Consider the following 72,089-nt stretch of genomic DNA (forward strand, 5'->3'; position numbering starts at 1 on the left):
GAAGTGGGTAGAATGGATGAAGTATGTGGATGAACGGATGAAGTGTTTGGAACGGGTGATGTGGTTGGAACAGGTGAAGTGGGTGGAACCGGTGAAGTGGGTGGAAAGGGTGAAGTGGATGGAACGTATGAAGTGGGTGGAACGGATGAAGTATGTGGATGAAACGGGTGAAGTGGATGGAACAGATGAAGTAGGTGGACGAACGGATAATGTATGTGAATGAACGGATGGAATGGGTGGAACGGGTAAAGTGGGTGGAACCGGTAAAGTGGGTGAAACTAAATAAGTGTGTGGCCGAAACAGGTGATGTGGGTAGAACATATGAAGTAGGTAGATGAACGGATGAAGTATGTGGATGGAACGGGTGATGTGGTTGGAACAGATGAAGTGGGTGGAACCAGTGAAGTGGGTGGAACCGGTGAAGTGGGTGGAACCGGTGAAGTGGGTGGAACGGGTGAAGTTGATGGAACGTGTGAAGCAATGGAACGGACGAAGTATGTGGATGAAACAGGTTAAGTGGATGGAACGGATGTAGTAGGTGGAGGAATGGATAATGTACATGAACAATCGGATGACATATGTTGATGGAACGTGTGAAACAGTGTGTATGGAACGGGTCAAATATGTGGATGGATGATGCATGGAGAAAGGATAACGTGGGTAGAACAAATGAAAGGAGCAGACCGGATGATGAAGGGATAACATGCATAGATCGGACGAAGTGCATTGATCAGAAGGAATACATTGAACTGATCGAACTGATAGTGTACATAGAACTGAGCAAGTACATGCAATGGATGGAATGCAGATAGAGGGCATGGAATGGACACTGTTCAAAAAATGATTAGAGTGCATGGAACGATATGAAGTGCATAAAACGATTGAAGTGCATAAAACGGTTGGAATGCATAAAATGGTTGGAGTGCATAACATGGTTGGAGTGCATACAATGGAGTGAATAGAACGGTTTGGAGTACATGGAATGGATTGGAGTGTATGGAACGGATTGGAGTGCATGAAATGGCTTGACATGCATGGAACGGTTTGGAGTGCATGGAACGCTTGAGAGAGCATGAAACGGTTTGGAGTGCTTGATACAGTCGTAATGCATGGAACAGTCGTAGTGCATGGAACAGATGGAACACATGGAACTATTGGAGTGTGCTCGATCTCAAGCACCTAAGGTAAACCACCATATCACATCTCCACGCTTACTTTCTTCTTTACACCACCACTTAACTAGAACACAGCGATACTATGACACCATTCGGTATAGCTGTTCTCATACCATCATTTGCCTCATACTCCCCATCGCCCTAACTAAACACAGCTGGTTACACACCCTCCAGCCTAGGTGCTCTCCTCAGGCCTAACGCAGCCAGAATCGGTCTGGATAGCAACCTGCCAGAAAGAACACATACTCTTCATCTCTCAACCACCACACCTACCGCTAAGAAGCAGCTATTACACGAATGCCACACCAGCGGCACACATATCCGGCGCTCACACACACCTTATGACTCTCTCTCTTCGCTCTACTGACTTGAACTTCTGTTCCCAAGGGCGTTCAACCTACCAGCGCCTTGAGATCATACCAATGGTACATAAGGCGCCATATAAATACAAAGTAACATAACATAACATAAACTACCATAATCCCATCCCCGCAGTTTGCCATTCCCCTCAGTCTGCTCACCATTCACTCGCTCTGCTCGAGGCCTACGGTATTGGCTCCCTTCACCAATCGACCACTTTCGCCTTCCGTCAACGAATCACCTGTGGAAACCAGGAGGGATTTTGTCAAAGAGGGGCCAGTCCAGCCTGTATCAATTTTCTTGCAAGAATTCTATATTGGCCGCTCTCCACAGGAAACCCTGCGATCTTTCGTCTAGATGGCAAAGGTGCTCGATCGTCTGAAACTTTGGAGTTCTACTTAGTCGATGGGCTGATAACCATCCAACATGCTACCACGTGAACCGTTAGGTCTTTTTTAAATGATGAAGTGTGTCATTACATGGATGGGGGTGCAGAATAGCTCTCACACCAAAAACCAAACCGACTCAGGAAGTTGGCAAACAAAAGTTGTTTTATTGGTAATTGTCTAAAACAGGGAGTACAACGGACATCAACAGACATCTCACAGCATAATCTCGAAGCATCATATGAAAAATCATCCTGATACAGCAAAAAACAGTCATTCATGATGTCATACTGCAAGAAAACCTACTTGGGATTGTGCTAGGTCTACTGGGAACATCTAGGTATACTTTCTGCAGGGGATTGGATTGTGATTGGGTATCTACTGTCAGGCAGACAACTTGTGCCAACCCTTTGTGCAAGTCATCCTCAATATTTGCTAGATACGCGACACACCATTGGCTCTGAAACTATAGGGCTCTTCAATACATGGCCTCTATAATTGGTTGGCATGTTTGTACACTTCTGGAATATCCGACTCGCTAGGAGAACGTAAGCTGGTACCCCAAGGGCTTGTGGGTGGACTTGACAATGCCTCCTCACCCAATTTGCTCACCATCCATCATCACTCATGCTGTCTGCCATTCAAATTGTCTTTGAACTCAGCCTTGCAAAGTATCACTGCTCATGAGAATAGATGGGGGTGTGAGCCGTTCTTATCTTCAAGTCTCGATGCAGCTTGTCCATTTTCTATTTCCATCCATCCCACGTGATAGGAGACTGTGTTTGAGCTCCTTTCTTTGCATTTAATGATATTAAATGAATAAACTTGACACTCAATATGTCTTTGCATTTTACCTTAATAGGAGCTTGCCTTGTTTCTCACGTTCTTTGTATATCCTCGAATAGATAACGAGTTCTTGGCTGCCCCAACCCTTGACACTGGGCCAGACAGCTTTCTCGATCCTTCCATGATTTTCAGCTGCTTTTCTCTACTGCGCCACACTTTCAGCTCTTCTCTTTCACGGGTCCGGGCTTACTAAAGTTGCGAAATCGAATATCCAGACTCTATATATATATGTATATATATATATATATATATCATATTGCGTTCCGCCAAGGGAGCCCTCTTGCTGGAAATATGAGACGCACTGCACAGATTGGGAGTGCAACGGGTGTCAATGCAGGGTTTGCCTTGAAAGAAAGGGTTGCGAACCATCCGTTTTTCAATTAAAACGTATCCTTTATTCCCAAAAAGTTAATTCACGATTACAAAAAGTGTTTAAAATCAAGGTTAACAACCCTAGCCCGGCAACAAAACATGGGAGGCCAACAACGGGACGACGCGTTTCGCTACTTCCTGTAGCTTGATCACATGGTTCCCCCCTGGCCACGGCATACATTTAAGCTCTTAGATTCTGGTCGTTCATAGTCATAGTAAGAGGACTACAATGTTTTCTTGAGCCCATTACAAAACAACTGCCTTTGTTCATTCTATAAATAATGGTCATAGATTTCTCACACATTCCCGTAATTACAAAAATTGTTTTTTACATTTATTTGCATACTTCATATCAGTGCGTTAAATACAATGAGCAAATTAGTGTTCAAGGTAAATGAATAACCAACTTTGCCTAATTCTCACTATTCTGTAGAATGAACAATATTCAATTACTACTACCATCATTTGAATTGCATAGTGCAACACTATCAGCGGGAATCCTGAGCATGATGCCCGAATTACCCTTGTTCCGCACTCTAGTCCGGGGTATACCTATTATCCATTCTAGAAGATAAAGGCAAAGTCGGCAACTTTTAACCTTAATTATATGGACAACGGGAATGTATAATATTTATTAGAAACAGGGTGTATCACTGATGTATAATGGTGGGCATCAAATGAGTTCCATTATGTTTTATTACATTAATATGTAATTCCCCGACTATAACAGATCCTCATTTACAAGTGAGAGACCACCCAATCTGCCTGGCAGCCACACAACCTTACTGTCATGCTTTAAGTGCCCCTATGGCAGCTCTCTGGATTGAAAAAATATGTTTTGTCACATTCCACACCCCTTCAGACAGAAGTGTTGAAAAAAGCCCATCATGATTAAACCCTGTTGCAGAATTAGACCAAATACATATGCGAATTTAGGCAAGGTAGATTTCATTCCAAAACACCATCTGTTGGATTAGACCCTGCGGCCCATCCATTGTCACTAAAATAGCCAGAATCTCTAATGTTTGCCATAGACCATGTGCTTAAAAACCTCCCTGCAAACTAACCGGTTGCACGTAGGTGTTAAAAACAAAAGTTACAATTCAAACTACATAGCTGGTAAGAAACAGTTGATCACAGTCTTATCTTATAGACATAATACACAAACGTCTATTTCCCATAACTGGCTCTTTGTTGAACAATCACGGTAAGAAAAATCAGTTCACAATGGCATACATTAGCATCATGGTTGAACAATCAAATCATTTCCCTCAATTTGTCCATATTGAAACTTCATGAGTTAGCAGGTTTCAGTCATAGTATGTGGAATGTATGAGTCTCGTCCCTGAGTGGCTGGTAGATCAATCTTTCTGTGGGCACAAACTATGATTATTCTCCCAAAAAGGTGTACTCTTCGTCTATATTATGTCCCAAAGGGGTCTTACTCTCGAAGTCTATAATACACCGGGTCTCATGTTGTCTTAACAGTATTTCTCTATTGCCTCCTCTTCTATTTCCATCCATCCCACGTGATAGGAGACTGTGTTTGAGCTCCTTTCTTTGCATTTAATGATATTAAATGAATACAACTTGGCACTCAATATGTCTTTCCATTTTACCTTAATAGGAGCTTGCCTTGTTTCTCACGTTCTTTATATCTCCTCGAATAGATAACCAGTTCTTGGCTGCCCCAACCCTTGACACTGGGCCAGACAGCTTTCTCGATTCTTCCATGATTTTCAGCTGCTTTTCTCTACTGCGCCACACTTTCAGCTCTTCTTTTTCACGGGTCCGGGCTTACTAAAGTTGCGAAATCGAATATCCAGACTATATATATATATATTTGGCGGCACTGCCTGCAGTCTATTCACTACGTATAGCCAGCCTTCATAATTACTTAGCCTACTTGCGTTGCAGCATCTGTACAGTTATAATGCGACTTACATTTTCTTCATTGTTCTTCGTACGTGCAATTTTCATTTTGCACATCAATTGCTACTCAATTCCTTATTTCGTCATCAGGTTCCATAAGGTCAATGCATTCCCTTCTTTGATCATCCTTCTCATAGCGTAACTCTCATTTCTTGTCACGTCACCATCCTCTTGCGTTCACCATTTCACACTTCTCCACGGATCTCCCCTAAGGCTGTCAACTCTCTGGGGGTACATCATATAGGGCCTTATCAATGGATACCTTGTTTCAAAGACCTTTTGTGGTATCGGGATCATTATCAGCGTTATGCATGTCACCATTTTTGGCTTCCAACATATAGGCAGAATAGGGGTTGGATTTCTGGTAGAGGCATTTTGCTCCTTCTCTACACCGCCATACCCGCAAATGATGTAACAAACAGAACAATCACAGGGGCTGTCGACGAGATACAGACAATTCACAAAAGGGTGACAATGGAAACGCAGGATATAACATCAAGCGCCTTGTTGGAAAGTCTATTTGCATGGGTGATGTACTGGCTGGAAGCAATGTTTAAAATAAGTCTTCCCCTCCTTGTGATTCTAGTTGCCATCTGCTTCGGCTGATGGATCATCAGCTGGTGCAATTTCCCGCAAAGAAGGGCTGAGTTTATCACAGATGCCAATAAAATTGAAGTCAATACCGTGTTTGGTGAGGGAAACCCAGGTGTCAATGGGAGTGAGGATGAAGTAGAGTTAATTTATACAGCACCCCCACAGGATTTAGAAAATTATGAGGACCTGTGGGGTAAGTGCTCACCGGAGAGCGAGAAAATACAGTTTTTGGGAATATACAAAGAGGGGGAAGAAGAGGAAGGGGACATAAACAGAGTCACACTGGTGTGAGTGAGCAAGGAAAAAGGGCAAGAAATGAGGGGAAAAGAGATATCGATCAAAAGATCAATCGAAGGGGTGTGTGTACTGAAGGTGCTGAATTAGTGCCAGATAGGGGGGAGAATCTACAACCTGCAGAAGTAAGCAAGTGGGGATAGGTTACCTGGAAGGGGTGGGGAAAACTTGGGATAATTAAAATACAGACATAGCAGAAGGAAAGAGCATAGGGGGAATTGTGGGAGTGGGGGTGTCTCACATATATTAACAGCTCAAATGGCTCATGTATAATTGGCACTCAAAAGAAACATCCTATCCTAAAATGGTCCATATATAACAGGGGAAATCCCCACTGTCTGGGAAAACCCACTCCAAGCACATGATCTCCCATTCCTGGGCCAGGAGGGGCAGTGGACAGAGTGCATGCTGCATATCATAGGCAAACTGAGCCAGCTGCAACTTCACTGAGTGATGTCAACACAGGGCAGAAAGCCAATCCAGCGGGATCTCGAGGATGGAGGGGAGGTGGACCTAAACCAGCAATCCGTTTACATGACCGCAGATGCCTATCAGCAGGTGGTTATGTGAAAGGAAGCTGAGTGGAGTGGCGTTCCTGCAAGAACCAATCAAGCGGTAGGTTCTGTGTTCTTGCGAGGTGGCTACCCTTCAGAGTATCCACTACAAGCCCTCCGAAGTTCAATATTCCGAGGGTACCGTGTGTTTGTCTCCCTTCCCACCAGCAGCAATGGCAGCGTAATAAAGCCCCAGTGGTCAGCACAAATGTTATACTCTTAATTGCAAACTGTTTCGGGCGGGTGAGAATTGATGTGGTGCTACACGGGAGGGATGTCTTGGGATACTGTTGCTCTGGCTGCTCCACTGACATTTCATTAACATATGGATAGCACTAAGGATATGACATAACCCAGCCAATGACTGTCCTGGAAACGATAGAAAATATGTACATTTTAACTGTTACAGTTTCATAATGCTTAGACTATTGTCCTCACCCCAAGTAACCAGGGGAATCCAGACCTGGACACCTTGCTCATTGTGCTTAGAGAGGCACAGCTCCACCTCACTGATGAGGCCTGACTGGGCCAAAACACGTGTCTGGGGTTGCTGTTGGTACTCTTGTTCAGAGGAGAATTGCCTACCATTTTGGTGCTGGACTACCTATGTGTGGGACAAAGACTGATATATGTATGAAATTTCTCCTCTGTGGAAAGCATAGTGAACTAAAGTGTGGTTGAGATCCTCCTGAGGGTCATCCACCCAAGAACAGGTCAATGGGCCGTGTTCGTACCGTTAGAGGATTTCCCAGACCTCTTTATGCAAATGTTGGGTACTTTGGGTTCTCACCCTAAATTACCAGGGGAATCCATGCCTGGACCCCTTGCTCACTGTGATAAAAGAGGCACAGCTCCACCTCACTGATGAGGCCCAACTAGGCCAAAACACGTGTCTGGGGTTGCTGTTGGTAATCTTGCTCAGAGAAGAATTGCCTACCATTTCGGTGCTGGACTACCTATGGGTGGGGCAAAGACTGAAATGTGTATGGAAATTTCTCCTCTGTGGAAAACATAGGGAGCTAAAGCGTGGTTGAGATCCTCCTGGGGCCATCCACCCAAGAATAGGTCAATGGGCCGTGTTCCTACTGGCAGAGTATTTCCCAGACCTCTTTATGCAAATTTTGGGTACTTTGGGTTCTCAGCCTAAGTTACCAGGGGAATCCAGACGTGGACACCTTGCTCACTGTGCTTGGAGAGTCACAGCTCCATCTCACTCATGAGGCCCAACAAGGCCAAAACACATGTCTGGGGTTGCTGTTGGTACTCTTGTTCAGAGGAGAATTGTCTACCATTTTGGTGCAGCGGTCAGCACAAATGTTATACTCCTAATTGCAAACTGTTTCGGGCGGGTGAGAATTGGTGTGGTGCTACAAGGGAGGGATCTCTTAGGATACTGTTGCTCTGGTTTAGGATACTGTTGCTCTGGCTGCTCCAATGACGTTTCATTAACATATGGATATGACATAACCCAGCCAATGAATGTCCTGGAAACTGAGTGGAGTGGCGTTCCTGCAAGAACCAATCAAGCGGTAGGTTCTGTGTTCTTGCGAGGTGGCTACCCTTCAGAGTATCCACTACAAGCCCTCCGAAGTTCAATATTCTGAGGGTACCGTGTGTTTGTCTCCCTTCCCACCAGCAGCAATGGCAGAGTAATAAAGCCCCAGTGGTCAGCACAAATGTTATACTCTTAATTGCAAACTGTTTCGGGCGGGTGAGAATTGATGTGGTGCTACACGGGAGGGATGTCTTGGGATACTGTTGCTCTGGCTGCTCCACTGACGTTTCATTAACATATGGATAGCACTAAGGATATGACATAACCCAGCCAATGACTGTCCTGGAAACGATAGAAAATATGAACATTTTAACTGTTACAGCTTCAAAGTGCTTAGACTATTGCTCTCACCATGAGTTACCAGGGGAATCCAGACTTGGACCCCTTACTCACTGTGCTTAGAGAGGCACAGCTCAACCTCACTGATGAGGCCCGACTAGGCCAAAACTGTCACGACCCATTGTGGGCCTGGGGGTGGCAGGTCAGGAGGAGGGGAGGACCCTCTTCTAATAAGGTTGGGAGACGGTGGGCAGGTATGATGCTTGGCTGGCGCCAGCATGTGGGGGGCGCGACACTGCTGCAGCCTGTAAGGAAGGGCCTACCAAAGAGGACAGGGTGATGCTCAGGGCTATACAACTGCGCCCGGACCGCACCCTGTGCTTAGCATTTCATCTAGTCCTAGCAAGAGTAGTGTTCTGCTTACCGCTCCTGTTGTCAGTATCCTTCAGCTTCTCTATGCTTACCGGTTTGCCTGTAGCACCCTTCAGTGTCTCTTCGATTGCCGTTCTGGTCTTCAGTGCTTTTCCGCAGTCTTCAGCATCCCGGTTACAGCAGTTCATCTGTGGACTTTTGGTTCTTCATCACATCCCTGCTTTGGACTTTGGTTCTTCCTCTCACCCTCAAAGCCTGGCTCGCCCGCAGTGTCCGAGAACCTGGAAAAGCAAGCAACTGGGTGAGTTTCTGCATCCTGCTCCTGCCCTCGCCCTACCCGGCTCCTCGAGACCTCATCTGTGCCTTGAACAAGTTCTCCTTCTCCGGCTTTCCACTTCGGCTCCTGCATTAGCTGCTCTGCTCCTGGTTATGGCAAAGGAGAAAAGACAGTTAAAGGCAAGCCAACAATCGTGGGGAAAAAACTCCTGTTCCAGCTCATCGTGTTACAAATAGACTTACCTGTTCGCCACCGTATCGTGTGCGCTGCAGTTATCTGACCACGGGTCTTCAGTGAAGTAACTGGAGATCGATATGCCCCAGACTCCTGGAACCATCATCGCTACAAATAAGGTGAGCCGCGCCCACATGCTCCAGTCAGCCATGTCCTGGGGAGGGGAGCGAAGGGGGCAGATCCCACTAATATGCAGTAGACTTACCCTGTGTTCATCTCCTCCAGGTTCATCTAATACCCCCAGAACACCACAACCCAGAAGTCCCGAAATCACCCAGGCCCCTCCCAACCTTACGGTCCCTTGGAGGTTAATCCACAGTCGGCCGGTGGGGGAAGGTGTGGCTGGGATAAACATCCGGGCAAAAGTCACCAGTAAGGGGGCTACTTTGCATTGTCTGTCCACTGTGCTGTTTCATTTGTGCTTACCCAGCTGTAATACACAGCGTTACTTCTTGCCCGGTGTATGCTCCTTTTTGATTCCACATTTTTTTTGGTATGATTAGAAGACGCACGTGTACAAAAGGATGAGATTATGGAAGAGATGCATCTGCAAATGTAGTCCTTTGCAATTAAAGATCTGAAGGCACAGCAATCATAGTAAATAATAGCTATTGTTCCATTTAAAAGTGCAAACTGAAGTGTTGGTTCCCAACTCGCCAGCCTCATCTTTGTAGTTGGGTACCCGATGAAGGCACACCCCTAAGCGCTCACATTTGAAAAAATACAACCCGCTAGGGAAAAAGGCCCAAGAAACTCTTGCAAGGATAACAAGTTTAATTTCTCAAAAATAGGAGTGCAAGCAAATAACTCTGCTGCCCAAGAACGTTCTGAGAAAAAAGGTTACATGCAGACGCTTAAAAGAGGATATATCATCATTGTGATTGTATTTATTTATTTATTTTAATTCTTGCTAAAGCACCAGTTTGCCAGGGGTCCTCAATGCACACAAGTGAAACAAACAGTGAACAAAAGAACATAAACAGTGAGACAGTGTGAGAGACAGTGAAAACTAGATCAAAGGAGCCCCAAAGAGAAGAGTTTTAAACTTTTTGAAGTCAGCAGGAGACGTAGACATTTTCAGATGCAAGGGGATGGAGTTCCACTTAGCAGGAGCCAAGACATCAATACGGTAAAAACCTGCATGGCTGGTTGGTGTGACCTTATACAGGGTCAGACTACTCCATAGGGGATGCCAGGCCATTGGTCCCAGCCCAGTCCGTCTGTCTTCCATCACGTGGGGTCTGCTGGGCTCCTCATCTCCACGGAACCAGAGTCAAAGAGACAATTAGCTACATTTGAGAAATATTTCTACTCTATCATTATACAGTGCTTCTAGCGGGTCCGAAGAAGGGCACAGGGGGAGTCTCTAAGTCATGCTAACCCATACATTTCATTCATTCTGATTGCGTCTCTCGACTTACAAGGCTTCCATCCTCGCTTTTGAACTATCATTATCCCTCCATGTACATCGCATTAAAAATCATGCTTTGTGACATAAAGGTGGGATGACCATCCCCTTAGATCTTTTATGGCCGAATGTTTTATGGCCAGTAGTCTGCGGTCAACTGGTATCTCGGAATTCAGGGGTCTTAGAACTGGGGCAGAGGCAGGGGCCATAACTCGTGTTTGGCTGGGTGGGTGTCAGAAATCGGCTTACCCGCATTCAAAGGGGTGTGCCTGTGCTTGTGGGGCTGCCACCCAGAGCCAGAAATCTCACCAAAACCTTGGTATCCCATTCCCGTTTATCCAAGTTGTCAACACGAAATCCGCTCCGGACAAGACCCCGTTTCCTTGAACACTGGCAGTTGCCGTGGCGACGGTGGAAGACTTTCCTTGCATGTCACCATGCCAGAAGGACGCACACCTATGCCTGTCATGTGACCCACAGACATGTGACACAAAGGGAATAAATCCGCCCTTCGGGTTGCCTCAGCGCTTCTAATGAAAGTTGTGTTTTCGACCCTTGCTACGTTCCTTCCGGACCTGCTTTTGCCTGACCCCTCTGCTTAGTTTTCTGTCCGCCATACGCTGACCCTGCCTGTTTAACGACTGTCATGGATTAACATTTCAGTCCGTGCTGCCTGCTAATCGCCAAACTCTACCTGTTTAACAGACTCCACTGCCTCACGATTTGAACCCTGCCTTCTATCCGGCATACTTTTTCTGTCTACGGACGATTTTCCTTGCCAGCATTGGAACAGTGTGGTCTTCCCCGCCTTCCCAACAGAACGACACTGCACCTTGATCATCACGTGCTGGGATCAGCCTGATGACAACTTTTCCCAAATAGAACATTATGCACATGGACTAGAGACACTTGCTGCTTTGTGCTGTTTCTATCCAGGTGTCCTTGTGCCGTCGGAGTAGGTCCTCTGTACTGGATTTGGATCCTGGATCCCGGACTTCCTCCTGTTCAAAGGATATTCCAAGCGTCCTCATGCCGTCTGGTAGTTCTTGGTGCTTCGTTGGAACCCCAGGATGATTTTCTACTACCATCTGGACCATATTCTGATAGGGACTGTTCCTCTTTCTGTTGCTTAAATACAGTTGCCCAATTTTGTGTATCTTAGTGTGGGATTGTGTTGTTTCAGGAGCGTTCCGTTCAATGGGAAGGTATGCAGGGACACTGCATCACCTAATCCCCTCCACTCCCAGCTACCTGTCAAAGACTTCCCACAAAATTGTGAGGTTGGTTCTATGTCTAGTCTGTTTCGGTGTGGGGTTAACTTCTGAAAACCAAGGTGTCTTTTAATCACATCTTTTTGCTTCCACAGCTGGCGTGGCGTGGGTCTGTGTTCCATCTTCCAACTACTAGATTCCTCTGCCTGTTATGTTTACACAGCAGAGGGCTACAATAGTAGGAAGAATGTGCTCCCTCCACACTGCAAGGCAGTATCAGCGGTGAGTCTTAACAGTGGGGGTCGGAGGCCTGCTTCGGCCTGTTTGTGGTAACACATACACCAAGGCAACTAGCACTGTCTTGTGGCCTTGCAGGGAACATCTTTTCTTAGAGCAAAATATTGGCAACACTTTTAGACCAAAGGGGGGGTTTCTGTGAAAGTTAGCATCCTCAGCTCTTGCGCCTATTCAGGTTCCCTCTTTGAGTATGCGGTCTGTGCTTAGCACACTGATACTACTTGGCCATGCAGGCCCTATACTTCAACCATGGCACATGGTAATATAATGGCATCTACTTATATGTGCACCCTATGTCTAAATCAAATATAATATTATGATTGTGTGGGGATCCTTGGGATGACCCTTCACCTCTGGTGTGTCATATGTCTTCCAACGGGACTCACCTCACCCTAAAGCGCATTTGTGGGGTGTGATGGGGTAATTCCCTTCCCAACAACAGCTTAGCTTGTTGGGAAAATCATGCAAGCACACAACCCCAATTCTAATGACTGAGCAATGTCCAAGCTTCTGAACCCATCCGGCCACAGACTCCCAGCACACCCACCACTGCCAGGTGTATAGAGAATTGAGGTACTAATATATGAATAAGGAAGTTCCTGTTAGGAAAGATTTCAATTTCATGTGTAATTTTCCCTCCAGTTGTGTACCCCCCAACTTTTGGGCTTTTTGCTCACTTCGTATGGGGAAACTAACATGCCCTTAAAGACAGTCAGTACTGGGAGACTTTGGTTCCCTTAGTCCTTGTCGATGTTGCAAACCTTTCTGCAACATGTTGCAAGTGCACAAAGTACCTTACAGTACAGTTCACTTGGGTCTTCCTGTCATTTCTAAAGGCCCTAGTTACTCTCGAAGGATTTTTTAGGAGAAGTGCAGATGAGCCTTGGATAGGGCTAGTAGCAGTTTATCTTTTCGTATATTTTGAACCCTTTCTTGCCAGGTAAACCATGATTACCGCCTTTGGCGTGGTTAGGTGGCCTGGCTCCAAAATGGCCACGCCACAATGTTCTTTGTCCTGTCCTTTGGCCATCTTGCCCCTTCACCTTCCCCAGTTCGAGCCGACCTGGGTCAGTCCTTATTTGGGCATTCATTTTCCTGCGAAGCGCCAAGCTTTCGCAGGCTTCTGCATGCCTTGAGTGTGCGTCCCCAGTATGTGGGATGAACTGTCTTGTTCCATTACACATCCTGGGTGCCAGAGAGTCTGGTGTGCTAGGAATGCCTGGGACCACTGTGGTCCATGACTGGCCCACGTATGATATGCCTGTATGTGAGCAGATCTCCCATTGGTTCCTCTTCATTTTGGCACAAAGGGGATTTTGGATAAGAGAGGGCTCCAAACAACCATACCATGTCAATCTCTGGAGTTCTCACTGAACGAAGGATAGGATCCAAGTATCCTGAAACTAAGATGCTGAGTCGAGGACCCGCTGGTAACCCGCTGGAAGGTTTGGAACCCTGAGCCCGCTGTCATCCCGTGGGACCCCTCTGCATCTGGCCGTCCTAGAAGGTCTGTGAAGGCATTTCGACACATGGGAATAGTGGGACCAACTATTCTTGGCACTTTCATCAAATCCTGCAAGTAAGCCATTTCGGAAGCATCCCTGGGCCAACCCGTGGGCTGACCAGCTTGCACAGGAGTTTTGCCCTGATACCGCCGCCGTTTCATGGATGCCCTTGATTCTTGGTACTAGTTCGCCCGAACCGGAGTAGACGCGGTTACCGTGTCGCCCAGCCGTGGTGACAAACTTTGCAAGTTCATTGCAGCTGTAATCCTCTGTGCCCTGAAGCCTGCTACAGCCGAACTGGCCTGATCCATCCACCAGGAGTGGAGAAATCGCCACTGTCCCGTAGGGGAATCCTGCTAGTGCGAACTAGCAAACTATTCCCAACTCTTGGAATTGATTCTGCCCTCAAGTGGAGGCCTTCCTCGCATAGTGGGATCCTATACTGCATCACCTCTCCTACCTTCCTGAGCTGCTACTACCCTACAAAAGACCCTGTTCTGCCCATTTGAACTACCGCGTGCGCCAGCTTCGCAAGTACATTTGAGCCTTAGGCTCCCCTCATTTTAGGGATTGGACTGCCTTTCAGTTAGGACTGTGTTTGATGCAGAGCGGCCTAAAGACTATTTGCACTGCCTGCTTCCTTCCCTGTTTAGGTTGTGAAGGCCTTGGAATAAATGTATTTGTATTTTGATATATATATATATATATATATGCACACACCTGACTGGGAATGATTTGTAAGTGTCCTTTACTCTGTGTGCTCATTGAGGTCTTTCAGTCACCCTCACCCCCCCTGAGACCTAGTCTTGACCGCCTGCCATAGCTACATTGATTGGTCTGGCTTGTCCAGAGGTTACCCTGTTCCAAGAAACTAGGCTGGCCTTCTGAACATCTGCCCACCAGGTCAGAGTTCGGAAATCCGTCTTAACAGTTCCGATGCGAACAGCACAGTGGCTCCTTAACACACAACACTTATCTGAAATGTAGTTCCCAGCTCATCTCCCTCACTGAACTCACACGACTTTCACCCACACTCCAAAACACTCCTCCAAACTCACAGTGTAAATGTTGAGTCAGCATTTCAACGTCAGATAAGCATTCTATAAAGTTGGCAGATAATCAGCAGGTAGATACCCATGCCAACTGTACCAACACCCAGCACGTTTTCCCTGCATAATCCCCGCTGCACACTGTCACCGGCATCCCCTATACTTGCCTGCTGCCCACTCCAGCGATAGTGTGTTTAGGATTCTAAGAGCTCTCGCCTCACAAGTGATTCAAACACATTAGTTGCGGCCCTTTAAACCTTCCTTTACTTTTCTGCTCAAAACACATAAAAAAATGATGATAAAAACAGCAGGTTGCAAAGTAGGCGAGTCACACACATGCATTTCAAGATTGCAGGAGGCAGCCCTTCCCTTGGCCGCCTGATAACTTGCTGGCGGGTGTTTGGAGCTCACAGAACAGCTGGGTGAGGTTATGAAATGTGTTCAATAGTGATGAGCTGTATGGACTCAGAAAGCCTGCAGTTATCCCTAGCCTTGAAGGGTTGGGGCCCCTTCACCCTCTCATCAGGGCCATACCCTACCAACAAATTATTTTATTATTGGCGATCGCCTAGTCTTCAGTTATTTTGCCAGCTATTTTATACCTAATTACTGTGTTATTTTACCTAATGACCAATATTTCTAAGGACAAATATGCCGGAATTCAACTATTCTTTTTTTTAAAAGGAAAATTTGATAAATGGATATTGTTAGGGAGGATCAAGTGAAAATAAACAGGACACGAAAAGGGGAGCAGAGACTAGGAGAGAAACAGCAAAGAAGGCGTAAAAAGGGCAACCCAAAGGTGAGAGTCGTGTAACAAAAGTAGCATAGAGTACTAGGCGATATCCACTGTAACAAAACAAACACAACAAAGTAAACAAATTAGAACACAAAGGGAACTAAAGAACCAGAAATGATTGTCATTAAAACATTTGGCATAAGGTAAAAAAAAGGGATAAAAGATTTTGTAAAAATTAGGAATACAAAATAAATCACACGAGAATTGGCAGACAAATGAGCTGAAATGACACAAACGTAATTGCCGATCAGCATCCTGTGGTGGTGCGTTTCAGGGAAGCTTTCAAGCAGTTGGCCTTGGTTTCTCAATGGTTCGATCTGCAGTGATGTAGATGGTTGTCATCGTTTGGAAAAGATTGTGTTTCTGTTTGTGAAGCCTCCTTCTTGTTGATGGTCTTATGTAGCAAGCTGGGGAGCGTGCTGGTAGTGGGTGCGCAACGTTCAGCTGAAATGTGCAGGTCATCAACACTGGTGACAACTGATCTAGCCAGACTCGGGTGACCCGCAGCTGGATCTCTATAATGGCCCTAGGTTTTGGTGACTTTGATACCCTTTCAAAGGACTTACATCACGTGGCACCTTATGGAGGAAGGGTGGGTGGAGGAATTGTAAGAACGATTTATTTTTCAGGGGTATGGAAATAATTCGATTTAGTTTGTATTGTTAAAATGAAATGCAGGTCCTTTTTTAGCACCTGGCTAGGTGGATTCACGAGGAAAAGGATCGGGTGATCACTATTATTAACACCCTGGGTGGATGTGTCAGCCAATCAGCTTGCTCTGAACGATTGCTTTATCCACTCATCGAAGCCTGCGTTCTGAGCAAGCAGCCCGTGCCCCATCTCCCAGCCTCCCAAACTCAATCCCTCCCTCAAACTCCCCAGCACTTGCCTCTTTCCCTCCCCCACAGACCATCAAACCCACTCACCTTTGTGCAGCTTTGCTCTGGCTTCCTGCTACAGTCCATGGCCGGCACAGTGCACTGGCCTAGATTTCTATGTCAGCCAGTGTTAGGTAGAATTCTCATTTCTGTGCAAATTCCCTTCTACCTTAGAGACCCCTAGCGACCCCTGGCTCTTTTGCTGGACTTTAGGACTTTATATTTTTATCCTGGAGTGAGTGAGACCTTTTTCTCACCCCCTCATGCATTTATTTTCCAATGTGGACTCTGTGTTTCTTTTGGTTTTGGAGTCTGACAAACTACATAGGCATTGCCTTTTGTATTATGACACACAGCACCTTCAGTGCAGTGCCACAGAGAAGTCCCTTGGATTTCTCTTAAGGTTTAAATACCTTCTCTTGGGTAAACTATTGTTCCCAGGAAGAGTAAAGTGAAATTGACTCTCTACTTACCAGTTTTTCCTATGTAGGTCCAGTACAAACCATTTTTTTATTTTTATTTTAATTTGCATTTTTAAAGCACTCACACAGCCCGGGGGCATCGGGGCGCTGTTACAGGAATATATCTCTTAGTCGCGTATTTATAACATGCTTAATACCCAGAGTTTTATTTAAAGCGCAGACCCGTAGATCAAACCTGTGTTGCTTCGCGTCGTCTTGTTTCCAAGGCGAGCACGTTGCCGCTGAGCAATCCTCCCGCAGCCATCTTATGTGGAAGTACGGGAGGGTTACTTAGAAGGCCCTTTTCCTACTTTCTCATGTAACATTTTTATGTAACCCTCACTACAATTAATGGCTGGTGGCAGTGGTTTAATTTTCCTACCATTGTGCGTTTTTACCGCAGACTGAATGCTCAGCTGCAGCATTGCACCTATGTGTGCCCATTTTGTCAAAATGGCCCAGTCTTCTTTTTCACCATTTCTTGCTTAAGAGGTCTTTCCTTGGTTTTACTCTGCACAACAATCCAGGTTTGGTCCCTTTGTTCATTTTGTCTTTGACAGGGTTCACTGCTGAAGCCCACCTCTGTCTGGCAGGGCAGGAAGCGAGGGAGGATCCCGAAACTCCCTGTGCTTAGCCTCCTTGGTTACATCAATGCACCCAAAGGTGATTGGCTGGCTGTCCTTGGAGGAAAGCCACCCTGCTGTGTAAGTGACAGCTAGGCTGCGAATGAATGGAAGAAACCTGCATAAAAGCTGAAGTCTCTTGGAGAGGAGGCAGAGTCAACCACTAGACGAAGGAACTGAAGAAGAAATTGGAAGGAAAGCTTGCTGCACCCACCTTGACCGTTGGTTAGCCTAGTGAAGCCCTACTGCAGTGCTGAAGCTCCAAATTTAGCATCGACTAGAGAAGCCGGGAACGTACGACTTCTTCCCTTGGGTTGGTGGGACCAACTGACCCCAAGACGAACTTGACTGGAACCCCTCTCCCTGATGGCTGTACTTCTTCGCTGCTGCTGGAAACGAGTACCAGGGGACAGGAACACCAGGAATGAGTGCATCGTCTTTAAGCCAGACCCGAGTTCCAGGAAGATCCCGAGGTCCCGCTGAAACAGGTTGACCCAGGCCTGAGCCACCTCAACAGAATGCTGGACCCCAGAAGCAAGGGGAGCCCACAAGGTGTCCAAGAACCGTGGTGGTGCTATTGACCGGTAGCTGAAACCTCAAAGTGCTGCTGATTTGGAAAGAGCCCTTTGCTGCCGCCGACCTTCAAACCACAGTGCAGGAGTCCCCAGACGTCCTCCCTCTTGCCTCCATGACTGAGGCCCAGGAACACGGGATCTGCAGGCCTGCAACAGGAACAGAAGCCAGCTGGACCCTCTTCTTCCAACCTAAGGTACTGTCTTGACTGAAGGGGTACTTACCTTTTTGGTCTATAGCTTGTCTGTCTCCCTGGAGACCTACTGTAGCTGATTTTACTGCAGAGTTGCTTGCAGCTTTGCTTTTTCAAGCCTCCCAGCTTGTGGCCCAACAGTGATTCCTATCTACAAACTCTCTATATAACATTTTGCAAGAGGTTTGTACTATTTACATGAAGTGCCTCAGCTCCCTTTGACTTTGTTCAATTTAGATTGGCTGTCCTGGCTCCCTGCAGACTCTTCTGACCCTTTGACTTTGTGTTTATATGTCCCTCATAAGTCATACATAAGTTACTTGTATTGCTGGGAAAGGGTTAACCTATACTTCATTGGGGGATTGTAAAGTACTTACCTGTTCAGAGAACCTGTTAAGCTTTGTTTCCTTGCCTAACATTTTCATTTTTCCACAACTCAAGTATTGCATTAAGTGTTAAAGTGATATATTAATGTCCACAGTGTCCTAGCTAGTGAAGTCACCTCAGTGTGTAGGAAGTGCGTGTGTGACATCCCAAAAAGGCATCTCCATACTTAACTGAAACTGAAGGAGTGTATTTTTGAAGTGTACTTTATTGTTGCATATTGCCCTTTCTAAAGAAGGTTTATTTTAAAATTGACTGTTAAATTAATAAATCATTATTTTTAATAAGATACCTGGAGTATAAGTGTTATTTGAATACTTGTCACTGTGAGTCTCAATGTTGCATCTCTACAGCTCACATTAACCCCTCTTGAGATAAGCCTGGCTGCTCAGTCACTCTACCAACTTGTGTAGTACAGGCCTATACCAAAGGTTGGGTTACCTATTGCCAAGAGGACAAGGCTGGTGTAGTCTCCCAAAGGGTTACTACATACAATCTTCCCTAACAGCCATTTTAGGTTTCTTTTGTGTAAAACAACAGGTTGCACACTCACTGCAGCCCATTATTTTGCACAACATCTCGTCTTAGAGAAAAGGTGGTTACATGAGGTCAGATTTATTTTTATAAACTCTCTTTATTGAACGATTCACGTCTCATCAACATTCTTCAAACAGAATTACAATGCATTGTATCAGTGGAGATCTGGTGAGTGCAATATAGAGCTCAAACATTGTCAGAATAGGCTACAAAGCAGGTAATTGAATACTTCTTGGTCAAACATTGTTCAGCAGAGTACCGTGGCCAGTTTGTTTGAGAAGTTCATCCGCCCTCAGGGCAATCTGGTTGCCACCCCCCCCCAGGGAATAGCGTGTGCAGAATTCCCCGCTAGTCTCCCCGGCGCATCAGTTAGGCCTGATCACTGTTCCGCGACAACAAGTAGGTGGTGAAGGGATTCCAGATGTTTTGGGCCGATTCTGCAGCCCACACAGATTGGCATATTCCTTATCTGTATCGCTGAACCAGGGGAGGTCTTTCAGCCACACTTTGAACCATGGGGGAGAAGCACTTGTCCACCTCATCAAAATGCAACGCCTGGCAGCAATCATGCAGGTAGAGAGCAGCCTACGGTAATGTTTTGGTAACCCCAGAAGCCACCCAAACATGCAAGCCTGCAAGTCGTAGGGCACTGCCTGCCCCAACATCTCAGACATAGTTTCTACCACTCCCTCCCAGAATGAGCGCAGCTTGGTACAGGCCCACATCATGTGCAAGAAGTCGGCTGAGTCAGCGTTACATCTCGGGCAAGTGGCAACTGTCGAATTATCAAACTGGTGCATGCGGGCCGGGGAGAGGTATACTCTTTGTACCGTCTTAAGCTGAATCAGTTGTAGGCGGGTATTGAATGCCCCTCTATGTGAGCTATCGCAGAGCACCACCCATTGTTTGTCCGTAAGGGGTGTCCCTGCATCCTCCTCCCATTTCTGTTTATACTTTAAAGCATCCCGGGGGGAGTCCTTCTGGATTAACTTGTAGAGCGAGGATACCACCCCCGTACTCCCGGGGGAACACCTAATATATTTCAGCAGCGGGGTGGTATGCAGAATTTCAGGGAACTCAGGGGATCTTTCCCTGAATGCGGCCCTCATTTTAAAATACTACAACCATAGCTGAAATTCCCCTCCCATCTTTTCTGCGAATAGTTCCTGCGTGACAAATGTCCCACCTGGGTACATATCATCCATACTGCTTATTTCCGCTTCCTGCCAGTCTTGAATAATAGCCTCTTCACATGTTGGCGTCAGGGACTCGGTGTTCCAAAGTGAAATACCCGGATCAAAAGGGTGGTGTACCCCAAGCCTCTTCAGGGCTCTTTTCCAGGCATGCACCATGCACGGGACAGGATCAAATTTACATATATCAGCTACTTTGCCAGAGATCATCACTCCCTGGAGAGAGGTCAGGTATACAAAGTGTTGTTCTATGCGTACATGGGGGGCGTCCGGATGCCCGGCATCCACATTGATGCAAAGAACAGCTGGGACGCAAGTAAATACAGCTCCATGTCTGGTGCGCCAACTCCCCCTTTATCCCAGGGCAGGGTCAGTGTTTCCCAGCTAATGCAAGGGCTCCTCGGGTGCCAAGCTAGCCGGACTAGGAGGGCCGTACCTCTTTGAAGTACCCCACCCGCGGCCACGCTGGGATATTCTGAAAGATGTATAAAAGCTTGGGGATTACTATCATTTTAGCAACCGCGATCCTACCCAGCAGCGACAGGGGGAGCCTGCACCATCGTTCCACACTTGCCCTCACGGTATGCAAATACTTAACATGATTGCCATCTAGCAGTGTTCGAGCCTCTCTATTCACCCGCACCCTCAGGTATGTGACCGCCAACTGCTTCCAGCTATATCCCTCTGTGTTTGAAGGCTTCTTGGTGGCCTTGTTTAGGGGAAATAAAGTGGATTTAGCCCTGTTGATTCTGAAACACGAGGCCTCACCAAACCTCACTACTTCCTGCGTCAGTGGAGCCAGATTATTAGCGAGATCCTTGAGATACATAATTGCATCGTCCACATACAGAGATATCAGCTCCCTAACCCACCACCCCCCATCGCCAGACCCTGGTTCCGTGAAATCTGCTGCCATTACCTCAATTGCCACAGCAAAAAGTAAAGGCGAGAGCGGTCAGCCCTGTCGGTCCCCTTCCCCAGCCAGAAGAGACTAGATTGCGTGCCACCAATGCCGATCTGAGCACTTGACCCGGCATACAGGAGCCGCACTGCTGAGAGGAAATACTCTGGGACTCCCAACTGATGCAATACTGCGAATAGGTTGTCCCATTCCCCAGAGTCAAATGCTTTTTCCATGTCGAGCAGTGCCGCCACTGCTTGTACCTTGGGGTCAATCTGGGCTAGTATTGTGAACAACTGGCGCAGATTCAACGAGAGCACCCTCCCTGGGATAAACCGACACTGGTCTTTGTGTATATGCGAGACGTGTGGGAGAAGCCGGTCCGCCAATACCTTGGTGAATGTTTTCGTGTCCAGGTTTAGCAAGGATATCGGGTGGTTAGAGGAACAGTCGAGGAGGTCTTTATCCGGCTTGAGAATTAACATTATCACTGCCTCGAGCATTGTTGGAGGGAGATGTCCCACTCTCAGGCCCTCTTCCCATACCGCCAGCATATGCTGGGCTACCTTGGGGCCCCATTCCTGATAAAATGTGGCGGTGATCACATCTGTGCCCGGCACTTTGGAGGAAGGCAGGGCACACACTGCAGTGAGAATCTCGTTCACTGTGATATGCATTGCCAGGGCCTCTACGGCCTCCACGCTAAGTTTCAGCAGGTTGGCCTCTCCAATATAAACCTCGAGCTCCACTTTTGGCAGTGTTCCTCGTGAGGTGTACAACGACTCATAAAAGTGGCAAAAAGCATCCGCTATCGCTTCCAGGCGTACTACCACCTCCCCTCTTGCCATTCTCACCACCGTTATTTCCCTACAGCCCCTTTCTTGCCTCACCATTGCCGCCAGTAGTCTGCCCTCCTCGCCGTATCTACAGGCCATGGCCAGTCGGGCCCGGTATTTAACCTCCCGTTTCACTGGATCACTGAAAGGTTTGAGCGATTCCCTCAATTTGGCCAGTGAACCCGGCTCACCCCCACGGTCCACCTCCCCCTCCCATCTCTTAATGTCTAGCTCGGCTTCATTAAGCTGCCTCCATATTTGTTTTATCTCACCCAGTTCCAATGATAGACACATCCCCCCGCCCGGAAAACCACCTTGAACGCTTCCCAGGCAGAGCTAATCTCAGGCATTGTGCCCAGGTTCTCACAGAAATAGTTTATGACCAAGCTATGAACCTCCCTCTTAAATACTATATTGGACATTGCCGCAAATTTGAACCTCCACTAGGGGCGGGGCCTTTCCTGATCTGGGCACAATGACCATAAGACAAGGGAATGGTCAGAAAGTGTTATCGGAAGCAGCATACAGTCGACAGTTCGGTGCACCAGGCAAGGACAGACAAGGATATAGTCTAACCCGAGATGAGGAACTGTGCACCGTCGAGTGGTGTGAGTACTGCCTCCCCTCTGGCTGTAGCAACATCCACACATCCCCCAGCTCCAGCTCACGCATACCGTCAATGAAAGCCTCTGCTGCCCTGGAGGTGCCGTCTCACCCCTCCCATGCCGTTCTATCTCCCTTGGGGTCTAGTCCGACATTGAGATTGCCAGCCCATACAATGTTGGTATACAGGTATTTGTGAGATCTATTTACTAGAGCCTCGAAGAACCCCGGATCATCCACAATGGGACCATATATGTTAACAAGTGTAATCAGCTTGTTACCCCAACAACCTGAGACTATGACATATCTCCCCTGCGGGTCGATCTCTGTGTCGATCGTGCAGACTTATGCATCAGCGTCATTACCCCTGCTGAATATGCTGAGTAAGAGGTATAGTATTTGCAGTTTCCCCAGCTTCTGGCAACCCCCTCGTTCCCATTTCCCACCAGGTGGGTTTCTTGTAATAAATTATCTTTGGCGCCATGTCGTTCACAGTATTGAACCACCTTGCGTGTTTTACGCGGGTTATTAATTCCCCGCATGTTCCAGCTGATCACCTTACTTGCCATAGCTCGAGTGTGGACTATAGGTAAAGGCATTTCCGAACCACCCCCTCCTCCAGGTTATACACCAGCTATTGAGCAGTCCTATGAATCGTGAATCTTTTTGAACTAACTTGAGCCAAGTACCCCAGTGGCTACCTTCCCCTTCCTGCCCCCTCGCCCCAACTTCTCCCACCCAGCTCAGCCCCTCCCACACTGCCCTCCCCCAACTTACAGTGACCTGTAACTTCCCCCAACATCCCCAACCAACCATATTTCTGTGGCCCACAGCCCCGGGGCTTCGGACACCGCCACCCAAGCGACCTCTACCGAATCAGACCAGGAGGGGAGAGCCTCAAAACTATTCCTTATTATGCAACTGGACTTATTCATTACATTTTCAGTAAGCTATTTAATAACCAATCAGGGGAACCCTGCAAAAAACAACAGTATGACCAGTAATCATGTTGACCCATTTTAGGAGGGATCGGGGTGCCGCCCCTCTGCTTTCCCATCACCTGCACCTGGCTCGTAGATCTCAACAGCTCACTTCGGCAGGGATTAAAAAATGTGTGCACTGCACTGGTATCGGTAAAAAAGTGAGTATGGCCACCGTGTTAAACACGCAGTTTGGATGGATATAGCATGGAGTACTGCATCCCACGGTCTCGGAGCACCCTTTTTGCTGCTAAGAAGAGAGGCGAGACTTCTGGACTGACGGGGTGAGATTCGGGAAGAAAGTAACTCTGGTATTCTCATAGGTAAAGTCTGCAAGTTCCCTCCCTCTGCAGAGGATGCTGTCATGGTCCAGATAGTTTAACAACCGTGCTATTATCGGACGGGGTTCTGGCCCGGTCTTGGGGTATCTGTGCGCTCTCTCCACTAGGAATTGGGAGTACAGCGGGGGCCCCTGCAGAGTTTCCTTGATGAAGTTTTCCATAAAGATCTCCATGTTCTGTTGCGAGATCGACTCCGGAATCCCCACCACCCAGATATCATTTCTCCTTGACCTCACTTCAAGATCTTCATTTTTGTTTTTGAAAACCTTCACCTCCCTTCGCAGCTCCCGGATTGCTTGTGTCGTCTCGTTACTGGTGTCCTCCAGTGCGCTCACCTGGAGCTCGACCTTGGAGGGTCTCCTGCTCTCTTTATCAATGCGCTTCTGCATACTGTCAACTTTATATACCATCCCGTCGAGCTTGGTATTAATGTATGCAAAGCCTGACCTCACCTCTGCCAATACTTGACCAAGCTCTGATGTCGGAGTGCTTCCATTCGTTACTGCCACTCCCTCCACCTGAATCATTGGGGTCGACTTGTCTGACGCTTCTCGGGATGCCATCGTCCTATCTCTCTCTCTCTCTACAGACCTCTTTTCTGGGTGAATGGCAAGCGAGACGGTCTCTTATTTCCCTTAACCATATAGCTCTCTATAGGGCTCGCCGCTGTGCTCCCACAACGTGGCTCGGTGAAGAAGTTAATATACTCTGGGCGGGTTCCCCTCCCATAATTTGCCCTCTAGCCATGGCTTCTAGGTTGGTACCGAACCTTCTCTTCGGGTATTAACCAGGCCGGGGGCGGGACCACAGCCCACCTACTTATGTTCGGATTGGATGATAATACGAATATGAGTCAATCACCCTGATCAGGCCTCAACCAGGAGCTCTATCCTATGACTCTTTGGCTCGTGCCCCATAGCCGTGGCAACTCCCACCGAGCTCCACCGCTGCCCATCAGTCATTGTTGCATCCAATCACAGTTTGTTCTTGATTTGTGCAGGGTGGTTCAACTTTTACCCTCAGAGCGTCAGTTAGGCCTAATCAGACCTGCTGCAGACTGTTCATCAGTGTCCAGCGTGTGTCGCGGGCCACTCAGTGGTGACCCAGTTTATCCAGAGTGTCTACGGTTTGTCCACACTGGCACCCCTTCTTATATCCCCTAGAGTTCGGTCCACTGATTGCTTGCATTGAGCTGCAGATCGGGGCCCCAGTACCCAGTGCTTTATGCGCTGTCCAAGGTGTGCTCTGTCCCCCTTCTACTAGCCCCCGGCTCTGGTAACTTAGACTTTGCTTTTCAGAGGGGATGCCAACAGAGATGGTAAAGGAAGGCAAGTGTTAGTGGTTGCCATGACAAAAGTACAAAAGCACACTACGAGTATGCGCTCTCTTCTTTCACTCACAGCTAACTCCCAAGCCGGTTGTTCGTAGAGATCGAGACACAGGAAATACCAGGTGAGTGTTCCTTTTCGCGGAACCGCACAACTGTTGCATTAGGGTAACCCGACCTTACCGCTGCCTCTACTCATTCAGGCGCAAGGAAGGCCCCATTTTGGATTTAAGTCCTTGCAGACTATTTGCCATGACTACGAGGCACAAACACACCATGAAAGAATGCGCGTCATTTTCTCGCTTCTTCGCTGACAGAACGCCAGCTGTAGTCAGTGCTCGGCACATGGGACTCGAGAGATGAGCACCGCCGACTTTAGCAGGCACATGAAGTGTACCCTCTCCCTACAGAAAACATGTACATTATAAACTCGAGTAGGGTCTTTTGACCATGATAGTGTCCAACAACATATTACAATATACAGTACATACGAATAACATGGGATAACCAGGCAGGCGTATACATTTTTTGCAATCTGCTCTGCATCTCCTTAACCATGGCCCCCGGCATTCCTCTCCTTCTAGGACAGAGGGATCAGCATGCAGATAATACAAGGGGCCGCAAGCTGAAATAAAAAGTAGCACAACAGCACACAGGCCATGAAGAAATACAGGTAACTAAAATGGAACCCTTGGTAACCTTTTATGCTTTCCTATTCATATACAATTGTTTACCCATATTGGCATCCAATTTTTAAGTCAGAAAGCAGTGATACATTAATTTTCTTCATATCACACATCCTACTCAGTCCCTCTCTCTTATTTCATATGTGTCCCTATAGGAACACACATAAGACCCAAGACAGGACCCCACGAGGTCTGGACCACACTCATAGCGACTACACCGATAGGCCTCCCTCCACTACAACCACCAGGCAACCCCCCTCGAATAGCTCTACAATGGGACCACCATAGCCAGTTGTGCCCTTCCGGATGGCCGTTCAGACTCAGGAACTGGGATCGAGCTCCGGTAGGTGAGAGTACCACCGGCACCCAGAGATGTGTTTCATCGAACCCGGGTTCTCCTCTAGTGCTTGGGACTCTCAGGCACCCTATGGAGTATGCACCACTTACACACTATATGTGTTTTTTTACACAGGGTACCTGACATGGAGCCCTGACGAAGGTGGCAATTGAGTAGCCTGAGACCATCGAAATGTGAAGTCCAAAGGGAACCATTATAACTTGATTGGTTCCCGAATTGGAGATCTTGTTAAGCCAGAACCTTCCACGTTGGCTATGAAAATATTGGCTATGAAAATATTTCTCAAAAACAGACCCTGACACAACATTCACCTCTTAATTACAGTTTGCACTTAGGGTACTAGTAAGACCCAGATTTTTCCAGCGTCAATAAAGGCCCTGGACACAAAAATAATTTTGTACACTGTTATTTAGCCCACAGTTGGTGCCGGTGTGTACATTTCAATTGTACCAATAACTGATACAAAGTAATAATGAGGCAATAATATGAATCATCTTCTACGTACTTTCTCTTCATATGTTCTTCATTCTCCATGGTTCAAAATCACGATGAAACAACACACTTCATTACTCAATTTGTTTATCCATTTATTTTTCTCTCTTGTTTACCATTGTTCAATTTGTTTATTTATTTCTTTTCTCTATCAGAATATAATACCTTTGAGTTTATTTGAGCTGATATTGAGCACTGTATATGTAAATATTGATCAATTTGTACAAAGTGACACAACTAATTATCAAACATTTATGATTGTTGTTTTTATGTCAGTGTAACGACTATCAATCAACTGTGATTTGAATATCCTTGTTTTCTTTTATTCAAACTATTTTCTGTTAAGTAAAACAACCACACTGATTAATCCCATGTCCTCCCCCCTTTATTTGTTCATTGCATTTTTGACTTATTTGTAATCTCTGTTAAGTGGTGGGTACTCATAGACCCCCATTCGATGATCTCTAATCACAGAGACCCGATAATATGATTCAATAATAGCCCAAATAATGGCCTATTGAGAAAATTTCCCTTTCAGACCTTGGAGAACCACACAGAGGCACACTTTCCAGTTGACAGGCAAGTGTTAGTGTCCCAGGTCTCCTGTCTGGGGTAAGGGCTCCTGTGCGAGAGCAGAGAGGCCAATACTGAGGCACAGTTCAGTTGTGAGGCCGTTCAGCCAACGTGGGCTGCCAAGTGTTGTTGCAATACTCCTAATTGAAATTCTGTTCCTGGGCTCTAATTCAGCCCCGTTATTTCCTGCAGAACTCTGCCTGTTCTCGCGTCTCATGCAGAAATCATCTGCGGCTCCAAGCACCTGAAACTCCTTCGGGCGGTCTGCTCCCTCACCGCCAGCTCCTCACTCTGCCGTGTTGCCACCCGCACCCATGCCAGGTCAGCTTCCCGGGCTCCCAGTGGGGGGGGAACCACTCACCGCTGTTGAAGGCCCAGGGTCTGCAACGTCGTTGTCCTTCCGAGGGACGAAGCTCCCCCTCTCTACGCACAGCTTTCTGGGCTTCTCTACAGAAATTCACTAAATGTCATTGCAAAACTCTAACATCAGAATTCATTGAAGCAATATATGAGAAATATAAACCTAAAAGGAGTACAGGAACACAAAAGAACAAAACAGCCAGGACAATACAAAACACAAGAGGAGAAGGAAGAACAAATAAATCAAAAACTGAAGCAACAAATTAAAACGACTCTGCTGAGGAGGTGTTAAGATATTCGATCAGTGGACTCCACTTTTGATTATATTTATGTATGTAAATTAGAGAAGTGGCGCAACCCTTTTCTATTCTGTGAATGTAGCATATGTAATTCCACCAAGCAGCATAAGATAAGCGATCAAAACATTTCCAGTTAGAAGATATTAGATGAAAACCAATGTATTTATATTTTTTATTTAATTGTTTTTTTAATAACGCATCTAATATCATACCTGAGTTCGGTTTCCTAGCGCAGATCTGGGATTTGAACATCTGTTGCTCTAGGTGGTCTTGCTTCCAAGACCATCGCGTTGCCAAACACAAGTAGGTGAAATAACCTGGGAGAGGACACATTAGTTAAATCAGAGTAACCATGTTATCCGACAATTAGATTGTCAAGATTGAGTTGCGCTGTAAAATGAAACATATTTTGTAGTGTTATCCAAATTCTTTCCCAGAATGAAAAAAGAAATGTACAGTAAAAAAGACAGTGTTTAAAATCAGCCGTACATTCTTTACTACACCAGCATAAGGTTGTCAAGTTGGAAGCGAATCTAGAACTACGTTTAGGAGTGAGGTAGGCTCTACTCAAAATAAAAGAGGCAGTTAGATTTGTGGGTTAATATATGTTAAAGATTTGCAGTTGTACCTTTTCCCATATGGCAGCAGTATTTTGGCTAGAAAGAATCCATCCATTTTCGACGTGTTAATTAGCAATTGACACGTTGGAATCAGAAATAAAGAATTTATGAATTGTCGCAGCTTTAGTGGAAACACTTGCAAGAAGATTCTGTAATTGCATGAAAGGGGTCATTGTGAAAGATTTGGTAATGACATTACTTATGCAACTTCTGTATATGCAGTGAAGAGGAAGTGCCAAGCACCATCCACACTCTAGCCATCCCCTTTGAAGTACCAGGTATGTTCACGCCACAATATGTGACCAGATAAACCAGCAGAGAGCCGCAGTCGGGGTCTGCCCAGTGCCTATCAGAGTAACAGCATCTATTGAAGTACCGACACCTAAGAAAACCTGGAAATTAGGTACCCATTGAGAAAACCATATCTACAGGCAAGACAAAATGACGTTTGTCAGAATGGAATGCCCGAAGAAGACAGGAAGATACTAAAGGAAGACGAATGGTGACGTCATAAGAAATCGGACTGACACACAACGGTCGCCTAGAGACCACAGCAAAATTGTGTTGTGCCCCCTGGTCACTCACTGACCACTGTGCAATTGTGTTGTGCCCTATGGTTATTTACGGTCTACTGTGTAACTGTGCTGTGCCTTATGGTCGTTAAGAGACTACTTTGGATTGTGCTGTGCCCTATGGTCACTCTCTGACCACTGTGCAATTGTGTTGTGCCCTATGGACTTTTTACGATCTACTGCGTGACTGTGTTTTGTCTTATGGTCGTTAAGAGACTACTGTGTAACTGTATTGAGCCTTATGCTGTTGGGTCACCTAGAGACCTCTGTGAAACCATGTATGCCCTATGGTCGCCTAGAGACCATTGTGTAATTGCACTGTGACCGCTGGTCACTCACGGACCACTGTACACCAGTGTTGTGCATAGCTGCTACCCTAACCAGCTTGTTGTTTGCTCCATCTACTAGAGACTCTGCCAGTTTACACATTATTTGTATCTAGCTACTGTACCCACGCCCTTCCTTCGCCTTGAATTATGCCAGCCTGGCTTATCCTCATCATGTTCCCCTTCTGTGTCATGCCCAATCACACGCCTTGTAGTAGAGGCAGCTACATCCCATTTAACAATGGTCTTGCCAAGCTTGGCTGCCCTAGACATCACCCCATTCCCTGCCCCACAGTGCCCCTTCAGACCATACTGCTAAAATCAGCGTCACTCTAGATCACCCTCCACTTAACCACGCTGACCTTGCCAAAGACGTCCACTGTGACACCAACCAAAACTCACTCAAAATAACAGAACATTGCCCCACAGCCCACCCTAACATCACCACCCGCAACAACAGACTAGGCTGCAGACTCCTCACCTTACCGAGTAAAATACTTACTACGCCTACGTCTAAAGACACTAACAAAAATACCCATGCTCCAGTACTAAAGAATTATTTACTCTCTTGAAGGAGCTAGAAAACCCCAATCCACCTATGGACACGTCCGTGAAGGATCAATCATGGTGCACCAGCATCCAAAACGCCCTTGCGAATACAATCACCGGCCTGCAAACGAAAATTGAAAGCAAAAGACTACAACTCTCCAAAGGTAACCTGCCCACCCCTAGTTCACCTACTACGTCTAATACCAACTGTGGGTTCACCTTCAAAAAGGTAACATCACTAGAAGTGCAAAAAATTATAACTTCCCTCAAACCATCAAACTGTAAAGGGGACAGCTGCCCCGCTCAGATTATAAAAGATGCAGCAAGAGACCTCTCCCCATTTATCTCTAAACTTATAAACGTATCATTCTCTACTAATTCAGTACCCAACAATTTGAAACAGTCATGGGTCCTCCCTCTTCTAAAAAAACAGACCTTGGACCCAGCCATACCTACTAATTATAGGCCTATCACTACAGTTCCCTTCCTGCTAAAAATCCTAGATAGAGTTGCTTACTTGCAAATCCAGAATTATCTAGAGTCCAACCAATTACTGGGACTACGTCAATCTGGCTTTCGACCTCAGCATGGAACAGAAACTGCCCTTGTTGATCTCAAAAGTCAGATTGATGATATTAAAGACAAGGGCAAGGCTGCTATCCTACTCCTCCTAGACCTCTCAGCAGCCTTCGACTTGGTCGACCATAAAATACTCTGTAACCACCTCTCTTCCGCCGCTCATTTCTCCCCTTCTGCTGTCACGTGGATACAGTCCTTCCTGGCCAACAGAACCATGAGGGTCTTTTCCCCTGTGGCAGCAGCAGACCCCATCCCCATTACCTGTGGTGTCCCACAAGGCTCATGTGTCTCCCCCACCCTTTATAATATTTTCACAAAGCCTCTCTTTGATAAATTGGATCGTCTGGGTGTCACCTATACAAATTATGCGGATGACACCCAGATACTCCTTACCATATCGGGCAATTACAACACTGATGTCACCAGGATCAATGAAATTGTCTCTGTCATTCAGGCATGGATGGCCACACATGGCCTCTACCTGAATGACGAGAAGACTGAGTTGCTCATTGTGGGTTCACCTAACAACCTACAAAAGCTGAGCCCGAACTACTCCAAAATCATCATCGATGGCAACACCATCCCTGTCCCCAAAAATGTGAAAACTCTTGGCTTCTATCTTGATGCCAATATCAATCTCACTAAGCAAGTCAACTCAACCGCCTCCTCCTCCACCTATACAGGAAAACTAATTTGGGCCTGTAGACCTTTTCTCTCTACTAATAGTTGCCTTATACTAGCGAGAGCCCTCATACAGTCGAAGCTAGACTACTGCAACAGCCTCTACCTAGGTGCCAACCAAGCTATAATTAGCAAACTCCAAGTCATTCAAAACAATGCGCTACGAGTAGCACTAAACATTCCTAGGCGAGAGCATATCTCTGACACTAGAATTACATGCAAATGGCTCACCATCCAACAAAAAATGGACCTAAAAGCTCTGTGCCTCACATACAAAGCTCTCAACCACTTAGCCCCCCCCTACCTTACCAATAAATTCACCTGGAAGCAGTCCATCAGAACTACTAGATCCTCCAACACCCTATGTCTCATGGTACCTAGATTTATCTCTAAAAGAGCCGGAGGCTCTAGCTTCACGGTCCTCGCCTCCCAACGTTGGAACTCCCTGCCATTAAACATTAAGTCGGCCAATTCCTTCCAGTCCTTCAGGAAACTTGCCATTGGGTGGCTATTGGCACAAAGTCATTTAGTATGTTAGACACAGCTACTATCTGTATATGCTGTACATGTATCACTTATGTCTTTAATGGATGTCTTCATTGCCATTGCCCGTACTCTCTGTATATAATGTATATAATTTGTCAATTACTATGTATTGTGCTTTGTAACCTGTACCAGTGCCCATTTACTCCCGGGTCCGGAGCGCTATATAAATAAAATAAACAAACAAACAAACAAACATATAAAAGATAAAATGACCTGAGAATTCTGACAAAGAGACAAAATACCATGGATAAGTGACATCTTGAGCCTAAGGTGAAACAGTTGATGGCAAGATGAAGAAACACATGCCATATTCATACCATATTCACAATGAAGATATTCAGTTAGTTTAAACGTGTACAGATGCAAGAAACCACAAGAAGCAAAGAAATCGTGAGGCTTGCTTATGCTTAGTAGTAAAATAGATTGCGGCAAGCGCCAACTGTACATATATGTATACCTTAAAAGCACTTTGCAGATGAGTGAAAATCCACTACGTACATGAGCAGAATTGAACAGAGGTTACTAAGGGTCTCAAGAGGAGAGTGTTGCAGCTACAAATTGAGAATTAAGACGGATAGAAGCCCAGCTGAAGGTAACCATGCCAAGAAGACAAAGTCGTATCGGGCTGGAAAAGGCCAACAGTGGATACAATTAAGAGAAAAGGACAGAGTATCCTGTTCAGAAAGGTCAAGATAAGTCACAGATCGTAGAAGACAGGTAGAATTAAATCAAATACACGAAATTACATGAAGAAGAAGTTGATTTCACGGTGTCCAAATCATGTGACAAGGCAGGCAGGAAGGGATGAGACTTTCATGCCCACGCATGGATCCCTGCCATACCAATATCCTTAACTTTCTCAGACCAAGAAGCAGACTCGAGGCCAAATTAATTTACAAATGACCACTGAGGTGATGATTGATTGTAACATAATGGGAGGGAAGCTGGGGTGCAAACTCCCTGCACCTAGCTGGTTGTTCTCCATGCTGCTAAACGTGAGTGGAAAAGTATGAGTGGGGTTGCTGTTAACCCAATCATAGTGGACTGTGTAATCTAGGGTCCTATAGTGAGTAGAACCAATGAGACGTCGTACTTTTAGTGACGTTTACAGTGCCCATTTTGAAGGAAGGCCTTAGTTGCCCCACCTGACATTGATTGTCCAATCCCCTTTCCCCGTTACCACATACAGTCATAGTACCTGTGTTAAAGTTACTTTCCTATGATCAATCACATTGCGTGTTAGGTTTTTAAGATTGCGCGCCAGTGATGACGAGTTTTTGATATAAATACTCTGTTTTTTCTGAAATTAAGTGGAGTTTAAGCGAGAAGGAAGATCGAGCAGTTGCTGATGTTCATTGAACTCCCCGTTTTTTGTACTTGTCATTAAACGGACTCCCTTTGCCAAACTATTGAGTTGTCATAATTATTTGGTGCAATAGTATGAATCTGCATCCCCATCTATCTTGAGGGTGCTGCTACTCATCTTAAAGGGCTGTTTGGAGACCAGCAGTCACATGGGCCGGCTGGGGTCCATCCAGTTCACTTGGTAGCAGAGATTAGATGGTTAGATTAGATAGGACACCCATTGACCGTCGACATAAGTAACTTCGGGTCCACAGCAATATCACAAGTCCTTTGCCATCCGGCTTAAAGAACGAGAAGCTCCCCGTAGATAGTGGTTGGTTTAATTAAAAACCCTGTAGGTTAGGTGTGAAGGGACCTTTGCTTTACCCCCCCCAAGGACTCCTTCCCACATCTACGAGCAGCCGATCGAATGAGAGGCACGGAAAGGCGTAACAAAGGCGGTGATCCCCAATGTCCGGAGAGGAAAAACATGCGAACGGTGAGTGAAAAAGACTGAATGCTTTGGCAAAAAGTTGCATGCTTTAAAAACTAGTAAAGGGAAGGTAACGGAGGGAGGTGTGACAAATATAATGTTAGAGTAAGAGTATAATGTATATATAAGGGGAAACTATTGACTCAAGGGTGGCCAAGCAATATAGAGAGATACCAGGAGTGACCGAGATAAGAGTATCCGCCCATTTTCCTAGGTTTTAAAGAGCTCTAGAAGAAGCCTTCATTTAAGGTCCTGAATTGATAGGATGACGTAGAAGACCAGATCCATTAAAGAAATGGGCTTAAGTTCATATCGGAATACAAATTAGGGGCAGGATGCATCTGAGGAAGCAGATGGCATAATATTTGTGTGGCCGGCCGGAGTCTGTCTGTTTTATGTGTTAGGTAGATCTATGATGAAAAGGTAACCAACTTTAAAAAAAAAAAATAATAGCATGAAAATTGCACGATTGTAATGATATGTTGTTGTATGGCATGGATTGATGGTTGTAGTTAACAAAAGTAAAAGTGAAATTATTGTTGAAAAAACGGGATTGGAGCTTGCAACGATTGTTGCAAAAAATAATAGCATGAAAATTGCACAATTGTAATGATATGATGTTGTATGGCATGGATTGATGGCTGTAGTTAACAAAAGTAAAAGTGAAATTATTGTTGAAAAAACGGGATTGGAGCTTGCGACGATTGGTGCTCGCTCATATTGTTGATCTTGTTTGTGAAACGTAAAGCATAACAAAGTGTCATATAAGGAGAGAATAAATAGGTTAAGCATGGAAGAAGTTACCCCATTGATACACATATGCAAACAACTTCCAAAGAATGCAGCTAAGCTTAAACAGTACAGAATGAGTTAAAGCAACCGCAGACAAAATGTTAATGCCATGGCCACAAGGCGGATCGCTATCTAAAACGATTCTGCAGCACATGACGACATATTTGCCGGTAAGATAGCTCAGCGGGCTGAGCGCTTGCTGCTGCGATCTGAGCGTGATCTGCAGGTCGCAGGTTCCAATCCTGGCAAGGCCAACTCAGCCTTTCATCCTTCCGAGGTCGATAAATGAGTACCAATTTCGGTTGGGTGCTATTGTATGTAAATATGTGCTCTGTCAAGCGCTTTGGATTAAGGCGCTATACAAATAACACATCATTATCATTATCATTTGCATGCCACATATACTGGCAAAAAGTTTTAAAAAAACGCCTAGCTAGTATAGAACTTTGGAAAATGTACCAACAATAAAAGTAGGAGGAGCCACCATTAGATTGGATACTGAATATATGCACAGAGGGGGGTGAAGAGCCTTCTGCGCCATCCGCCCCGTCTGAGATAAAAAGCAGAGCTAGTAAAGACAAAGGACTATACCCGCTGAGGGAACTTAAAGCAGCCACGGCATATAGCAACCCATCATATGAGTCGCCTATGCAAAGTAGTGACAAAAGCCCAGAGAAGGACAGAGAAAGAGATATTACCTCCAAAGTCCCAAAGGACACGGAGAGATGTGAAAAGGAAAAAGGAGATCAAGCATAAGCAAGTACATCTCTAGATACGGGAAGAGAGGTAAAGAGATGGAAAGGAGACGAGGATAGGACTGATGAGATGGCATTCACACATAACGAATGGATGGGAGGTCAGATTTTATTGAAACTCGATGGTAAAGGCATTGAGGAGATGGGACAAAGGGGAGAACAAGACGAATTAGAAAGGAGAGAGAAGGAAAAGGAAAAACGATTGAGAGACGAAGGGGCCAAGAAAAAATATAGGCAGAAACGAGAGCAGTTATATCGTGATGAGCAGGTCAGAAAACAGGAAAAGGCGAAGGAACAAAGAAAATGTGATCATGAGCAGAGAACAGCTAATGATCAGGATAGAATAGAACAAAGAAGAATAGAAGAAGAAGAAAAGAAAATATGGGAGAAGAGAATATAAAGATGAAGAGATGAGGAAATGCGAAGGGCAAATGAACGAAGAGCTGAAAAGAAGCAAGAAGAAGACAGGGTCAGAGAGGAAGCGAGGAAGCGTAGAGAGTTTGATGACGACATAGAATGCAAGCAAAGACAGCGTGCACGGGATCTCGAATATCTGGAAAGAGAGGTTAAAAAACACAATGCAGTTGTAGACTGGGAAGATATAGAAGAATTCTGTCCTGAGTTCGATTCGGTACCAGGCATGTCTAGAGCAAATATAGAAAACAACTTCGACACCAGAAGCATTGGAGAGACGATTGATAAAATATAGATGGAATGGGGCTAGAAAAGGTACCCCAAAGAGAAGGAGAGGATGATCGTCTTGAGAGCTCTCAGTTGTATGATACTGAGGACACCTCCTGAAGTAGCAGAAATAGAGAGATGTCCTTAGATAGGCTGACTCTAAATAGAAATGAGGTGGATGAGAGAAATTGCATGAGTTGGGCACAGACAATATCGGATGAAGAAAGAGAAGAATGTAAAAAAAGAGAAGACACGAAAGACGCTTCTCTAGGGGAAAGGGAATAAGATAGTCAGATTCTAGTGGGTCTACACCTAAGGCATCGGAGTTAGCCATACAATAAGACCGGCATGAAGGAGTATCATATGGTCAGAGGGGGGTGTCTCCACCACCCTCTGTGAACAGATTACAGACATTGCCAGGTAGACGGCGATGCAGGAATATTACCCATGCGGTAGACAGAAAAATGATGAGAGAGGAAAAGGAGTGCCATGTGTCACAGTTCCCCTTACTAGAAAAAGGAGCAACGAGGCCACAATATATACCTTGGCCACAGATGGATAGAGCAAACCTGAAAAATAAGCTCCCAATGTTGACATCAGGAGCCGGAAAATGGATACATGAGTTAGAAAAAATTACGGGAGGGAACACATTAGCTATAGAGGATATTAAGGGTCTTTTAAACGCCATACTTGGTGATAGAGCTGATGATGTGTGGACACATGCAGGTTACCCTGGAGTGACTACAGTTAATACTGCGTATGACAGAGCACCGTTTAACAATTACAGAACGCGGTATGGAAAGCGCTTCGAGTGCTATACCCGGACAATTCTGATATGGGAGCTATAATGACACGCAAGATGAAGGAGTCAGATGATCCTTTGCTTTACGTTCAGAATTTCCAAGATGCCTGGATGCTGGAAACTCGTGAATCTTGGGGGAAATCTATACTTGTGTTTTACCATATATTATGCCAAGGGCTGCCAGAACAGGTAGAGAAGCAGCTCAAGAAATTGGTAGGGATTGAGGCTAAACCATGGTCTGAAATACAGCTGACCATCGCGCACTATTGCAGATTGCTGCAAGAAATGAATCGCAAAAAGGATGCTGCATGAAAAATTATCGAAGTATGCCATTGAAGGGGCAATGATAACTAATACAGAGGGATCAAACATGCAGCAGGTCAATAGCCAAAGACAGTTTGTTAAAAGCAATAACGGGTTTTACCCAAGAGGAAGAGGCTTTCGAGGAAGAGGATGGCAGACTAATCAGGGAGGTTTTCAAACTAATCAAGGAGGCTTGAGGCTTTCAAAATATGCAAGGCGTAAACCAGGATATGCAAAATGGGCAATTAATCAGACCACCGCCAATATGTTGGACGTTTGGGATAACAGGGCAACTAGCACGCACGTGCAGTAGTCAAGGGATGGTGCAAAACGACCAATTCACAAGAGGAGGGATGGTGAATCCACCTGCGTTCTTGCAGCAGGGTGGAAATGGAGTTGCGCAAAATCACACGGTGCAGCAGCAAGCGCCAAGAGTACAGGAAAGCTTGCAGCCGCACCAGAATGTGACACATTTTCCACAGGGACAGTCTCAGCAGTCCCCAATGCAACTGTCACAAACAACAGGCACAGGACAGGTACTGAATTCTGGAATAAGAGATGCCACATGTGACGGGGAAATCCATTCACTCAGAATGAAACAAAATTATATATGGACTAGGACAGCTCACTGGGAGACCTGATGTGTTCTATCCAATCTGTGACACCGAACCCTCACGAGGAACCAAGGGTAGATGTCTTTGTAGGGGATAAAAAATATTCTTTCTTAGTTGACACGGGTGTGACACGCTCGTGTATACGTGAAGGCAAGTTTTCTTTGTCCGGCGATGCCATAAATACTGAGGGCTTTACAGGAGCAACAAGTCGTGTTCCTTTTACAAAAGAACTCCCAGTTTCGATAGGAGAATGCGACATGCTAGTACCACTGCTATATTCGAGGCAGACACCAGTGAATATATTGGGACAAGACCTATTGACAAAGTTAAACATGACAATCTCGTTCACGGAGAAGGAAATAGAATGTTCAACTCCAGGAATGCATTATTTGAACGTGTGAGAAATAATTAGAGCATATGCAGGACAAATGGCTATGAGAGCTATTCCATTGGAACCAGAAATATTTGCATATAGACTGCGTATATTAATGTCATGGCTACCAGGCCTTGCAGACAAAAGAATGAGAACCCGAGATGAGTTTTTATTCAGACCAAGAATACCTATGTATGAGGAAAAGGGACAAGTGTTTCCCTTAACAATACAAGCAGCCATAGTACAAGGAGAGACGGCTTTGCTTGATGGTTGTGATGACGAAGGCAGATGTGGGTGCGGAGTAATCGCCATTGGGGAAGAGTACAGATTGACTGACGTCACTGAGGGCGATCTATTTGAAGAGCAAATAGGTGAAGATGAGATGACAGTTGAGGTTAATCTCATTTATTGGGTGAAAATGATCAAAAGAGAGGTGCCTCAGAGAATGATGCTGGCACAAAAACGTCCTGAATATTTTGATGACGACATGGCAAAGGTGCCTGTCTCAGTATGGACTACAGGCCCTTATGACATAGACTTACTGAAAGGAGTCAGAGAAGTGAAGATTAAATTGAAACCAGGTGCAATGTTACCAAAAACACGACAGTATCCCATGTCTAGGGAAGTTAATTTGCAGCACAACAGAGGAAAAGAGCAGACACGATTCTATTCAGCTATTAACTATACTGGCTGAGAAAGGGTATAAAGTTGACAAAGAGAAGTTACAGTATGGTCAACAAGAAGTGCTGTATTAGGCCAGCTGATCTCACATGAAGGGAAAAGGGTTACCCCTGAAAGAGCTGAAGCCAATTCAAAAACAGCCAAGCCACACATGATAAAACAAATGCAGAGTTTTCTAGTATTATGTAATTATGTCAGGGCATGGGTATTTGACTACAATTCTTATACCAGGCCCTTGTTACAAGCCTTAAAGAAAGCACAGGCAACGAAAGAAAAAATTGTGTGGACCAAGACCATTGAAGAAGGGTTTGTTGAACTAAAAAAGCCCATTTGCATGGCACCAGTCTTAGGGATCCCCAATTATGCAGAGGAATGTTACCTGTTTTCACACACCTATGGCAGTGTTATGACAACAGTACTCACACAGAAAGCCACGTTGGGGTACAAGCCCCTTGCATACTACAGTGGGAATTTAGACCCAGTGATGTGGGGTCACTTCCTGTGCGAACAAAGTTTGGCTGCCGCAGAGTTCACCATACAGAAGGCTACAACCATTGTGATGGGATGCCCAATGACGTTATTCGTCGAGCATACATCATTTGCCATATTAGAGAAACCAAAAGGCACATTGACATCTCAGAGAGCTTTTGCTTATGAAGTGGTCATATCAAATCCAATGATTAAAATAGTTTGATGCAAAATAGTGAACCCAGCTATTTTTATAGCAGAGCCAGTCACTGAAGGAGAGCCAATACATGATTGCACGAACTATGAAGAATTTTATGATGAGATTCCCAGAGTATAAGAAAATGCATTGGCTGAAGGAGAATTCGTCTTCGTTGATGGGTCTTCAAGGATCAATAAAAATGATGTACAGAGATATACAGGTGCCGCTGTGGTGAAGCACATGGCAAATGGGGAAATTTGAGTACTCATTAGTGCACGATTACCTTCACATTATTCAGCACAAGCTGCAGAATTATTGGTGTTGAGACTCGCGCTCGAGAACCACTCAGACCAGGAAATGACAGTGTAAAGTGACTCCACCTACGTGATGTCGACAGCACACGCAGGCCTAGCGTGCTGGAAAAGGAGGGGCTACTTCTGAGCGGACGGCACGCCAGTGCCGCATGCAGCTTATTGGACAGGCTCATTAAGGCACTACAACTCCCAATGGGCATAGCGGTCGTGAAATGCCCCGCCCACACAAAAGGGACATATTTTATCTCACGAGGAAATCAAGCAGCAGACACTGAAGCCAAGCATGTGGCAACCAAAGACGAAATAATCATGAGTGTGGAAATAATTGATGTGCATGAGAGAATGTTTGTTGCACAAAGTGAGCTGGAAGGCTATAGCAATATGGCAAAAACTCTGTTAATGGAGCTCCAAGGAGAAGCACCACAGGAAGAGAAGAACCTATGGAAGCGAAGAGGGCGTTCTTCAAACCCCTCCTAGTGCTTGTGCTGACAAGACAGCACTGGTAAACTGGTGATGACTATAGCCTTATTGAAAATAGCACTGGAACAGTTACACTATCCAGCGCACATGACAAAGGAGAATCTAGCAGCCACAATTGCCGAAGACTGGTTCATACCGAATTTGGCAGAGCACGTTGCATTTTTTATGGTAAACTGCATAATCTGTCAGCAGTTCACGGCTGGGCATACACTACGTGTGATTAGAGGAGTTATCCCAAGGCCTAATGGGCCTTTTCAGCACTTGCATATCAATAATGTTGATATGATTCAAGTATGTAACGGGTACATATATTTAATTTTTGTCGTGTGTCCATTGTCTAGATGGATAAAAGCAGGTTCATGTACACACCCAGACTCTACCTGTGTGACCAAATTCAATTTCAGGACAGCTGCAGCGACGACAAAAAGGGTGTCGGGCAGTACAGAACAAAGAAGGAGATGCTGCAACAGACAAAGTTCCAGAACTACATGTTCTTCCAATATTCCCTGGGGATACAGTCCTGGTGAGAAATCACACAAGGAAAAAGTGGGATGCGCCGAGGTTCAACGGCCCCTTTAAGGTGGAGAATGTTACACCCTCTGCAGTCAAGCTACAGGGAAGAAGAGCTTGGATCTTTCTGGGCGACATCAAGCCATACATCAGAGAAGACACTCTGCCCGCACCCCACTGTGTCGAGACTACAGACAATGGGGAGGAACTACAGCACGTGCTGACAAGATCCATGACGAGGAAGAAGGACGCATGACCAGCCAAGTAAAGACAACAAACTTTTATGCAAAGTTGTGGCTTAGTTCTGGACACTTTCTTTGAGCAAATTAAGGGAAGAAGGACATATAAACACAGCCACTCTGTGCACCCTAGTTGCAGGGTGAAGGAGAAGAATTGCACGTAAGCCACGAAATAGCTTGTTGACTTTGAACTTTGGACTAAGGCACACTGAAGCCTTGATAAGAAAAGATATGCCAAATTTTGATTGAGGATACATAAATTGGAAGAGAATACAGTATTCTGACTCTTTCGACACAGAATCCCTATTTGGACTCACTTATGATGTCACGCAATAGTGACCTCACCGAAGATATTCTAATCTATTTTGATTTAGTATTGAGGTAATACGCATCATTACTGGGAAGAATCACAAGCAGAACACAGTTTCTTCAAGATCCTGAAAACGAAAAGACAATAAATAGGCATCTTCTGGAGTACAGCGAGGACAAGACAAATGTCCCTGTCACAAGAGAATAGCAGCCTAGCCAGTAATGTATTTTATTGCTTAATTGAAGACTTTCCAGAACTTGTGGGGAGACATGCAAATGTCGACGTCCTCACTTTCATCAGAGACCCAGCGAACACTACACATCTGAGTATACTCCTGCATGGAATCAAAATGCAAGTCGAACTTTCTAGTCAACATCAGAATCACAGGAGAAGAGTGTAAACTTTCCTTCGAGGGACAGATCGTAAAGGTGTTGTCAAGGATTTTGCTTTTGTTTATGCTGACAAGAAACCAACATGTCGTCTGGAGTGAAATAAATTAGAGACATAGATTGGGAATTGGTTTATATGGAACAGGCAAATTAATACTTACTGAACTTGTTGCCTCACTTAGAACTTTCGTTAATAGAAAAAGAACTGTTTCCAGAGACAAGAGACAGTCTATTATTCAGACAAACAGGATAATCAGTTCAGCACTCGTGATCTGCAAACAGAAGCAGCAGAATCCAGGTAAAGTGGCAATGCTTAGCATGTATTAAATAATTATTTTTGATTCTTTAGATGATCAAGATGGGAAACCAGAACAGCAACGTTGTCCTCCCTCATGTGGAGAGACATTCATATTGGCCAAGGGACAAATGCTGTAAATGAACCCACAAATGTATTATTTACACATGCATAGTATTCATTATCATATTACTGTCATTGAGAACTACATTTTTCATTGGTGCGCAAAGCGTTCAGATTCCCGTGCACCCACCTAATGATGTACGCATGAAACCTACAAAGGTACCCAGACCTTACATAGTTATTCCAGTTCCTAGAAAGAATGATAGAGTGGCTGAACTTGAGATGGATGTGATAAAAAATGACACACAAGCGACACTTGTGGTAACAAATTAATTGAAACACCGGAGACAGGGTTTACTAAGTAAACCTGAGAGAGGGTTGATGAAACGCACAGATACACAAATAAAGAGTACATACACACCTGGTCTAGTATCAATGACTGCAGAATCACATTCCAGAAAATGGGGAGAGTTTGGACAGAGCTCAACAAGAAGCTTTTTACCAAAGGGTGTTATAAGGCACATGAGAAAGGAACTGTTAAAGAGACAAAAGGCTCTAGAGAATGAACAAACAGAGACAGCGCCAACGAGCGCGCCTGATCCAGTGATGAAAGGGTCAAGCTTAAGTCCTGCAATACAATCACATGAAGAAATATGGCAGAATCAATATGGACGTTCATAACCAGAGCCAAAAAGAGACACGAGGACAAGTAAAGACTTACCAAACCTTATCCTACAAGAATAATACATGTGGACACGCCCAGATCATTGATGCAGAAGCCTGAGAATCCTCCAGCAAGAAGAAGCTATACAGATGTGTTCAAAGATGTGGTTTTAGCAAACTACAGAAAGACTTTAAGAATTAGAAGAAGCATACAAGAAGACAATAACCAATTGAACGATTACTTGGACAGCACAGCACACTTGGGAAACAACATATGGTACCAACATATGAAGGAAGTTGGAAGACAAACTTCAAAGGCAGAATGCTTTGTTTGTGCACTCCTACCTTACAGCATGGGGAAGTCAAAAATCTTTGTAGCTGTTGAAATAGATGTGCAGACAGCACATTGTCTGTCACATATAGCAATGTGCAAAACCAGAGGTCAGTTCATGGGAAGTGATGCTTCTCTCAAATGGGCAATGAAGCAACTGACCCAGATGAAGATGATTATGCTCAGGACATAAAGACAAGAACCAATCCCAAAACAGAGAACATATTGATCAGATATGAAAAACCTGGAGTGAAAGGAGCAGAGATCAGAAGAGAAGTGAACAAGAAGTTGGTAGTTGACAAAAAACTAGGTCACCTGCCGAGATACGTAATGAAATATTCCAACCACAACGTTAGGAATAGCTTCCTAAGGATTAGGCTGAACTTATTCCCCACAGGTAAGCTAATCGCAATTCCACACCAGTCCATCAAACTGGTTGCTTTCTGCCAAACCTGCGCCATCCCAACGGAACAGACCCTTCACCATCTCCTAATGGAATGTGAAGGACTCTGGCCCTGAGGAGAGACAAACTTGGAAGATTCAATAGGGAGGTGGACAGATTCACGTCGAAGCATTTATGGAGCAGGATGATATCGGGCCAGGAAATCCTTCTCACATCGGCAGTGGTAGAAGTAATAAGGGTTCTCAATCTCTTAAACTGATTCGTCGATAATGAAGAAGGGAGACCTCAAATGTAACCCAGAAGTAAAAATATGAGAAGATTTCATGAGACTGTGACCCAATATAAAACAGCTGTTCAGAATCATGCTACGTGGAAATGTTCTGTTTATATTTTTTTATCTTATTTTTTCATTTTTATTTTTCAGTTTTTGTTTTTATATAAAAAGGATCTTAATGAGAAAACATTTTGTAAAGGTTTAAATGCTCCCAAACCAAATACAAATAAATAAAAAAATAAAAAGAAATTGGAGACTACAGGAAAAACTTCAGAAGAGGCTTGCAGATGGAAGAACAGAGGTCAAATGCAAATCTGGGGAACAGTGCTTTCCCCAGACGGATGGGAGAAAAGAGTAGTGATTTGCAGAGCATGGATGATCATTGGATACTATAAAGAAACAATTGAAAATGCACAGATGATATGCAAACCATTATGGCCGAGACTTGCAAGAAGGCTAACATGGGTCGAAGATAGAGGAGGACCCCTACAGATAGTGCCATTGGAGAGTTCCAAACTGTGCTTCAGAAGTAATGGCACAAGAAAAATGGGAGAGAATCACAAATGTGGTCGAGTCCTGGACGTTCCTAGAATGGTGCATGGTACTGCAGTGATCATGGATCATTATTGGGCATGTGGATCCAAAGCATACATGAGATTGCCGAAGAATTGGGGAGGTATATGCACATTGTTGAATGTCCATATTCCAGCATTGGTGATTCCAAAAAGTGATCTGAATATTGACAGCTTCCCGAAAGCAGATGCTCACCTAAGGAAGAAGAGATGTATGGAGTTTATGAAGCGAATGAGGAGGGAAAATTATTTCTCTGCAAAATCCATAGAAGCTTTCAATGCTATCCCATATGAACATAGACTATTCAGCCAGACCTCTTCAGTATTCACCATGATCTTGATGCCAAGAGTTCAGGTTGGAGCAAATACAAAATGGTTGCAGATAACCAGATGGGAGTTACTGCAGACCATCAACACAACCATAAAAGGGTTTGATGCAATTAAGGAAGAGTTTAGAGCAATCAGACTAATGACACTCCAGGACAGATATGTTGACGATGAACGTTGGTTTGGATCACTGTTTTCATGGGTTCCACAATGGATGGCACATCCATTGAAGTTCCTAGGTGCCCTGTTGGTGATGATAGTGCTTGGATTCTGTGTTATCAAATTTATAATCTCTCACTGCCAGAAAACTGCAAAAAAGCCATAGGGATGAAAATCATGATTGATGTCGAGTCAGGATGGAAGCTTAAGGACCTGACTGACGAAGAAATAAGAGACTTTGTGAAGGCCAGCATTTATGCACCAGAAGGAACGAAGTTCCGGTATCCGAGGAAACATAGAAAATATGTGGGAAAATGGATCTATTGCAATCCAAGTGGAGAATGTCAACTAATGACATTGAACAAAGATGAGCATGTAAGAACAGCAGGATGTTTGAAGGGAGTCATGAAGATATGCACCCCAAAGGAACATTTCTTCAGACCTAGATGCCTAGATTCAGAGGATAAAATAAAAGTGAATGCAATGAAAGAAGAGAGAGTGGTCGATAAATCACCTAGAAGGGGGAGTGAAGAGGAAGTGCCCAGCATCACCCACACTTCAGCCGCCCCCTACGAAGTACCAGGTACGTTCACGCCAAAATATGTGACGTATGGAGAACAGTTAAAACAGCAGAGAACCGCAGTCGGGCTCTGCCCAGTCCCTATCAGAGTAACAGCACCTATTGAAGTACTGACACCTAGAAAACCTGGACAGTAAGGTACCCATTGAGAAAATCATATCTACAGGCAAGTCAAAATGACGTTTGTCAGAATGGAATACCTGAAGAAGCCAAGGAGATACTAAAGGAAGACGAATGGTGACATCATAAGAAATCGGACTGACACACATATAAAAGATATAATGACCTGAGAATGCTGACAAAGAGATGAAATACCAAGGATAAGTGACATCTTGAGCCTAAGGTGAAACAGTTGATGTCAAGATGAAGAAACCTCTGCCATATGCACGATGAAGATATTCAGTTAGTTTAAACGTGTACAGATGCAAGAAACTGCAAGAAGCAAAGAAATTGTGAGGCTTGCTTATGCTTAGTAGTAAAATAGATTGCGCAAGCGCCAACTATACATTATATATACCTTAAAAGCAATTTATAGATGAGTGAAAATCCACTACGCACATGAGCAGAATTGAACAGAGGTTACTAAGGCTCTCAACAGGAGAGTGTTGCAGCAAAGAAATTAAGAATTAAGACAGAGAGAAGCCCAGCTGAAGGTAACCATGCAAAGAAGCCAAGCTCATATCGGGCTGGAGAAGGCCAACAGTGGATACAATTAAGAGAAAAGAACAGAGTATCCTGTTCAGAAAGGTCAAGACAAGCCACAGATGGTAGAAGACTGGCAGAATTAAATCAAATACACAAAATTACATGAAGAAGAGGTCAATTTCACGGTGTCCAAATCACGTGACAAGGCAGGCAGGAAGGGATGAGACTTTCACACCTATGCATGGATCCCTGCCATAGCCATACTCCTTAACTTTCTCAGACCAAGAAGCAGACTCGAGGCCAAATTAATTGACACATGACCACAGAGGTGATGATTGATTGTAACATAATTGGAGGGAAGCTGGGGTGCAGACAAACTCCCTGCACCTGGCTGGTTGTTTACATGCTGCTAGATGTGAGAGAAAAAGTATGAGTGGGGTTGATGCCAACCCAATCATAGAGGACCATGTAATCTAGGGTCCTATAGTGAGGAGAACCACTGAGACGTTGTACTTTTAGTGAGGTTTACAGTGCTCATTTTGAAGGAAGGGCTTAGTTGCCCCACCTGACATTGATTGTCCAATCCCCTCGCCCCCTTACCACATACATTTATAGTACCTATGTTAAAGTTACCTTCCTATGACCAATCACATTGCATGTTAGGTTTTTAAGATTGCGCATCAGTGATGACGAGTTTTTGATATCTATACAGTGTTTTTTCTGAAATTAAGTGGAGTTTAAGCGAGAAAGAAGATGGAGCAGTTGCTGATGTTCATTGAACTCCCTGTTTTTTGTACTTGTCATTAAACGGACTCCCTTTGCCAAACTATTGAGTTGTCATAATTATTTGGTGCAATAGTAGGAATCTGCATCCCCATCTATCTTGAGGGTGCTGCTACTCATCTTAAAGGGCTGTTTGGAGACCAACAGTCACATGGGCCGGCTGGGGTCCATCCAGTTCAGCAGCAAAGTCTGAATCATCGAGGTTGAAAATATAGGCTATAGTATGAAAGGGGATTAGAGTATCGTAATATAATAAATTATGAATACAAGTGATGCCTTAACTATACCACCTGCAAATGAGTTTAAAATCCACTTTGAAAGGCAGGCCCTTGTTAAACCATAGACCAAACTTGTCATGGTCCAAAATGTCAGAGGAAATGGATAAGTAGGTTTAACCAAGCAATTTTAAGATAGTGCAAGGTAGGGAAAGTCTTTAAGCGAGCCATGCAGTCATGTTCAGAATTTCTAGAGGTTTTAAAGGAGATAACAAGTTCAATTCAATCTTACACTGAGTTGGGGTGATATTAGATATTTCTACATTGTGTAAACATAAAATAAATTGTTTAAAAACAAAACCTTTGTGGTAGGATTCAAAGTCTGGGAATTTAACACCTCCCAAGTTCTTCTGGAGCTTACATTCTTTTAGAGACATTTTCTGTGTTTTACTGTTCCATGGGAATTTGAGGAGAAAAGAGTTGATCTTTTTATCGAAGGCTTTGGGGAGGGAAATGGGAATCATAGACAACACTTATAAAATCATGGGGTCAATCATCATTTTAATAGTATCAAGCCTGCTCCAGCAGGTTAGGAACAAGGGAGACCATTTAGTAACCATACATTCAATAGTTGATATCACAGAATCGACATTAAGTTTCAACAAGTGTGGAATTTCCGCAACTACAATAATTCCAAGGTATTTTATACTTGTGGTGCATAAAAACATCCCAAAAGTATCCATGTTGTCTGAAATGAAGGAGCTATCAAGAGGGAGGATTTCAGATTTGTCAAGATTTAATTTATATTCTAATTTTTCTTCTAACGTTACTCTTATCTGCTCATCTATTGCCTCTTCTTCTTTGCCCTCTACCTCCTTTCTGCCATCTTGTGTGTTCTTCTCTCCATTTGTCCTTTTTCTTCCGCTCTCTGCATCTGATATCGCTTCGTTTCTATCTAATGCCTACCCTATGGCTTCAACCTCTGTTCCTCCACCTTCTTCTCTTGTTACCAAAGTCCACCCTAGTCTCTTTCCATACCTGGCCTCCCTCTTCAATCCCTACCTCCAGTCTTGCATCTTTCCTTCTTTGTTTAAAAAAGCTACTATTCTCGCTCCTTGGACCCTTCCCTCCTCTCTATCACCCAGTCTCGCTCTAACCTTTCTTCTCTATATTACTGGAGCATATCATCTACTATCAAGTCTTCTCTCACTTTAACATTGCTTCTCTTCTCTGACTCTATCAATCCGGTTTACACCCTTTTCACTCCACGGAAGCTGCTCTTCTTTCTGTATGCGACTCACTTCTCTCTGCTCTTCAATCTATGCAATTTTCTTTCTTGGTCCTGCTTCATTTGCCAGCTGCCTTTGACACTGTCCATCGCTCTCTCATTCGTTGCTCTCTTTTGGGTTACTATTTCCGTGGTACAGTCCTAAACTGGTTTCATTCTTATCTCACTAATTATATGTATTCTGTCTCCTGGGCTGGTCTGACTTCTCCTGCTCCCCCTCTTCACTATGGTGTGCCTTGGGGCTCAGTTGTAGGCCTTCTGCTCTTTGTTCTTTATACCACTCTGCCTGCCTTCCTTATTTCATCCTTTGGCCTCTCATCATTTCTATGCAGGCGATGCACAGCTCTTTCTGTTGTTTTCCTCATTCTCCGCCTCTATTCACTCGACTCTTACTTCCTCCCTCTTTTCTAGAAAGTCTTGGATGATGGCTCACTACCTCCATCTAAACTCCTCTCTTCTTCCCTGCCACTCCTGTGCCTCCTCCTGTGCTCCCTCTTTCTATTTCTTTTCCCCTACCTCTCTTTCCATTTCTCCTTCTGCCACAATCTCAGCATTATTCTTGACTCGTTTCTTATACATCCTTCTCATATCTTTGCCCTTTCTCATTTATGTCGTTTCAAGCTTTCTAATATTCGTGAGTCAAGGCCCTTTCTTTTCTTTAATGCATCTAAAATTCTTATTTCCTCTCTTCTTTTTTCTTGCCTATTCTAGTCTTCTTCCCTTCTTCTTGGTCTTCCTTCCACCCATCGTCCCCCTCTTGGCTCCATCTATAATTCATCTAGACTTCTCTTTTCTTTATCCTTACGCAACTCGATCTCCCCCGCGCTCTTCTCACTTCAATGGCTCTCCTTCGAGTCACGTCTTCTATTTAACTTCTCTGCCCGATCCTTAAAGGCCATAACGGCTTCCCTCCTCCTTACCTCTATTCCCTCATTTCCTTTTATGTCCCATCTTGTTCCCTTCACTCTCAATCCCTTTTCTTACTTACTGTCCGGTGTTCACTCTGCGCTAAATCTAATTTCTGCTCTTTCCCCCTACTGGCCCCCAAACATTGCAATGCTCTTCCCCTTTCCCTACGCCCGCTCTCTTCTTTTCCACTCTTTCTTTCGTGTCTCAAAGCTCACTTGCTTGCCTGCTGATCTGGTTTTTTCATTTTGTCTTAGATGAATTGTACGGTCTTTTATTATGGGTACGGCGCTTTGGCGTATAGCGCTATATAAATTAAATTCAAATCATACTATTGATGCAAAACACACGCTGGCTGGACTAAACCTTAACAACACACTGAACATAACAATACATGCACAAAAACGATGGATGTTGACTTTTTTTTAGCATATATAAGAATACTTTGAAGTCATTGAAGAACATAACTGTGATGGGTGATACCGTCGGTTTCCCTCACACATTGCAATACATTAAGGCAGCTGACCAAAAAGGTTTGGATTTTAGGACAGGGGGTCATAGGTAAAGGTGGCAGGAGATTATGTATCTCCATTAATGAAAAGGCAGTAACTGGCTGCTGGCTAGGGAAAGAGCAACTTTAAACATGGCCAGGCCTTCTTGAGAGCATTGTGTCTGGCTGGTAGGTCACCTCTGCAGAATTATAATTTTGTTATTATTATTTTTATTTGTTACGTGCCAAACACCCGCAGGCATCAGACAAAACCTCAAAGACGGGGCAAAGCAGTAAGTGTCCAACAGAAAGAACTGTGTGAACAAGAAAGTTTTCAGAAGCATGAGGAAAACCAACTCGACATCACATAGAGGACTGCTGCCAAGATGGTGAATGGCCTCCATGGGAACTGCCATGATTGCAGACACAGGCGCTTACATCTGTATAGTCTGCTGAAAGGGACATCAGCTATCGATGCTGTAGACAAGAAGCACACACGTCAGCAGTGCTGGTTCTCTGGACTCAAAAGGTGTTTGGGAGAAGTGGTTCAGGTGGTTCTTCTAAATATAGTTTGGTAATTACATAAGAATGCGCGTTTCTTGTTTTTTTTTATTTTATTTTTTATTTGCAATTTATGAAATTGACAACTTTACAAGCTAACCCCAACAAACTAAATCAAATACAGTGTTAATTCAGTTCCACAAATCTACGCCAAATCTTCTCAAATAAGGTTCTTTTCTTAAGTCGGTAGAATATTATTCTCTCTATAGCAGCAAGTTTATACATGTCCTTCAAGCAATCCCCCTCTTTCGGAGACACTGTAGATTTCCATACTCTCAAAATAAGTTCTTTTGCAACAAGCGAGCCTCTGAAAATGCTCCCCGCTTGTGATGGTTGACAGCTGAATCAGCAAATTGATATGGCTTTGTAGGCCAAGGGGAGTAAAGTCAAAGTTAAAGACTAGGCTTTTAGCCATTAGAGCAGTCGTGGGAGTGGGGGGTCGTCAGTGACGGCAGCCCTTATCCGTCAGTGATATCTAAGTGTCAATCTGTCATAAGCATGACCCACTCTGCCTGAATCTACGAAATCCCAAATCCACCAAGGTCAGAGAATCTGGTATGACCTGCCCTCCATCTATGCAAGAAACAGGGGACAGGCATGGGGATGACGTTGCCTGCGTCTAACCTGGTGGTGACACAGTCCCCGTTCCTCTCTGCCGGGAACCGGGCACAGTCAAACACCAACCTACGCAACCGACTGCCCCCACATTTGCGAAACATCCCTCGCTGAAGCCTGGTTTCATCACTCCTAGGTCTTGTCCTTCCTTGACTTCCTTCCTCCAGTTCCACTGCCCTGAATCTGCTGAGCAAGGGGTGATGCTGTGCAAATATGCACCCAGTCACACATCAAATCTTCCTGTATTGGCACACAGGAGGGAAGGCCTCTCATGGCACACAATGATTGTGATGAGTCCTTAAAACCAGATGCATATTATCACACAACAGACATCATTCGTTTCATGTTTTGCCCTCATTGTTCATTTCTCCTGACATTCACAACTCATATTCTATTTTACTGCACTTATTCACAGGTAATAGTTCAATATTTGGCTTCTGCCTGTTTAAAAAGAAGAAACATGATATGGTCACCAAGGAAATGACACACACAATAAGTGCAGAGATTGCAGGTAAATGCATGAATGTTTTATTGCAGGGAAGAGACACATTGGATCTTTGAATTACAGAAGATACGGCTGGGTCCTGAAGAAGGGCAACTGGCACTGCTTGTTGTTTTTGACCCAATGTCCAGGTTTTATACCCATCCTAAAGACGGATGGCAAGTTGTCGGATGTTAAGAATTGGGTGCCCTTTTGTGAGGTGCTGACAGTGTCTGTCGGCTCAGAAGTCTGTGATGCGTCGGATAGAGCTCACCCTACCGTTCAGGGCTCCCCAATCGCTGTACCGCCTGTAGTCCCCGGGTGCCAGCAGGTACTGCCTTCCCCGGTAATGGGGGTGCTCGTAGAAGATCCAGTAACCCTCTACCTGGCCACAAGATTGGATGCCGCGGGGCCGGAAGCGCTCGTAGAGGGAGGGGCAGTCCTCCTGCAGCTCCATGGGCCGGCCCAAGAAGTCGAAGCGCTCGTAGAGGTTCAGCTTGTAGGATGCCTGGTGCTGGGATGTGGGATGAGGTGGGAAGAGATAGAAGGATATTAATTATTATGAGAGGAGGAATGGTCCAATCAGAGCATGAAAGGCAATAGAGCACACTGCTGAAAAGTCCTATCTCTGGGGGAAGACAGCACTGGGGGCAATCAAGAAGCATCCCAACATTGTGGGACATGATTCGAAGAAAGATCTATGAGCACAACCAATCAGAAAACCATCCCTTTGGGAAATGCATCAAAAACCGTAGCTATACTTAGAATCATTGGTAATCATTAGTACGGTGCACATGAGTGTCAAGACAGAGGGGTCAAGAGTCAATCTCTGGACATACCACAAAATGGGGTAAAACAAGAACCAGAAATCTGTCCACAATGCTTAGGTTAGCACAGATAAGGCAATGGGTAGAACCCGACACAGGAGCCAAGTCTGTAAAAAAAATGGGGAGACTTATTTGCATATCAATTGCATGTGGGTCTAAAGAAGTGAGCATATCAAGGAGCCCTCTGAAAAAAGTGGGGGGACTCCGTCCACCCGCGTGTACCCTCGACTTGAGCCCTGCCTGGACAGCATTTTCTTGATATTTCAGTCCATTCTCCGACAGTAATTAAAGCAGCCAACTCTGGGGACAGTACATGTAATATGGAGCTGGGTGATCATAAATAAAACACACACCTCAGAGGACACTAAAGAAACCAAGAAACATGACCCCCCTCACGCCCCACCCCTCGCCCCTCCCGCAGGGACAGCAAACAAAGCAGGGAGCTATGGGGGCAGTAAAGAAAATACATATCTCTGAAGACAATAAATAAAGCTGCCAACTCTGGGGACAGTACATGTTATATGGAGCTGGGTGAACATAAATAAAACACACACCCCAGGGGACAATAAAGAAACCAAGAAATATGTCCCCCCCAACTCCCCTCCCGCGGGGACAGCAAACAAAGCAGGGAGCTATAGGGGCAGTAAAGAAAATACACATCTCTTGAAGATAATTCATAAAACAGACAACTATGGGGACAGTAAAGTGACAACACATTTCGGGGCCTGTATATCAAACACACATTTATGGGAGAGGTACACACACCCTCCACCTGGGACAGCGAATGAGACTGAGAGAAAGTATACATCTTTAAGGACAGTAAATAAAGCAGTCAGGTATTAGGACGGTAAAGAAAACCCAGCTCTGGGGACAGTGAATGATCCGACCAGGAGAGAAGGAAGAAATCACACATCCCTGGAAGCTGCAAGTAAGATACCCCATTTTGGGGGAACACGAAATGTAACTTCTTCTTGGACAAATACAAGACAGAGCAGATAATTTAAATAAAACCCACAGTTGTAAGGACTATAACAAAGTAAGAACTGTGAGTCTTCTTTTTTTAACACTGCTGGGGCTTCAATGATTTCTTACGGGAATTGGGACATATTCAAATGTCCCATGGGCAGGAAAACAGACCTTTTTATTATTATTGTTTGTAATTCTTTGAATGAAGATTACTGCCAACTTTGGACAACTTTCTACCATAAAACAGGAGGAAATTGTGCGCGTGCGTGGATGGCTCTATGTAATTTATAATGTGGTAATCGACTCACCTTAGATGTGTTAAATGTTCTCAATGCTATAGGGCTGGGCTACCGTCGAGTTGTTTTCTTTTTCCATGGAATAGTGTTATTTTGTGTATAACCAGTAGATGGCAATCGTGTACTATAAAACGATTCCAAAGTTGCGCACACCTACACACACTAGCCTCTTTCGTCAATACTCAGTAATCCCCTAAAGATATCTGTATTTTTTGTTTGCTTTGCTACGCTCATTCATAGAGAAAAATACAGAGACATTGAGTAAGTGAGAGAGAGCGAGTAGGAAAGAGATCACAGAGAGGAAGAGAGAGAGAGAGAGAGAGTTAGTTCATCATATGATTCGCTGGTACCGCTTGTATATACATTGTGAACTGTAATTGCTGTATGTGGCTCTTCCTTTGGCTGCAAATTGACAGACAATGCGACTCATTACAAGCTTGGCAGTCCGGAAATAAAGGTGCCGGTAGCAACGTACCGGCACCCTTTCTGGACTGCGAGGCTACGAGAATGTCTGCAGGGCCCATTGCTACCGGCAGGTCTGATCTGCAACAGTGCCGGTGTTTCTGTGTCCCCATTCCCGTGGAGTCCTATGGGACGCTACAGGGACGGGACTTACACTTTCCCCCGCCTGACATCCTGGGCCACCGGGACTTGTAATTTCCCGGTGGCACCGGGATCTCAGGTGGTGGAAACAGTGTTACGAGGTCGGCGCAACCTGCCGCTGCTACCGGCGGGTTACTGCCGACCTTGTTAAGATACCCAATGGTTCACGTTGCGCGGAGTTCAGGGGATGCGACGCTTGGGATAGGAAGTCCCCAGTGAGTAAAGCATTGGAGTTGAGACTAGATGTCTTTCTGTGTGGGCCTCCTATCATGTATGTGCGCTGTGCCCTTCATGTCCGCTCTGTTACTGGAGCCTTGCAGCGCTGCCCGCCTCCTGACATTGGCGACGATGGATCGTCACCCACGGTGCTGTTGTTGAAGGTGCAATTCCACAAACCGCCACAGGGGGTGCAGCGGCCCGGTGGAGTGGCTGCGTGGCCTGGTTCCCAGATACCTGGGCCCGCAACAGTGTTTGGAACATTTGTGAGCACGGATTCGCTCATGTGTGGCACAGTAGGCACCCATTGGCAGCATCACACGGCCTTGAGCCCGGTGGTGGTGATGTGGGCAGGAGGCCTTACCAGCAGACTGCTGTAATAGATGCAGCTGCAGCCCCAAAGTGGGGGCGAGAGGCATGCATTTCTGATGGTGAGGCACAGAGATGCCTACAGGGGAGAAACAGGCTGTACCCTAAATACCCTTTGACAGGTCACATTGATACCACTGAGCTACGATAGAGCTGCTCAGCCTCCTACCCAAGTGATCCCGGAGCAGGGGAATGGACCCCAGTGCTAGAGGGAGACCCTGGCTGTCAGGACCCGCAGAACCACCCCAACACAAGAAAGATGTCAGAGGAAGATGTGTCAGCAACAGTGCCGGCAAAACCATCAGATGCTTTTCAGTTGGTACATGCCAGTTCCATTTGATCTCACCGACTCTAGCAATGTGCGCCTGCAATGGATCCGCTGGGCCAAAGGCTTCAGGGTGTTCAGTGGCGTAACGGGCCTCGTGGACGATGAGAGAAAGAGGAATATATTGACTAGAGGCATCCGTATGAGACATTCTATATGAGCTGGTCCACTTTTGGGGAGATTCAAGATGCTTTAGCAACATACTTTGCCCCACACACAAAGGTGGACTATGAGGGACACATTTTCCATACCACCATCCATGTCGGCTGACTACTTGTAAACACGAATTAAAACCACACTAAAGTCAAAACATTTTGTGGAGATATCAGTATGCTCATTGAGGGGGTGAACAAAGGAATGGGCCAGTTATTTGAGTGGGTGAACAAAGGAATGGGCCAGTTCTTTGAGCGGGTGAACATGGTAATGTGCCAGTTCATTGAGTGGGTGAACATGGGAATGGGGTAGTTCTTGGAGTGGATGAGCATTGGAATGGACTAGTGTGTTGAGTGTGCAAACATAGGAATGGGACATTTCTTTGAGTGGGCAGACATAGGAATGTGTCAGTTCTTTGAGTGGGTGACATAGGAATTTTCAGTTCTTTGAGTGGGCGAACATAGGTGCGAGGAATTCGACCATCCACATGGTGGGTGTGCGCTCGCATGGGCTTTAAAAAAAGAATATCATATAAATGGAATGATGGTACACCGACATCAGAAAAATGTGTGTGGCTCCCACCCCAAAAAAAGCAGAGGCCTGTGTATTCTGGCATGTACACAGCCTACAAGCACAGTCTGCCATGTCATATTTCGTTGGAATTTGACAGCAGTGGAGGGAACAATGACATCTCAGGGAGGGGAGGACAAAACTTCCCCTGCCATGCGCAACCTGACTAACTGACAAAGGCTCCATAGAACTAACCTGCTCTTTTTTTAGGCCCTGCAGCTGGTGGTAGCAATTAGCATACGAATAGAGGTTACTTCAAACAGGCCCCAAGGGGTCCTGGCTGCAGAGCATCACAAAGGAGACAGAAAACACAACAACCTTTCATATGTAACTATGTCAACCTGAAGACAGCTCCTGCCCTCAGTATCAATGACAGGGAAATGACACATCTGGGTTTTTTGTTGCGGTAGGTCATCCCCGCTAGGGAGACCCCATTCATAAGATACCAGAATGTGGTTTTGCAGAAGCCAGATAGTCTGGTCTCTCCGCATCTTCAAGGGAGATCTGCCACTTTAATCAGGAACCACAGGGAGCTCCATTAAAAAGAGAGACTCTTTGATTACAGCAAACAGGAAGATGGGCGGGACCTAGTAACACAAGGGAGTGAGCCCAGAGCAGTTTCTGTTGAGAGGAGGTTAATACGATCTTGGTTCTGGGACACCCCTGGTTGCTGTTTCACCACTTTACTGTTTCCTGTTGCAAAGCACTCTGGTTATTACTTCATGCATATTGAAAAAAGTTGGAAGGGATCCAGTGTCACCAGTGCCCAGGCACCAGGACTCCATCAGGAAATTGGCGGCACCACCTCATGACTGCAATAAGACCTCCAGCAAGACCTTCTTCAGGTGTGGCTATGAATTTCCCCATGAAAGCACGTGTCGGGCGGTAGGACAAAAATGCGTGGCGTGCGGGGGAGGGTCATTTCAGAGTGGTGTGCCGCAATGCCCCCATTCCTTCACCACAAGTCGCATCACCAAGAAGTGGGAGAAGACATCCCAAATATCGCACCAAAGAGCACAAATCCAGCTGTGAGCACAGAAAGTATAGTCCGGCCGACAAAGAGGGTGACAAGTACCAAACCAGGAGATGATACAAGTCCACAGACAGTAGCTACTCCTCATCCTCGCCAGATTTTCAACAGAAAAGGAGATACATGTGGGATTTGGGCAACAAGGTTGTGAAGAAGCATAGCCCCACCCTCATGCTGCAAGTAAACAACACGCTGACTGAGTTCCTGATCGACACCGGCATGACAGTGAACGTGATGAGTGAGGACACTTACAACTTACAGCCACACCTGCCGAAGCAGCGCATGTCTTCAGTGGACATTTACACATATGGCTCTAACATGCCATTACTCAGCAAAGGTATGTTTTTGACGGTCTGTACCCACAAATCGCACACCACTTGCATCCAGCTGCATGTCCTCTCTACAGAAGCCAACACTGGATGCATCTTAAGCTTCTGGACCGCAATTGACATGGGCCTCATCCCTATTCTCTATCACATGCTGGCCCACAAGTACTTGGCCCCGGAAGGCGACATTACACAAATGTTCCCCAACCTCTTCAAAGGCCTGGGCAAACTCTGTAACTGCAAGGTTCATTTGCACATTGACCTTACAATGAAGCCAGTCACCCAACATTATCGTGACATTCCGATCAATATCCAAAAGCAGGAGAGGTGGAAATCAGGCGGCTGCTAGACCTGAACATCATTGAGCTGACAGTGTGTCTCGCCGATTGTGCCTTTTGCAAAGAAATTAGCAGAGGAATCATTCGCCTCTGTGTAGACATGCACAGACCAAATGAAGCCATCCAGCGAGAGTATGACCAGCGAGAGTATGAATATCACAGGGTGTCCAGTCAATTCGTCGACCTCAAATTGGTCGAATGACATTTGGTCGACGCAATTTCGTCGAAAACCATTTCGTTGATTTTTTTTTTAAAATTATATATATATTTATTTGGGTGTTCGTTTAGGCAAAAAAAGGTTTTTTAAGGCAAAAAAGGGGGGTTGGGGGGGACCCCCCCAAAAAAATAAATAAATAAAGGGTTAAAATAGAAAAAAAAAAATTTCGACGAAATGGTTTTCGACCAATTTGCTTCGACCATTTGTCTGGTCGACCAATTTTTTTCGACGAATTGACTGGCAACCATATCACAGACATGATTCTTCTACTGAACGGGGCAACAGTCTTTTCCAAGTTAGACATTAACAAGGGCTACTGCCAGCAGGAACTCGCTGCGGAGTCACGCTACAGCACCACATTTGTGACACACATGGCTCTATGTCACTACAAATGACTGAACACCGGAATATCTTCAGTCGCAGAGATATTCCGGGAGGAAATCCACCAGGTCATCAAGCACATACACAACTGTTTGAACTACAGTGATGACATTTTATCTTTTGGCAAGTCACTACAAAAACACAAAGATACCCTACACTGGGTCTGTTTGGCTCTTGAGGCCGCCAGAGTAACAATAAACAAAGATAAATGTGAGTTCAGAAAGAAAACACTCAAATCTTTCAGCCACATATTTTCGGATCAGGGAATGCGCCCCAATCCAGATAAAGTCACCGCTCTGAACGGAACTCCGAGACCATGAAACATATCTGACCTAATGTCTTTCCTAGGCCTTGCCAGCTATTGTTCACGATATCTGGAGAACTATGCAACAGTGAGAGCTTCGCTCTGGGAACTTACCAGGGACAAGCAGGAGTTCATCTGGACTTCAGAATGTGAATCAAACTTCAAAGCGATAAGGGCAAACATCACATCCGCCACTGGCATGGCTTACTTCAGCTCATCCAAGGAGATGGACGTGACAGTGGATGCCATCCCAGTGGGCGTAGGTGCTGTGCTAGCACAATATGATGGAAGGACACATTCATCAAGAGAGTCATATCCAATGCCAGCTATAGTCTGTTGCCCATGGAAAAGAAGTAATCACAAGTAGAAAACAAGAGTACTCTGAGCCTGTGAGTATTTTCATCTCTTCTTGTTTTGGAAAGCATTCAGGATCGTCACCGACCACCAGGCACTCCCCAACATTTCTGGCAACCCCAAGTCCAGAATGCCCCCCTGCGAGGTGGGGGCTATGCCTTCAGCACCACAAATTTACCATCTGCCACCAGCCAGAGAAAGTCAAGAACCCTGCTGACTACTTGTCGCGCCACCCCACAGGGCCTGCTCGGCCAGAGCATTCCAATGCAGATGCATACCTACACTATGTCATCCACCAAATGAAGCAGTTCCCCATGGCCTGGCAGACTCTTCAGCAAGAATTGAGGTCGACTAGGCGCTTGCCATCATCACACACTGTACCACTCAAGATGAAACACGCTAGAAACATGGCAAAACACCTTGACCCAACCTCGCAGTCTGAGGTCAGTGCACTGACTCTGGTACAGGAAGAACACACAGTCATGGAAGACCAGGTCGTAATGAAGGGCTGCAAGATTGTGTTGCCTAAATGTCTGCACCAGCATGCTGTGGATCTAGCTCATGAAGGACACCGGTGGGTGGTCTCTACAAAAATACTGCTTTGGCAGAAGATATAGTTGCCAGGTCTGGATGTCATGGTTGAAGACATGCTGAAACAGTGCCCCATATACTGTGTGGTGGGCCCTACCCCCAGGGATCACCGGCTACGGATGTCCCAATTGCCGATGGGTGTATGGGAGGAACTGTCGATTGATTCTTTGGTCCGATGATGTGCTCGCCGTAATTGATGAATACTCCAGATTCCCTGAAGCCCAGCTCATCTTCTCCATGTCTGCAACAGCAGTCATACCAGCACTGGACTGCATATTCATGGCGTACAGCATCCCCAAGACCGTGAAGTCAGACAATGGTCCACCATTTACTAGCTTGGGCGTTGCAAATTTGACACTGTATATGGGGTTTAAACATCAACGGATCACTCCCCTCTGGCCCCAGGCAAATGGCATGATCGAGCATTTCATGGACAACCTCAAGAGGGCACTGCAAGTCGTACATGTGTCAAGGAAACCTTTTGAACAAATCCTCTATCAACTGCTGACAGACTACAGACTACAGACACACACCACACAACACCAAGGGCGAATGCCCGGCCGACCTCATGTTTGGCAGGCCATTGAGGACTTGCATCCTGCAAGGACCAGAGCTGGAAAATGCAACGACCTCGGACCGACAGCTGCAAGACAGAGATGTGTAGGAAAAGAAAAAAATGAAGGAACCGGCTGACGCCAAGCGGGGCGCACAGGAAAGAATTCTTGCCATAGGAGACTAAATGGTGGTGTGACAGACTGAAGGCAGGCAAGAGGACCCCAGGTTCACCCCCGGGATCCTCCCAATCACGCAGATAGTGGGCAGACACGCGCAACATTTCCAATTTTAGAGAATGCCAGGGGTAGAATGATGAAGTTGTTGTCTCCCCACCTGAGTGGTTGGCTTAGGACTCGTAAGACCCGTACCTAGGGGACGGGGAGGCGTCTGATGGAGAGTAGGAAAATCCAGTATCAGGTAATAAAATGGCGGCAAGAATGTCGCTGGTAAAAGAAATTGCGGCAAATGCCGTGGTTTAACCGGGTAAAGGTGTACACCATTATACCATTTAGGGGAGTGGGGGTTCTGGGGGTGTCCCCAGCTCCCCTTAAATGGTATAATGGGTCCAGGGGTTGCGGGGCTGTCCTCCGCATCCTTTACATGATTGTGGCAGCAAAACCACTGCATTTTTGCTGCGATATTTTGTATCCACAGCCATTTTTGCAGAGATTTTAAGACATGGAACCGAAAATGTAGAGCCTAGCCTGCCTGAACGTGATCCGATCCTGCCAAGGGAAGGGCAGCCTGTCTGGGCCAAGTTCAAACCCGTAAGACTCATTGAAGAAATGGGTCAATGTATACTGTGTTATAGTTTAAGAAGGGGGGTGTCATGTTGCGCGATCAGCCTCATTGTGTGAGGTGGGGCTATGGAGGCGGGAGTTCAGGGGATGCGACGCTTGGGATAGGAAGTCCCCAGTGAGTAAAGCATTGCAGTTGAGACCAGATGTCTTTCTGTGTGGGCCTCCATTCATTTATAAGCGCTGCGCCACTTTATGTCCGCTCAGTTACCAGAGCCCTGCAGCACTGTCCGCATATCGACAAATGCATCCAGAGCTTTGGAAACAGTCATTATAACCTCCAGCTCTCTTGACAGCAATCAACAAGCCCAGCTTTGTGAACTATCTTGCAAGAGCCTGCATCGTTTTGGAGATATCTCAAGAAATTGACTACTTACTCAAATTGAGGGTTCTGGACAGGGAGCTTGGCTCTAGAGGGCACCTCCAGAAATGGAAACCATGCTCTGTATGTGGCGCACCATAGCACAATACTTCAGAGGAGATCTCTAAAGACAGAGACAATATTCCATATGAGGTCTGGGAGATAGAGCCCAGTTGAGCCCTCAGAGGTGGACACTACACTCCAAATGGTGCCTCAAGAATTGGGCATTGTATTGAAACATGTTTTCACAGAGCGAAAGACAGGCCAGACAAAGCAAGTTCTGTGGGTGTACATAGGAATGGGCCAGTTCTTTGAGTGGGCGAATATGGGAGTGGGATAGTACTTTAAGTGGGCAAACATAGGATTGGGTCAGTTATTTGAGTGGGTGAACATAGGAATGGGGTAGTTCTTTGCATGGGCGAACAGAGGAATGGGCCAATTCTTTAATTGGGTGAACATGGGAATGGGCCAGTTCTTTGATTGGGCAAACATGGGAATTGGACTGTTCTTTGACTGGAAGAACATGGGAATGGGCCGTTCTTTGAGTGGGCGAAAATGGGAATGGGCCATTTGTTTGAGTGAGAAAACATAGGAATGGGCCTGTTCTTTGATTGGGGGAACAGAAGAATAGGCAAGTTCTTTGAGTGGGCGAACATGGGAATGGGCCAGTTCTTTGAGTGGGCGAACATAGGAATGGGCCAGTTTTTTGAGTGGGCAAACATAAGAATGGGCTAGTTCTTTGAGTAGGCGAACATAGCAACAGGACAGTCATTTCAGTGGATGAACATGAGAATGGGATAGTTCTTTGAGTGGGAGAACATGATAATGTGCCAGTTCTTTGAGTTGGCAGACATATGAATGGGCCAGTTCTTTGAGTGGGTGAACATAAGAATGGGGCAGTTCTTTGAGTTGGCTACCATAAGAATGGGCCAGTTCATTGAATTGGCAAACATAAGAATGGGCCAGTTCTTTGAGTTGGCAAACATAAGAATGGGCCAGTTCATTGAATTGGCAAACATAAGAATGGGTCAGTCCTTGAGTTGGCAAACATAAGAATGGGCCAGTTCATTGAGTGGGCGAACATGAGAAAGGCCCATCCTTTGAGTGGATGAACACAGTAATGTGCCAGCTCATTAAATGGATGAACATAGGAATGGGCCAGTTCTTTGAGTGGGTAAACATAGAAATTGGCCATTTCTTTGAGTGGGCGAACATAGGAATGTGCCTGTTCTTTGAGTGGATGATATTGGAATCTGTCTGTTCTTTGAGTGGGTGAACATAGGAATTGGACTGTTCTTTGACTGGACGAACATGGGAATGGGCCAGTTCTTTGAGTGGGCGAAAATGGGAATGGGCCATTTGTTTGAGTGAGAAAACATAGGAATGGGCCTGTTCTTTGATTGGGGGAACAGAAGAATAGGCAAGTTCTTTGAGTGGGCGAACATGGGAATGGGCCAATTCTTTGAGTGGGCGAACATGGGAATGGGCCAGTTTTTTGAGTGGGCAAACATAAGAATGGGCTAGTTCTTTGAGTGGGCAAACATAGCAACAGGACAGTCATTTCAGTGGATGAACATGAGAATGGGATAGTTCTTTGAGTGGGAGATCATGATAATGTGCCAGTTCTTTGAGTTGGCGGACATAAGAATGGGCCAGTTCTTTGAGTGGGTGAACATAAGAATGGGGCAGTTCTTTCAGTTGGCTAACATAAGAATGGGCCCGCTCATTGAATTGGCAAACATAAGAATGGTGAGAATAACAGTTTCCCAAAAAACAAGCTACCTATTGGTGTCACACACTTAGACTCTAGGTCTAGACAAGGATTTGGCACATCTTAGAAAAAATCTTGTGTTGAAGCAAATATCACAAGATATAACACATAGGCTAGTATTTTACCATAAATATATTAAATTTTATTCATCTTCATAAAATATTGAGCCCAGTGGGTCCAATTATTAAAAGAAAACACAGAACAATGGAGATCAATCACAATTCTGTTAGACAGCACAAAATATTCATATAGAGATGATTATGTGAGTAAACTTGCTTCATCCTGTTCCTATATCAAGAACACTATTGTTTTATCAAGGTGGTGTTAGTAATTATATAGGTGACTTTATCAACATGAATATTTTCATAGTGAAGATATTACTAAATTCCCCAGTTGGTACAGTGTGTGGGCATAAGCCCATCTATACAAAGTGTCGACAGGATGGCTCTGTTTCCAGCCTTATAAGCACAAAAAACAACAACGTTTTTTTTAGCATTTATAGATGACTGTTGTCCATTCGGCCAATATAGGACCAAATAAGGCTTTCATCAGGACACGTTAGAGAGGTGTTTTTGACCCAGACAACGAGGTCTTCACAGTGGGTTTCGAATGTTGACTGGTATATCTCTACAAACAGACAAACAAATAGATTAAAAACTAGCTGTGTTCGAAATATCATTCATAAACATGCCTCATCACCATCTCTATGACCTGCCCTGTCTTCTATTGATCATTGTGCACCCAAGAAGAGATCTTTACGTGGTTTCCCACGTATGACTATGACAAAATTGAATTAAGTGAACTATTTTATGTAGTCTTTATTACCACTTTTGGAACATCTTAATGCGCATCAACATTTACTATTTTTGCATAATTCTATTTCTATTGATCATTTCATTATGACACGGTGTTTATTTTGATATATTTTTAGTACCTTATAATGTGGCTGAAGTTAAATAATCTTCAAAAAAGGTTGTTTCGAGGTTTTAGGATCCTTCCTGCATTTCTGTAACAACGGAATATGTCAGGAACTTGCCTACCATGATTGAAATGGGAAAAGAAGAAAAAAGTGCATGTAATGCACGTGAGATGTGATGACGCTATTTCATACAACATCTAGAGGTGGAGACATGTATAACTCTTCCTACCTTCCGTGAGCAGTAGATGCGCTGCCGTCGGCGAAGAGTTAATTAATGAACGATCGGCGTGATGCAGGAATAATGACCTCTGTTTTAGACGCCGTTAGAGGAACTCCCCGTGCTGCAGGATAGCGGGGGCACATAAGGAGTTTGTAAAATAAAACGTCTTTACTGTGTCCTACGATGTAAAGAAACGCCGCATGCAGGCACACTTACTATTGCGAGGGGAACGGGACTACTGCTTCTCTCCCTCAGACGATCGCGTTGTCTGTATGGAACGTCTGAATGGTCATGTGATCATATTTACGCCTTTCTAAAGGTTAAAGACCTAACGCTGACGTGATGACGTGTTGTTTCTAGTAGCGGCTGAATAGATTAGAAAAATGACCCGGCCATCTTGGAGTGACTTGTTGTATAGCTAATATGCCACCATTTCAAAATCAGCATAAGCCACATGGCCAAATGCTGTATGTATCCAAGGGGCAAAGTACTGGTATCATTATAAGATCATGTTATAAACCGCATGTTCATGCTGATTTTAATGAAATAAAATTATATTATTGCAACATAATCGCCGCAATGTCTCATAAATTCAGGATTGAAGTTTTTTTTAGACAGGGGTAACCCTGACTTTGCGGATATTCAAAACTGAAATAACAGAGCAAAGCAAATTACCACGATGTTATTTGTGTAGAAAAAGGTTCCATTCAATATACAGATTTAGTCCGCTGTTGACCGAGTCTTGTTTATGGATCCATTTTTGTTCTAATTTGCGTAAATTGAGGTCCCTGTCTCCACCTCGGGGATGTGAATCGAGAGTTTGTAAGACAAACCAGGTGAGATCATTGAAAGAGTGTTTCATTTTGCTATAATGATCTACTAATGGTTTGTCTTTGATATTATTTTTGATGCATGAACGATGTTCCCCTATTCTCGTTCTGATGGTACGTTTGGATTTGCCGATGTACATAAGGTTACATGGACAAATAATGCAATAAATTACCCATTTGGTTGCACAGTTGGAGAAGGATTTTAAAGTCCATGTTCCTGTTTTTACTTCAACGCTTTTGACGTTTTTAGTGAAATTGCACATTAGGCATTTCCCACATTTAAAATGGCCTACTACTGGAGGAAGACTCCATAGTGTTGATTGAGTGGATGGCGTGGTCGGTTGTCTAGGATACGTATGAACCAATCTATCTCCGATATTTTGTAACCGTTTGAAAGCAAAACGGGGAGGAGGAATGGAAAAAGCTTCAGTATTTATCATTTTCCAATGTTTAAGAATAGTTCTCCTCAGAGCATTGCTGATCGGAGTGAAGGTTGTTACACAGGTAATTTTATCCAAATGCGTGCAATCTTGTTTCACAAGGCATGCAGCTCTAGGAGTGTTTTTAGCCCTTCTATAGGATCTTCTAATGGTATGAGACGGATAGCCCCTTCCTTTTAGGTTATTTTTTAGTTTTTCGCTATGGACTAGGAAATCTTGTTTTTCAGAGCAGTTTCGCCTAATCCTTAGAAACTGTCCGAATGGAAGGTTTTCTTTTAGTGAGTGAGGGTGGAAACTTTCAAAATGTAAGAGTGTATTTTTTTGAGTCGGTTTTTTATACAAACTGGTTCCAATGTTATTGTCAGAAGTACGGTATAAACAACCTCCGTCATCATTCATTGCAGAGTGTATACATATTGCCCTCACAAAAAATTTCTTTATTCATAAAAATTCCTTTTACCAACAACTTAATGGCACAAGTATGGGGGCTACTTTTGCCCCCGATTTGGCCAATTTATATATGGATCATTTTGAGAACATTCATATATACAACGACACGAATCCTTTTGAGAAAAATATCCACGCATGGCATCGCTATATTGATGACATCTTTATGATTTGGCGCGGTACGATGCAAGAACTTACTAGTTTCCATATTTGGCTGAACCAACGCGAATTATCGCTTCAGTTTACGTGGGAAGCCAACAAGAAAGAAATTCCTTTCCTGGACCTTCTCATATACCGTACTTCTGACAATAACATTGGAACCAGTTTGTATAAAAAACCGACTCAAAAAAATACACTCTTACATTTTGAAAGTTTCCACCCTCACTCACTAAAAGAAAACCTTCCATTCGGACAGTTTCTAAGGATTAGGCGAAACTGCTCTGAAAAACAAGATTTCCTAGTCCATAGCGAAAAACTAAAAAATAACCTAAAAGGAAGGGGCTATCCGTCTCATACCATTAGAAGATCCTATAGAAGGGCTAAAAACACTCCTAGAGCTGCATGCCTTGTGAAACAAGATTGCACGCATTTGGATAAAATTACCTGTGTAACAACCTTCACTCCGATCAGCAATGCTCTGAGGAGAACTATTCTTAAACATTGGAAAATGATAAATACTGAAGCTTTTTCCATTCCTCCTCCCCGTTTTGCTTTCAAACGGTTACAAAATATCGGAGATAGATTGGTTCATACGTATCCTAGACAACCGACCATGCCATCCACTCAATCAACACTATGGAGTCTTCCTCCAGTAGTAGGCCATTTTAAATGTGGGAAATGCCTAATGTGCAATTTCACTAAAAACGTCAAAAGCGTTGAAGTAAAAACAGGAACATGGACTTTAAAATCCTTCTCCAACTGTGCAACCAAATGGGTAATTTATTGCATTATTTGTCCATGTAACCTTATGTACATCGGCAAATCCAAACGTACCATCAGAACGAGAATAGGGGAACATCGTTCATGCATCAAAAATAATATCAAAGACAAACCATTAGTAGATCATTATAGCAAAATGAAACACTCTTTCAATGATCTCACCTGGTTTGTCTTACAAACTCTCGATTCACATCCCCGAGGTGGAGACAGGGACCTCAATTTACGCAAATTAGAACAAAAATGGATCCATAAACAAGACTCGGTCAACAGCGGACTAAATCTGTATATTGAATGGAACCTTTTTCTACACAAATAACATCGTGGTAATTTGCTTTGCTCTGTTATTTCAGTTTTGAATATCCGCAAAGTCAGGGTTACCCCTGTCTAAATAAAACTTCAATCCTGAATTTATGAGACATTGCGGCGATTATGTTGCAATAATATAATTTTATTTCATTAAAATCAGCATGAACATGCGGTTTATAACATGATCTTATAATGATACCAGTACTTTGCCCCTTGGATACATACAGCATTTGGCCATGTGGCTTATGCTGATTTTGAAATGGTGGCATATTAGCTATACAACAAGTCACTCCAAGATGGCCGGGTCATTTTTCTAATCTATTCAGCCGCTACTAGAAACAACACGTCATCACGTCAGCGTTAGGTCTTTAACCTTTAGAAAGGCGTAAATATGATCACATGACCATTCAGACGTTCCATACAGACAACGCGATCGTCTGAGGGAGAGAAGCAGTAGTCCCGTTCCCCTCGCAATAGTAAGTGTGCCTGCATGCGGCGTTTCTTTACATCGTAGGACACAGTAAAGACGTTTTATTTTACAAACTCCTTATGTGCCCCCGCTATCCTGCAGCACGGGGAGTTCCTCTAACGGCGTCTAAAACAGAGGTCATTATTCCTGCATCACGCCGATCGTTCATTAATTAACTCTTCGCCGACGGCAGCGCATCTACTGCTCACGGAAGGTAGGAAGAGTTATACATGTCTCCACCTCTAGATGTTGTATGAAATAGCGTCATCACATCTCACGTGCATTACATGCACTTTTTTCTTCTTTTCCCATTTCAATCATGGTAGGCAAGTTCCTGACATATTCCGTTGTTACAGAAATGCAGGAAGGATCCTAAAACCTCGAAACAACCTTTTTTGAAGATTATTTAACTTCAGCCACATTATAAGGTACTAAAAATATATCAAAATAAACACCGTGTCATAATGAAATGATCAATAGAAATAGAATTATGCAAAAATAGTAAATGTTGATGCACATTAAGATGTTCCAAAAGTGGTAATAAAGACTACATAAAATAGTTCACTTAATTCAATTTTGTCATAGTCATACGTGGGAAACCACGTAAAGATCTCTTCTTGGGTGCACAATGATCAATAGAAGACAGGGCAGGTCATAGAAATGGTGATGAGGCATGTTTATGAATGATATTTCGAACACAGCTAGTTTTTAATCTATTTGTTTGTCTGTTTGTAGAGATATACCAGTCAACATTCGAAACCCACTGTGAAGACCTCGTGGTCTGGGTCAAAAACACCTCTCTAACGTGTCCTGATGAAAGCCTTATTTGGTCCTATATTGGCCGAATGGACAACAGTCATCTATAAATGCTAAAAAAAACGTTGTTGTTTTTTGTGCTTATAAGGCTGGAAACAGAGCCATCCTGTCGACACTTTGTATAGATGGGCTTATGCCCACACACTGTACCAACTGGGGACTTTAGTAATATCTTCACTATGAAAATATTCATGTTGATAAAGTCACCTATATAATTACTAACACCACCTTGATAAAACAATAGTGTTCTTGATATAGGAACAGGATGAAGCAAGTTTACTCACATAATCATCTCTATATGAATATTTTGTGCTGTCTAACAGAATTGTGATTGATCTCCATTGTTCTGTGTTTTCTTTTAATAATTGGACCCACTGGGCTCAATATTTTATGAAGATGAATAAAATTTAATATATTTATGGCAAAATACTAGCCTATGTGTTATATCTTGTGATATTTGCTTCAACACAAGATTTTTTCTAAGATGTGCCAAATCCTTGTCTAGACCTAGAGTCTAAGTGTGTGACACCAATAGGTAGCTTGTTTTTTGGGAAACTGTTATTCTCACTATGTTCTGACCACATCCCACAAGCCCCTATCAAAAAAGTGGTCTTTTGCTCATTAAATATCCCCAAACATAAGAATGGGCCAGTTCTTTGAGTTGGCAAACATAAGAATGGGCCAGTTCATTGAATTGGCAAACATAAGAATGGGCCAGTCCTTGAGTTGGCAAACCCAAGAATGGGCCAGTTCTTTGAGTGGGCAAACATAAGAATTGGCCAGTTCTTTGAGTGGGCGAACATGAGAAAGGCCCATTCTTTGAGTGGATGAACATAGTAATGTGCCAGCTCATTAAGTGGATGAACATAGGAATGGGCCAGTTCTTTGAGTGGGTGAACATAGAAATCGGGTAGTTCTTTGAGTGGATGACCATAGGAATGGGCCAGTACATTGAGTGGTTGGACAAAGGAATGGGCCAGTTGGTTGAGTGGGCAAAAATAGAAATTGCCCATTTCTTTGAGTGGCGGACATAGGAATGTGCCTGTTCTTTGAGTGGATGATATTGGAATCTGTCTGTTCTTTGAGTGGGTGAACATAGGTGTGAGGAACTCTATCATCCACATGATGGGTGTGTGCTCGCCTGAGCTTTTTAAAAGAAATAAAAATAAATGGAATGATGGTAGACCGACCTCAGGAAAATGTGTGTGGGAAATCCACACACATTTTCGTATGCTCAAACCAAAACAAAAGCATAGACCGTGTATTCTGGCATGGATACAGCCTACAAGCACAGTCTGCCATGTCATATTTCGTTGGAATTTGACAGCAGAGGAGAGAACAATGTCATCTCAAGGAGGGGGAAGATAAAACTTCCCCACGCCATGCCCAGCCTGATTAACTGACAAAGGCCCCATGGAACCGCCCTGCTCTTTTGTTAGGTCCTGCAGCTGGTGGCAGCAATTAACATATCAATTGAGGATACTTCAAACAGGCCCCCGGGGGGCTGGCTGCAGAGGATAACAAAGGAGACAGGAAACACAACAACCTTTCATATGTAACTGTGTCAACCTGAAGACAGCTCCTGCCCTCAGTATCAATGACAGGGAACTGACATGTCTAAGTCTTTTGTTACAGTTGGCCCACCCCTGCTAGGGGGATCCCATTCATAAGATACCAGAACGTGGTTTTGCAGAAGCCAGAGTGTCTGGTCTCTCAGCATCTTCAAGGGAGACGTGCAACTTTAATAGGGAACCACGGGGAGCTCCATTAACCAGAGAGACTCTTTGATTACAGCAAACAGGAAGATGAGTGGGACCTAGTGACATAAGGAAGTGAGCCCAGAGTTCTTTCTGTTAAGAGGGGGATTCCACCAGCTTGGTTCTGGGACACCAATGGTTCCTGTTTCAGCGCTTTACCATTTCCTGTTGCAAAGCACTCTGGTTATAAGTTCTTGCATATAGAAAAATATTGGTAGGGATCCCAGAATTGGTCCATTAAGGTAGACTTAGCCTACACCAATCACGGTGCCCCGCTTGGGCTTAAAAGAGGGATGAGCCCCTTTTTAGGCAGTTCATCTGAAGACTTCACAAGGAGTACGGAAGAAGAATGCACCCTTGGACTCTGGCTGAAGGTATAGTCTGCGCTACAGCTTCTGCCAGTGAAGGATGGCCAAGATTTCCAAAGAGGGAATCAATATCCCTCCCCTAAACATCTCCCAGGGAACAGAGGGAGAGAAAAACTCAGAGGACCCCCCAGCCGCTTCAGAACCAGTACCCAGCCAGAACACAGCATGCCCTGCTAGGGTCTGCAGCTAGCTACCTGGACAGGGAGTGCCAGAAGGTATCTCAACCCAAAACCAAGGACAAGGCAGCTGCCTGCAACACACTTCCAAGCTTTGGGCCGTTCGCCCCAGTGAAGAAGATACGAGAAGTGCAATGAAAAGCATCTCCCGCTGTCCGCCTTAAAGGACATTTTGAGCCAGTCGAGTTCCTTCATCTGCAACTGACTGCAATGCTGACTGCTGTCAATCATCGAGCTACCGCCGTCAAGCCGCAGTGAATGAAAGAAACCCGAGACATCTCGAACATGCTTCAGAACCGCCGATCAGCACTGAGATAACGATTCCTGACCATGAGAAGCTGTGAAGGCCAGCCTGCAGCCATTCGTCCAGACCCGCCTCTTGCCACCTGGTACCAGCCGCTGACTCCCGTCTCGAACTCTGTCACAAGACGCCTGCAAAGTTCCCCGTAGCTGACACGACCCTGTCAAACACCAAGAACAACTACAGCAAAAAATACATCGTAGTTCTGTCCCCCTGGTCCTTCCCAGAATGCCCCGAGAGACATGTTAAAACCCCTTTTTGTCCTCTCTGTTGAAGCCAAGAATCCTTAAAAAACTGTTGTGGTTATTAACGATACCGACGACCCTCCTGTCAGTATCTAGAGTGCATCCCTTTTTCCTTTGTCTGTTCTCTGCATTCCTTTACAGGGTGGGTTGTAGTAGTAGTGTTTATTTACTGTCTGTTGTGATATTAACAAAGTAAATATTTGTACACAACCCTCACTGGACACTCCTTTTATCATTGGGTAAAAGTTGTATTTTTGCTGTGTTGCAAATAACCAACGATCCACAACCTTTAGAGGAGATAAGCCTGCCGTTTCCTCCACGATACCAAAAATAGACAAGGAGGTATATCATCTTCATTGCATGTTTGATTAATCCAATCTGTTGGGATCCATTCTTGTACATTAGAGATGTGGGGCTGATTGAAGGTTTAGAAACTGATATTCACCCAAGGACCACTGGTGCCCCGGAAATTGATTCATCACAATATGAATGGGCCATTTCTTTGAATGGGCAAACATAGGAATTGGGTAGTTCTTTAAATAGGTGAGCATGGTAATGTGCCAGTTACTTAAGTGGACAAGAATAGGAATGGGCCAGTTCTTTGAGTGGTCGAACACATAATAGTGCCAGTTCGTTGAGTGGGTGAAAATAGGAATGGGCCAGTTCTTTGAGTGGGCAAACATAGTAATTAGTCCTTTCTTTGAGTGGGTGAACATAGGAATAGGCCAGTTCTTTGAGTGGACGAACATATGAATGTGAGAGTTCTTTGGGTGGGTAAACTAGCTAACATGTCTGATCTTTGAGTGGGCGAACATATAATAGTGCCAGTTCGTTGAGTGGGTGAAAATTGCAATGTTTCAGTTCTTTGAGTGAACAAACATAGGAATCGGACAGTTCTTTGGGTAAACATGGGAATGTGCCAGTTCATTGAGTGGGTGAACATAGGAATACGCAGTTCTTTGAGTGGGTGAATATAGGAAGGGGACAGTTCTTTGGGCGGAAGAGCATAGGAATCGGCTAGTTCTTAGAGTCTGCAAACATGGGAAAGTGCACGATCATTGAGTTGGTGAGCATAGAAATGGGCCAGTTCTTTGAGTGGGCAAATATGGGAAAGTGCCAGTTCGTTGAGTGGGTGAAC

Source organism: Ambystoma mexicanum, chromosome 11 (assembly GCF_040938575.1).
Source record: "Ambystoma mexicanum isolate Mex_15411 chromosome 11, UKY_AmexF1_1, whole genome shotgun sequence".
NCBI classification, from domain to species: Eukaryota; Metazoa; Chordata; class Amphibia; order Caudata; family Ambystomatidae; genus Ambystoma; species Ambystoma mexicanum.